The 72,089-nt window shown below is 45.9% G+C and overlaps 2 protein-coding genes across 2 annotated transcripts in view; one reads left to right on the plus strand and one right to left on the minus strand.

The window, feature by feature from the left end:
- Positions 1–33,768: 33,768 nt before the first annotated feature.
- Positions 33,769–54,791, plus strand: rgs20 (regulator of G protein signaling 20; the record flags this gene model as incomplete). The annotated part of the gene is made up of 6 exons (XM_084139866.1): positions 33,769–33,831; positions 47,686–47,814; positions 47,899–47,951; positions 52,916–52,993; positions 54,027–54,261; positions 54,603–54,791. The coding sequence occupies 6 exons, from the start codon at positions 33,769–33,771 to the stop codon at positions 54,789–54,791; spliced, it is 747 nt and encodes a 248-aa protein (XP_083995992.1).
- Positions 54,792–64,716: 9,925 nt separating this feature from the next.
- Positions 64,717–72,089, minus strand: part of LOC311098818 (transcription elongation factor A protein 1-like) — a gene marked incomplete at both ends in the record, with an annotated part of 125,368 nt that continues 117,995 nt past the window's right edge. Inside the window, one exon of the mRNA XM_084139388.1 lies at positions 64,717–64,731. Within this exon, the coding sequence (XP_083995514.1) occupies positions 64,717–64,731 (15 nt within the window). The remainder of the gene's footprint in view (positions 64,732–72,089) is intronic.

Here is a 72,089-nt window from a genome sequence, read left to right on the forward strand (position 1 = left end):
ATTAGAAAATGGAAGAAGTTCAAGATGACGGTCAATCACCCTCGGTCTGGGGCTCCATGCAAGATCTCACCTCGTGGGGCATCAATGATCATGAGGAAGGTGAGGGATCAGCCCAGAACTACACGGCAGGACCTGGTCAATGACCTGAAGAGAGCTGGGACCACAGTCTCAAAGAAAACCATTAGTAACATACTACGCCGTCATGGATTAAAATCCTGCAGCGCACGCAAGTTCCCCCTGCTCAAGCCAGCGCATGTCCAGGCCCGTCCGAAGTTTGCCAATGACCATCTGGATGATCCAGAGGAAGAATGGGAGAAGGTCATGTGGTCTGATGAGACAAAAATAGAGCTTTATGGTCTAAACTACACTCGCCGTGTTTGGAGGAAGAAGAAGGATGAGTACAACCCCAAGAACACCATCCCAACGTGAAGCATGGAGGTGGAAACATAATTCTTTGGGGATGCTTTTCTGCAAAGGGGACAGGATGACTGCACCGTATTGAGGGGAGGATGGATGGGGCCATGTATCGCGAGATCTTGGCCAACAACCTCCTTCCCTCAGTAAGAGCATTGAAGATGGGTCGTGGCTGAGTCTTCCAGCATGACAACGACCCGAAACACACAGCCAGGTCAACTAAGGAGTGGCTCCGTAAGAAGCATCTCAAGGTCCTGGAGTGGCCTAGCCAGTCTCCAGACCTGAACCCAATAGAAAATCTTTGGAGGGAGCTGAAAGTCCGTATTGCCCAGCGACAGCCCCGAAACCTGAAGGATCTGGAGAAGGTCTGTATGGAGGAGTGGGCCAAAATCCCTGCTGCAGTGTGTGCAAACCTGGTCAAGACCTACAGGAAACGTATGATCTCTGTAATTGCAAACAAAGGTTTCTGTACCAAATATTAAGTTCTGCTTTTCTGATGTATCAAATACTTATGTCATGCAATAAAATGCTAATTAATTACTTAAAAATCATACAATGTGATTTTCTGGATTTTTGTTATAGATTCCGTCTCTCACAGTTGAAGTGTACCTATGATACAAATTACAGACCTCTACATGCTTTGTAAGTAGGAAAACCTGCAAAATCGGCAGTGTATCAAATACTTGTTCTCCCCACTGTATGTATGTATGTATGTATATATATATATATGTATATATATATACACACACAGCTCTGGAAGAAATTAAGAGACCACTGCAAATTTTTCTTAAAAATTTAAAAAGTGTGCATCTCTACATGTATGACAGCCATTCCATTCCGGTGTGCATCTCTACATGTATGACAGCCATTCTATTCCAGTGTCTGTTGAATTCCAACACAGGCACACCTCATTCTACTGAATTAGGTACTGATTAGGTGATCACCTGAACCAAATCTTATTTAACGAGGAAAAGTATAAAAACCACTGCTGTGGTCATCACTATCCTCTTGCAATAGGACCAGCTGGATGGCAAAAACAGTGCTAATAGTACCTCAAAAGTAATATTAATCCAAAAATAACTATTGACCATGCCAAAAGAGTTGAAAAGGAACGTTTTGAGTGAGGAAAAGAAGGGTTCAATCCTGGCTTTACTGGCAGAGGGATACAGTGAGCGTCAGGTTGCTTCCGTCCTTAAAATTTCAAAGACGGCGGTTCATAAGAACAATGTCAAGCAGAAGACATTGGGGACAACAAAGCTACAGACCGGCAGAGGGCAAAAACAACTCTCTACTGACCGGGATGACCCCCAACTAATTCGAATGTCACTCAACAACCGTAGGATGACATCAAGTGACCTACAAAAAGAATGGCAAACGGTAGCTGGGGTGAAGTGCACAGCCAGGACGGTTCGAAACAGGCTCCTAGGGGCAGGGCTGAAGTCTTGCAAAGCTAGAAAAAAGCCCTTCATCAATGAGAAGCAAAGAAGAGCCAGGCTGAGGTTTGCAAAAGACCATAAGGATTGGACGGTAGAGGACTGGAGTAAGGTCATTTTCTCTGAGCCCAATTTTTAGCTTTGCCCAACACCTGGACGTCTAATGGTTAGACGGAGACCTGGAGAGGCCTACAAGCCACAGTGTCTCGCACCCACTGTGAAATATGGTGGAGGATCAGTGATGATCTGGGGGTGCTTCAGCAAGGCTGGAATCGGGCAGATTTGTCTTTGTGAAGGACGCATGAATCAAGCCACTTACAAGGTTGTCCTGGAAGAAAACATGCTTCCTTTTGCTCTTACATTGTTCCCCAACTCTGAGGATTGGTTTTTCCAGCAGGACAATGCGCCATGCCACACAGCCAGGTCAATCAAGGTGTGGATGGAGGACCACCAGATCAAGACCCTGTCATGGCCAGCCCAATCCCTAGACCTGAACCTCATTGAAAACTTCTGGAATGTGATCAAGAGGAAGATGGATGGTCACAAGCCATCAAACAAAGCCGAGCTGCTTGAATTTTTGCGCCAGGAGTGGCATAAAGTCACCCAACATCAATGTGAAAGACTGGTGGAGAGCATGCCAAGACGCATGAAAGCTGTGATTGAAAATCAGGGTTATTCCACCAAATATTGATTTCTGAACTCTTCCTATGTTAAAACATTAGTATTGTGTTGTTTTAAATGAACATGAACTTATTTTCTTTGCATTATTCGAGGTCTGACAACACTGGATTTCTTTTGTTATTTTGACCAGTTGTCATTTTTTGCAAATAAATGCTCTAAATGACAATATTGTTATTTGGAATTTGGGATAAATGTTGTCGGTAGTTTATAGAATTAAAAAAAAAAAGTTAATTTTACCCAAACACATACCTATAAATAGTAAAACCAGAGAAACTGATAATTTTGCAGTGGTATCTTAATTTTTTCGAGAGCTATATATATATATATAGTCAGTGTAGCTGCCCTTTTATCCCATAATAAAAAGGATAATGACCATTCTAGTGTTCTAATTCCATGCCAGCTACAATGTAGCGTTCTATCACATGCAAGTAAATCAACGATTTTAATTGGATGATGAGCATTTTGCGACGGAGAAACTGTTTACATTTAAACTGATTCTAATGTTCGCAAGTATTGCAAGTTCCGAGTTGTCTTGAACGCGGCATGAGCTAACGTTTGCCAGTCCCTAGCTAGCCAACTCAGGTCATAACTAACGTTAGCTAACTTACTTAGCCAATGCAATATGACTCATGTTGGTGCAGTCACGTTGACTAGCCGACTAAACTCAATCGTGGAGTTGAGTTTAGTCGGCTAGTCATTGACAAAACATAAGCATTATCTTTGGCTAAATCGACAGCAATTGTCAACAAATCCCGAAATAAGTACAGTAAGCGTTGTTACTAAATTGGTTTGAGTTGTTTCTCGACAGCTAAGCTAACTGGCTAATGTCAATACTATGGTGCAAGCAAGAGCCATATATACAGTAAGTTATAGCTATAGGATTCTGGAGCTGGCTAGCTTAGTTTAGTCATCAACGTAAAGATAATGTAACGATATAACACACAATATAGAATCTAGAATCTCAAAATAACATTACAATACAGTCTTCCCACCATTGACACAACCAACATTCAGCATTAACTTCTTCTGTCGTTTAAAAGCAAAAGACCGTTAATATCACCTACCTCTCAGCTGACAAACTACAACATGACGACGTCGTCACGAGCCGCCTATCATGTGACGGTGTGTCGTCACGAGCCGCCTATCATGTGACGGTGTCATGCATGTCACGAGCCGCCTATCATGTGACGTGTCATGCATGTCACGAGCCCCCTATCATGTGACGGTGTCATGCATGTCACGAGCCTCCTATCATGTGCCGGTGTCATGCATGTCACGAGCCCCCTATCATGTGCCGGTGTCATGCATGTCATGAGCCCCCTATCATGTGACGTGTCATGCATGTCACGAGCCCCCTATCATGTGACGTGTCATTCATATCACGAGCCGCCTATCATGTGACGTGTCATGCATGTCACGAGCCCCCTATCATGTGACGGTGTCATGCATTTCACCAGCCCCCTATCATGTGAGGGTGTCATGCATGTCACGAGCCCCCTATCATGTGCCGGTGTCATGCATGTCACGAGCCCCCTATCATGTGACGTGTCATGCATGTCACGAGCCCCCTATCATGTGCCGGTGTCATGCATGTCATGAGCCCCCTATCATGTGACGTGTCATGCATGTCACGAGCCCCCTATCATGTGCCGGTGTCATGCATGTCATGAGCCCCCTATCATGTGACGTGTCATGCATGTCACGAGCCCCCTATCATGTGACGTGTCATTCATGTCACGAGCCGCCTATCATGTGACGTGTCATGCATGTCACGAGCCCCCTATCATGTGACGGTGTCATGCATTTCACCAGCCCCCTATCATGTGAGGGTGTCATGCATGTCACGAGCCCCCTATCATGTGCCGGTGTCATGCATGTCATGAGCCCCCTATCATGTGACGGTGTCATGCATTTCACCAGCCCCCTATCATGTGACGGTGTCATGCATGTCACGAGCCCCCTATCATGTGACGGTGTCATGCATGTCACGAGCCTCCTATCATGTGCCGGTGTCATGCATGTCACGAGCCCCCTATCATGTGACGGTGTCATGCATGTCACGAGCCTCCTATCATGTGCCGGTGTCATGCATGTCATGAGCCCCCTATCATGTGACGGTGTCATGCATTTCACCAGACCCCTATCATGTGACGGTGTCATGCATGTCATGAGCCCCCTATCATGTGACGGTGTCATGCATTTCACCAGCCCCCTATCATGTGACGGTGTCATGCATGTCACGAGCCGCCTATCATGTGACGGTGTCATGCATGTCACGAGCCGCCTATCATGTGACGTATCATGCATGTCACGAGCCCCCTATCATGTGACGGTGTCATGCATTTCACCAGCCCCCTATCATGTGACGGTGTCATGCATGTCACGAGCCCCCTATCATGTGACGGTGTCATGCATGTCACGAGCCTCCTATCATGTGCCGGTGTCATGCATGTCACGAGCCCCCTATCATGTGCCGGTGTCATGCATGTCATGAGCCCCCTATCATGTGACGTGTCATGCATGTCACGAGCCCCCTATCATGTGACGTGTCATGCATGTCACGAGCCCCCTATCATGTGCCGGTGTCATGCATGTCATGAGCCCCCTATCATGTGACGTGTCATGCATGTCACGAGCCCCCTATCATGTGCCGGTGTCATGCATGTCATGAGCCCCCTATCATGTGACGTGTCATGCATGTCACGAGCCCCCTATCATGTGACGTGTCATTCATGTCACGAGCCGCCTATCATGTGACGTGTCATGCATGTCACGAGCCCCCTATCATGTGACGGTGTCATGCATTTCACCAGCCCCCTATCATGTGAGGGTGTCATGCATGTCACGAGCCCCCTATCATGTGCCGGTGTCATGCATGTCATGAGCCCCCTATCATGTGACGGTGTCATGCATTTCACCAGCCCCCTATCATGTGACGGTGTCATGCATGTCACGAGCCCCCTATCATGTGACGGTGTCATGCATGTCACGAGCCTCCTATCATGTGCCGGTGTCATGCATGTCACGAGCCCCCTATCATGTGACGGTGTCATGCATGTCACGAGCCTCCTATCATGTGCCGGTGTCATGCATGTCATGAGCCCCCTATCATGTGACGGTGTCATGCATTTCACCAGACCCCTATCATGTGACGGTGTCATGCATGTCATGAGCCCCCTATCATGTGACGGTGTCATGCATTTCACCAGCCCCCTATCATGTGACGGTGTCATGCATGTCACGAGCCGCCTATCATGTGACGGTGTCATGCATGTCACGAGCCGCCTATCATGTGACGTATCATGCATGTCACGAGCCCCCTATCATGTGACGGTGTCATGCATTTCACCAGCCCCCTATCATGTGACGGTGTCATGCATGTCACGAGCCCCCTATCATGTGACGGTGTCATGCATGTCACGAGCCTCCTATCATGTGCCGGTGTCATGCATGTCACGAGCCCCCTATCATGTGCCGGTGTCATGCATGTCATGAGCCCCCTATCATGTGACGTGTCATGCATGTCACGAGCCCCCTATCATGTGACGTGTCATTCATGTCACGAGCCGCCTATCATGTGACGTGTCATGCATGTCACGAGCCCCCTATCATGTGACGGTGTCATGCATTTCACCAGCCCCCTATCATGTGAGGGTGTCATGCATGTCACGAGCCCCCTATCATGTGAGGGTGTCATGCATGTCACGAGCCAGTCCGAATTAGCTCTTCAGTTCAAAGGGCTTTATTGGCATGGGAAACATATGTTTACATTGCCAAAGCAAGGGAAATTAATAAACCAAAGTGAAATAAAAAATGTACAGTAAATATTACACTCACAAGTCTTCTCCTTCATCTGTGGAGTTTAACGGCGGTTGGCATCCGATACGTTGCATTACCGCCCCCAACTGAACTATAGTATAAATTCATTACACTTTGTGATACAAAATTGGAAAAGGGAAAACGGGATCTTCTGCTTCTGCATCTTCTTCGTTGGGGTTTTCGGGCGGACTACATCCAACTATATAGAGCTTACCAGTTTGGGATCCTAAAAAACGGAAATGAGTTACCTCTGGTTCGTTCAGCCATTCCTAAAGGCGAAATTAATGGGGAAAGAATGGGGTTTTGGGGAAAGAATGGGGTTTTGGGGAAAGAATGGGGTTTTGGGGAAAGAATGGAGTTTTGGGGAAGAATGGGGTTTTGGGGAAAGAATGGGGTTTTGGGGAAAGAATGGGGTTTTGGGGAAAGAATGGGGTTTTGGCATAAACACTGAAAATAAGGTCTGAGGTTAACACAGGCTCAGGAGATCTGATACGTTTTGGTTCTATGAGATAATATCAGTCAGTTAACATGACCTTTTTGAATTATGAAGCATTTATGTGCTCTATGTGCTTGTTTTGATTGCATAAATGCTTCAAATTTCACAAAAAGTTAAGTTAGCAGATGAAGATGATCTCTAAGAACAAAACGTATAAGATCTCCTAAACCTGTGTCTACCAGTTACCACAAACCTTATTTTTGGCATTTATCCAAAAACCTCATTCATTTCTTCATAGGCTTTGACCACAGAGTTTCTAAACCCAGAGGTGCAACGTTGCAAGACTTCCAGGAACGCCAAACCAGACCAAACAGACCAATCAGACCAATCAGACCAAACCGACCAACCAGACCAAACAGACCAAACAGACCAATCAGACCAATCAGACCAATCAGACCAATCAGACCAATCAGACCAATCAGACCAATCAGACCAAACCGACCAACCAGACCAAACAGACCAAACAGACCAATCAGACCAATCAGACCAAACCGACCAACCAGACCAATCAGACCAATCAGACCAATCAGACCAATCAGACCAAACAGACCAGGCCGGGGTTTGGGGTTTGAGAAGTCATTGAGAGAAGTGAAAAATTCTCCTAAATTGTTAATTTTCTCAAAATCTATAGGTTACAGTTCATTTGAGGAAATCAGTCAATTGAAATAAATTCATTAGGCCCCTAATCAATGGCTTTCACATGACTGAGAATACAGATATGTATCTGTTGGTCACAGATACAGTACCAAAAAAAATGGGCCTCAGGATCTCTTCACGGTATTTTTGTGCATTCAAATTGCCATCAATAAAATGCAATTTTGCTCATTGTCCGTAGCTTATGTCTGCCCATACCATAACCCCACCATGGGGCGCTCTGTTCACAACGTCGACATCAGCAAACACCTCGCCCACATGACGCCATACACATGGTCTGCGGTTGTGAGGTCGGTTGGGCACACTGCCAAATTCTCTAAAACGACGTTGGAGGCGGCTTATGGTAGAAAAATTAACATGAAGTTCTCCGGCAACAGCTCTGGTGGACATTCCTGTAGTCAGCATGCCAATTGCACGCTCCCTCAAAACTTGAGACATCTGTAGCATTGCGTTGTGTGACAAAACTGCACATTTTAGAGTGGCCTTTTACTGTCCCCAGCACAAGGTGCACCTGTGTAATGATCATGCTTTTTAATAAAATTATTGATATGCGACACTGTCAGATGGATGGATTATCTTCGCAAAGGAGAAATGCTCACTAACAGCGATGTAAACAAATTTGTGCACAAAATTTGAGAGAAATAAGCTTTTTGTGAGATCTTTTATTTCAGCTCATGAAACATGGGACCAACACTTTACATGTTGCATTTATATTTTTGTTCAGTGTAGTTGAACATATTGTTACTCCAACCTCGTGAAAGTGACAAACTAACATGTTTTCATTTTTGTCAAAAACAACTTTACAGTGCCTTCAGAAAGTATTCAAACCCCTTGACTTTTTCCACATTTTGTTGTGTTACAGCCTGAATTTAAAATGGAGTTTTTTTGGCCTACATGCAATACCCCATCATGTCAAAGTGGAATTATGTTTTTCGAATGTTTACAAACGAATTAAAAATGAAAACCTGAAATGTCTTGAGTCAATAAGTATTCAACCCCATTGTCATGGCAATCCTAAATAAGTTCAGGATAATACATATTTAAGACTTTTGTAGGATGGCCTGGTGTGAAGAGGAAGCCACTTCTCTCCAGGAAAAACATCACTGACAGACTGATATTCTGCAAAAGGTACAGGGATTGGACTGCTGAGGACTGGGGTAAAGTCATTTTCTCTGATGAATCCCCTTTCCGATTGTTTGGGGAATCCGGAAAAAAGCTTGTCCAGAGAAGACAAGGTGAGCGCTACCATTAGTCCTGTGTCATGCCAACAGTAAAGCATCCTGAGACCATTCATGTGTGGGGTTGCTTCTCAGCCAAGGGAGTGGGCTCACTCACAATTTTGCCTAAGAACACAGCCCTGAATAAAGAATGGTACCAACACATCCTCCGAGAGCAACTTCTCCCAACCATCCAATAACAGTTTGGTGACGAACAATGCCTTTTCCAGCATGATGGAGCACCTTGCCATAAGGCAAAAGTGATAACTAAGTGGCTCGGGGAACAAAACATCACAATTTTGGGTCCATGGCCAGGAAACTCCCCAGACCTTAATCCCATTGAGAACTTGTGGTCAATCATCAAGAGGCGGGTGGACAAACAAAAACCCACAAATTCTGACAAACTCCAAGCATTGATTATGCAAGAATGGGCTGCCATCAGTCAGGATGTGGCCCAGAAGTTAATTGACAGCATGCCAGGGCAGATTGCAGAGGTCTTGAAAAAGAAGGGTCAGCACTGCAAATATTGACTCTTTGCATAAACTTAATGTAATTGTCAATAAAAGCTTTTGACACGTATGGAATGCTTGTAATTATACTTCAGTATACCATAGTAACATCTGACAAAAATATCTAAAAACACTGAAGCAGCAAACTTTGTGTAGACCAATACTTGTGTCATTCTCAAAACGTTTGACCACGACTGTACTAAATATATATTCACATGTCACCAAATAATTGATTAAAACACACTGTTTTGCAATGAAGGTCTACAGTAGCCTCAACAGCACTCTGTAGGGTAGCACCATGGTGTAGCCGGAGGACAGCTAGTTTCCATCCTCCTTTGGGTACATTGACTTCAATACAAAACCTTGGATGCTCATGGTTCTCACCCCCTTCCATAGACTTAATAATAATTATATCATAATTATGACAACTTCTGGAGGACGTCCTCCAACCTATCAGAGCTCTTGCAGCATGAACTGACATGTTGTCCACCCAATCAAAGGAGCAGAGAATGAATCTAGTACTGAAAGCATAAGCTACAGCTAGCTAGCACTGCAGTGCATAAAATGTGGTGAGTAGTCGACTCAAAGAGAGAGAAAGACAATAGTTGAACAGTTTTGAACAAATTAATTTCTTTAAAAATTAAGGAGAAGTAAGAGAGAGAGAGCTAGCTATATTTTGTTGTCGTTTTTTCACTTTCACTTACTTAGCTAGCGAATGCAGCTAGCTAGTTTAGCCTACTCAAACACCCTGCTCAAACAGAGAGGGATGCTATGTTAGCCAGCTGGCTATGGCTATCCAGCACAAATCAAGGTAAGCCTTTGGTTTTATTAATTTATTAATACAACTGCTAATGATTACACCCTAGATCAGCTAGATGCAGTCAAGCGTGTGCAAGGTGGTATTGAATGAGTGTTACTGTCTGTCACATTGATTACTAAGCATTTTCTCTTGACTTGTTCACCTATGTTTTAAACTTCCATTCGTAGGCTAGGTTGTGGCTAGGTTGTGGCTAGGTTGTAGCTATCTCTATTCATCAAATTCGAGTATCATGTAGTAGCCTAAACCTATCGCTGTTACATTGAGCTGGGTGAATGGAATCCAATATGCTGTAATAGAAATAAGGCCATGCTTATAGAAAAAAAAATATATATATCCTCCTTCATCTTAAACGGCACTAACCGCCACTGTGTTATGGGTATGTATGTAATCGTTAACCCATAAGAGTCTAAGCCCTGTCTAAACTGGGGGAGGTTCTACTAAGCTAAATGGAATTGTTTTAAGAAGGTCATACCAAGGATCATTTTGCTATTTTATTTAGAATGTTATATATATATATATATACACTGTATATTTGATTAACATTTTTTGGGGGCCTTACTGCTATTAGCCCATACAAACACATTGAATAACAGATTCACTACATGGAACAACAGATAGTCCTTACTGCTATTAGCCCATACAAACACATTGAATAACAGATTCACTACATGGAACAACAGATAGTCCTTACTGCTATTAGCCCATACAAACACATTGAACAACAGATTCACTACATGGAACCACAGATAGTCCTTACTGCTATTAGCCCATACAAACACATTGAATAACAGATTCACTACATGGAACAACAGATAGTCCTTACTGCTATTAGCCCATACAAACACATTGAATAACAGATTCACTACATGGAACAACAGATAGTCCTTACTGCTATTAGCCCATACAAACACATTGAATAACAGATTCACTACATGGAACAACAGATAGTCCTTACTGCTATTAGCCCATACAAACACATTGAATAACAGATTCACTACATGGAACAACAGATAGTCCTTACTGCTATTAGCCCATACAAACACATTGAATAACAGATTCACTACATGGAACAACAGATAGTCCTTACTGCTATTAGCCCATACAAACACATTGAATAACAGATTCACTACATGGAACAACAGATAGTCCTTACTGCTATTAGCCCATACAAACGCATTGAATAACAGATTCACTACATGGAACAACAGATAGTCCTTACTGCTATTAGCCCATACAAACACATTGAATAACAGATTCACTACATGGAACAACAGATAGTCCCAAAAAAGATGAAAAGGAAGTTTGTTCTTTAGTGTCAGTCCTATATCTGAGAGATTTTTCTTTTACATTTATTTAACTCTTTATTTTTGTCACTAAACAGTCTCCATAAATACTTCCATGATTTTTTTCGACTGGTACCTTTCGGATGCTACAGACGATTTTGTGAGAAGACCGATTTCCGGGTGGATTGAGATGCGTCCAATGCAAAAGAAAACAGATATCTCTAGCTTAAACTGACAGATTTCTATGGGGATGGTTTTCTTTTTCTTTTACCCCTTGGGGCATTTAAGGACTGGGGAGTTTTGAGGATAAAAAATAAACGGAATGGAGCTAAGCACAGGCAGAATCCCAGAGGAAAACCTGGTTCAGTCTGCTTTCTACCAAACACTGGGAGATTAATTAACCTTTCAGCAGGACAATAACCTAAAACACAAGGTCAAATCTACATTTGAGTTGCTTACCAAGAAGACAGTGAATGTTCCTGAGTGGACTTGAAAGTGGTTGTCTATCAATGGTCAACAACCAATGGGGATTTTCAGTATCTTTCCCCCAAGGGTTTTAATGGCATTTCCATTGTTTTGGTGGAGTTCCATGAACCTCTTTACCACATCTATTATCTTATTTTATGGTATAAACATATGTCACATGCCTCCAGAGATCCCAGAACAATCACATCTAACTGTAACACTCATGTCTCCTTTATAATTTTTTTATTTGTAATTTTAAAAAAAATTATTTCACCTTTATTTAACCAGGTAAGCCAGTTGAGAACAGGTTCTCATTTACAACTGCGACCTGGCCAAGATAAAGCAAAGCAGTGCAATAAAAACAACACAGAGTTATATATGGGGTAAAAAAACATAAAGTCAAAAATACAACAGAAAATATATATACAGTGTGTGCAAATGTAGCAAGTTATGGAGGTAAGGCAATACATAGGCTATAGTGCAAAATAATTACAATAGCATTAACACTGGAATGCTAGATGTGCAAGAGATTATGTGCAAATAGAGATACTGGGGTGCAAAAGAGCAAAATAAATAACAATATAGGGATGAGGTAGTTGGGTGGGCTAATTTCAGATGGGCTGTGTACAGGTGCAGTGATCGGTAAGGTGCTCTGACAACTGATGCTTAAAGTTAGTGAGGGAGATAAGAGTCTCCAGGTTCAGAGATTTTTGCAATTCGTTCCAGTCATTGGCAGCAGAGAACTGGAAGGAATGGCGGCCAAAGGAGGTGTTGGCTTTGGGAATGACCAGTGAGATATACCTGCTGGAGCGCAGACTACGGGTGGGTGTTGCTATGGTGACCAATGAGCTAAGATAAGGCGGGGATTTGCCTAGCAGTGATTTATAGATGGCCTGGAGCCAGTGGGTTTGACGACGAACATGTAGTGAGGACCAGCCAACAAGAGGTCCTCTGTAGCTCAGCTGGTAGAGCACGGCGCTTGTAACGCCAAGGTAGTGGGTTCGATCCCCGGGACCACCCATACACAAAAATGTATGCACGCATGACTGTAAGTCGCTTTGGATAAAAGCGTCTGCTAAATGGCATATTATTATTATATTATAAGAGCGTACAGGTCACAGTGGTGGGTAGTGTATGGGGCTTTGGAGACAAAACGGATGGCACTGTGATAGACTATATCCAATTTGCTGAGTAGAGTGTTGGAGGCTATTTTGTAAATGACATCGCCGAAGTCAAGGATCGGTAGGATAGTCAGTTTTACGAGGGCATGTTTGGCAGCATGAGTGAAGGAGGCTTTGTTGCGAAATAGGAAGCCGATTCTAGATTTTACTTTGGATTGGAGATTCTTAATGTGAGTCTGGAAGGAGAGTTTACAGTCTAACCAGACACTTAGGTATTTGTAGTTGTCCACATACTCTAGGTCAGACCCGTCGAGAGTGGTGATTCTAGTCGGGTGGGCGGGTGCCAGCCATTATAATGGCAGTACATTATAATGGCAGTGGCAGTGTAGAAAACAATTACACAATGTGTTGAACTAGTCCAGTGTGTTAGAGTAATGGGTTTAAGGATTCAACTAACAGTGGAGACACAATCACATCATCACACAATCAGGCAGACATCATTACAGCACTGCCCATCATCACACAATCAGGCAGACATCATTACAGCACTGCCCATCATCACACAATCAGGCAGACATCATTACAGCACTGCCCATCATCACACAATCAGGCAGACATCATTACAGCACTGCCCATCATCACACAATCAGGCAGACATCATTACAGCACTGCCCATCATCACACAATCAGGCAGACATCATTACAGCACTGCCCATCATCACACAATCAGGCAGACATCATTACAGCAATGCCCATCATCACAGAATCAGGGAGACATCATTACAGCACTGCCCATCATCACACAATCAGGCAGACATCATTACAGCACTGCCCATCATCACACAATCAGGCAGACATCATTACAGCACTGCCCATCATCACACAATCAGGCAGACATCATTACAGCACTGCCCATCATCACACAATCAGGCAGACATCATTACAGCACTGCCCATCATCACACAATCAGGCAGACATCATTACAGCACTGCCATACACACTAAGACTATGTCTGTTTTAATCTGCCCTAAGCCTGTGGGAGGTACTAAACCACATCAGTCCTGTGGAATCAGGATAACATCCAGTGGGTTGGAACACACAGGGTCATAATCCCCTCCTGTCCTGTCTTCTCACCAGGCTCACTGTCAACACAAAGCTGATACTTGGGGTCAGAGACACTACGATAGGCTAGATAGTTAGCTCTTCTCTGGTCAGAAACACTATGCTACAATAGGCTAGGTAGTTAGCCCTTCTCTGGTCAGAGACACTACGATAGGCTAGATAGTTAGCTCTTCTCTGGTCAGAAACACTTTGCTACGATAGGCTAGGTAGTTATCTCTTCTCTGGTCAGAGACACTATGCTACAATAGGCTAGGTAGTTAGCCCTTCTCTGGTCAGAGACACTACGATAGGCTAGATAGTTAGCTCTTCTCTGGTCTTAAACACTATGCTACGATAGGCTAGGTAGTTAGCCCTTCTCTGGTCAGAAACACTATGCTACAATAGGCTAGATAGTTAGCTCTTCTCTGGTCAGAAACACTATGCTACGATAGGCTAGGTAGTTAGCCCCTCTCTGGTAGGGAGTCTGACAGAGATGGTGGAAACGGTAGAGAAGTAGGGAGACAGAGGTAGAGAGACAGAGAGAGGTAGAGGTAGAGAGTAGAGGTAGAGAGTGACAGATAAATAGTGGTAGAGGTAGGTAGAGAGACAGAGAGAGGTAGAGGTAGAGAGTAGAGGTAGAGAGTGACAGAAAAATAGTGGTAGAGGTAGGTAGAGAGACAGAGAGAGGTAGAGGTAGAGAGTAGAGGTAGAGAGTGACAGAAAAATAGTGGTAGAGGTAGGTAGAGAGAGATACAGGGAGTTTGAGAGACATCCCATGTGTTCAGGATGCCCTGGAGGCTCCACTGAGGTGGTGGGACTCTGATGACCACCCCTGATGACCACCCCTGATGACCACCCCTGATGACCACCCCTGATGACCACCCCTGATGACCACCCCTGACACACGCTAGCTGCTGGGGTGTGGATGGTGGGAGGCCTGTGTGTTCGGGGGATAGGCCACTCTCGGGCCCTGATGTGGCACCACATCCTGGGGCTGCTGAGGGTCTGTCGTCAGGGCGAGGGATACCTAGCCCCAGGGACAGAGGATGGAGACCATGACAACAGAGACCATGACAACAGAGACAATGACGATGGGGGTCATGGTGATGGGGACCAGGATGCAGTGTTCTCCCAGGTAAGGCCTCATGATGAGACACAGCTATGCTAGTGCTGTAGCCTGCCTGACAGAACTGGAACTAGTCAAATTGGTGATATCTGATTTAGTTCACTTTGTAATGATCTATAAATTATAGAAATATGATCAATTAGAATGATATCCCCATTCCCAACCAAGCCAATGGTAGAAGTTTAGGTGTCTGTTGAAGTTCAAATACTGAGAGACAAACCAAGAGAGAAGTAGTGAAACTCTGTGCTGTTGGTTATAGTACTGTTGTTATGGAAGGACTTGGACAGATGTACATCTATACGTGATTGCAGTGGAGGGACCTGGCTGTACAATATCTATAAGTATATGTAGTGGAGGGTACTGGCTGTTCTATATCTATAAGTATCTGTAGTGGAGGGACCTGGCTGTACTATCTGTAGTGGAGGGACCTGGCTGTACAATATCTATAAGTATCTGCAGTGGAGGGACCTGGCTGTACTATATCTATACGTATCTGTAGTGGAGGGACCTGGCTGTACTATATCTATAAGTATCTGCAGTGGAGGGACCTGGCTGTACTATATCTATAAGTATCTGTAGTGGAGGGACCTGGCTGTACTATATCTATAAGTATCTGTAGTGGAGGGACCTGGCTGTACTTTATCTATAAGTATCTGTAGTGGAGGGACCTGGCTGTACTATATCTATAAGTATCTGTAGTGGAGGGACCTGGCTGTACTATATCTATAAGTATCTGAAGTGGAGGGACCTGGCTGTACTATATCTATAAGTATCTGCAGTGGAGGGACCTGGCTGTACTATATCTATAAGTATCTGTAGTGGAGGGACCTGGCTGTACTATATCTATAAGTATCTGTAGTGGAGGGACCTGGCTGTACTATATCTATAAGTATCTGTAGTGGAGGGACCTGGCTGTACTATCTGTAGTGGAGGGTCCTGGCTGTACTATATCTATAAGTATCTGTAGTGGAGGGACCTGGCTGTACTATATCTATAAGTATATGTAGTGGAGGGAACTGGCTGTACTATATCTATAAGTATCTGTAGTGGAGGGACCTGGCTGTACTATATCTATAAGTATCTGTAGTGGAGGGTCCTGGCTGTACTATCTGTAGTGGAGGGACCTGGCTGTACTATATCTATAAGTATCTGTAGTGGAGGGACCTGGCTGTACTATATCTATAAGTATCTGTAGTGGAGGGACCTGGCTGTACTATATCTATAAGTATCTGTAGTGGAGGGTCCTGGCTGTACTATCTGTAGTGGAGGGTCCTGGCTGTACAATATCTATAAGTATCTGTAGTGGAGGGACCTGGCTGTACTATATCTATAAGTATATGTAGTGGAGGGAACTGGCTGTACTATATCTATAAGTATCTGTAGTGGAGGGACCTGGCTGTACTATATCTATAAGTATCTGTAGTGGAGGGTCCTGGCTGTACAATATCTATAAGTATCTGTAGTGGAGGGACCTGGCTGTACTATATCTATAAGTATCTGTAGTGGAGGGTACTGGCTGTACTATATCTATAAGTATCTGTAGTGGAGGGTCCTGGCTGTACTATCTGTAGTGGAGGGACCTGGCTGTACTATATCTATAAGTATCTGTAGTGGAGGGTCCTGGCTGTACTATATCTATAAGTATCTGTAGTGGAGGGACCTGGCTGTACTATATCTATAAGTATCTGTAGTGGAGGGTCCTGGCTGTACAATATCTATAAGTATCTGTAGTGGAGGGACCTGGCTGTACTATATCTATAAGTATCTGTAGTGGAGGGACCTGGCTGTACTATCTGTAGTGGAGGGACCTGGCTGTACTATCTGTAGTGGAGGGTCCTGGCTGTACTATATCTATAAGTATCTGCAGTGGAGGGACCTGGCTGTACTATATCTATAAGTATCTGTAGTGGAGGGACCTGGCTGTACTATCTGTGGAGGGACCTGGCTGTACAATATCTATAAGTATCTGTAGTGGAGGGACCTGGCTGTACTATCTGTGGAGGGACCTGGCTGTACTATATCTATAAGTATCTGTAGTGGAGGGACCTGGCTGTACTATATCTATAAGTATCTGTAGTGGAGGGACCTGGCTGTACTATATCTATAAGTATCTGTAGTGGAGGGTCCTGGCTGTACTATCTGTAGTGGAGGGACCTGGCTGTACTATATCTATAAGTATCTGTAGTGGAGGGTCCTGGCTGTACTATATCTATAAGTATCTGTAGTGGAGGGACCTGGCTGTACTATATCTATAAGTATCTGTAGTGGAGGGACCTGGCTGTACTATATCTATAAGTATCTGTAGTGGAGGGTCCTGGCTGTACTATATCTATAAGTATCTGTAGTGGAGGGACCTGGCTGTACTATATCTATAAGTATCTGTAGTGGAGGGACCTGGCTGTACTATATCTATAAGTATCTGTAGTGGAGGGACCTGGCTGTACTATATCTATAAGTATCTGTAGTGGAGGGACCTGGCTGTACTATATCTATAAGTATCTGTAGTGGAGGGACCTGGCTGTACTATCTGTAGTGGAGGGACCTGGCTGTACTATCTGTGGAGGGACCTGGCTGTACTATATCTATAAGTATCTGTAGTGGAGGGACCTGGCTGTACTATCTGTGGAGGGACCTGGCTGTACTATATCTATAAGTATCTGTAGTGGAGGGACCTGGCTGTACTATATCAATTAGTATATATAGAGGAGGGTCCTGGCTGTACAGTACGTATATTAGTGTGTGTGTTAGCAACCATTCATCTGTTTCCTGAAAGCCTACAGTCTATTTCTGTCCCAGCGTTTCCTGTCTAAGAAGATTAGAACTGTTGTCTTGGAATGTTGAGGCCATAATTAGCTGATACCTTCCACTACATGTTGGCGCAGACGAATATGGAGGCCTCGAGACTAGCTCTTAGGAAACTTTGCGGTATTTTGTTTTTTTTATGTTGGATATCAGAGCGGCGGTAACTCACCAGAACTACCAGCATTACGACCAGGAATATTACTTTCCCGAAGCAGATCCTTTGTTTGCTCTCTCCAGGGCAACTGAACTGATTCCAGCGGCCGACCCAAAACATCGCCGGCGGAGGAGAGGCACTCGGAGCGGCCTGCTGGTTCGACTTAGGAGACGCGCTGTCACGATCGTCGGGAACAGAGGACCAAGGCGCAGCGTTGAAGGCGAACATACTCTTTTATTAGTGATTACAAGAACAAAACAACAAACGATAACGTGACGTCCACGGTCTAACACAAACCACACTGGAACAAGATCCAACAACCACTGTGGGAAAACAGCCTGTCTAAATATGGTTCCCAATCAGAGACAACCAGCAACAGCTGACACTCGTTGCCTCTGATTGGGAACCACTCTGGCCAACATAGAAATACAACTACTAGAAAAACAAATGGAAACTCACACCCTGGCTCAACATACAAGTGTCCCCAGAGCCAGGGCGTGACAGTAACCCCCCTAAAGGCGCGGACTCCGACCGCGCCAACCAAATACCACAGGGGAGGGACCGGGTGGGCACTCCGCCTTGGCGGCGGATCCGGCTCCGGGCATGATCCCCACTCCCTCTCTAACCCCCCAAAGTACCCCTGGTCCGGTCTGGCCCTGCTGACCGGAGCTGAACTGAACACTGGTGGAGCGGATTGCTCTAGCTCCGGCGTGGAGCAGCTGACCGGTGCCGTACCAGGCACCGGTGGAACAGGCACGGGCCGTGGCGGACTGACGACGCACACCACTGGCTTGGTGTGGGGAGCAGGAACGGACCGAGCCGGGCTGACGAAGCGCACCACTGACTTGGTGCGGGGAGCAGGAACGGGCCGGACCGGGCTGGCGACGCGCACCATTGGCTTGGTGCGGGGAGCTGGAACAGGCCGGGCCGGGCTGGCGACGCGCACCATTGGCTTGGTGCGGGGAGCAAGAACAGGCCGGGCCGGGCTGGCGACGCGCACCATTGGCTTGGTGCGGGGAGCAGGAACGAGCCGGACCGGGCTGGCGACATGCACCATTGGCTTGGTGCGGGGAGCAAGAACAGGCCGGGCCGGGCTGGCGACGCGCACCATTGGCTTGGTGCGGGGAGCAGGAACGAGCCGGACCGGGCTGGCGACGCGCACCATTGGCTTGGTGCGGGGAGCAGGAACAGGCCGGGACCGGGCTGGCGACATGCACCATTGGCTTGGTGCGGGGAGCAGGATCAGGCCGGGCCGGGCTGGCGACGCGCAGAATATGGCTTGGTGCAAGGGACAGGAACAGACCGGACCGTACTGGGGACACACACCACTGTCCCTACGCAGGGATCAGGAACGGGCCGGACCGGACTGGTAACACACCCCAGTACCTCTCGCCGTGCCTCTACACCTTCCTTCCCCTTTTTGACTAGTGGCCCCCGTAAACTGGCGGCCTCCTCTGCCAACCCGCTGGACCGCTCTATCGCGGTCTCCTGCTGCCCCGTCGTCCACAGCGTGAGCCCCCCCCTAAAATATTTCTGGGTGTCTCTCCTCCCCGTGGACCAGGCCTCCCTATCTCTCGCCAGACTCTCACCCCACTGCTCCAAAGTCCAACCTCTCTGCTCTTCACTTGGCTTGGCCCAGTCGAGACTCTTCCTCCACTGCTCCCAAGTCCACCCTCTCTGCTCTTCACTTGGCTTGACCCAGTCGAGGTTGCAACGGAGATCCGCTAGAGATTCCCCTGGCGATGGCTCCTGGACACGCTGCTTGGTCCAGTTTTGGTGGGATCTTCTGTCACGATCGTCGGGAACAGAGGACCAAGGCGCAGCGTTGAAGGCGAACATACTCTTTTATTAGTGATTACAAGAACAAAAAAACTAACGATAACGTGACGTCCACGGTCTAACACAAACCACACTGGAACAAGATCCCACAACCACTGTAGGAAAACAGCCTGTATAAATATGGTTCCCAATCAGAGACAACCAGCAACAGCTGACACTCGTTGCCTCTGATTGGGAACCACTCTGGCCAACATAGAAATACAACTACTAGAAAAACAAATGGAAACTCACACCCTGGCTCAACATACAAGTGTCCACAGAGCCAGGGCGTGACACGCGCACACCAACCACCGCTTCCAAGTATATTACTCGCTAATGTTTAGTCTTTGGATAACAAAGTTGATGAACTACGGGCAAGGATTTATTTCCAGAGAGACTTCAAGGACTGTAACATACTCTGTTTCATGGAAACATGGCTCTCTCTGGATATTCTGTCGGAATCGGTCCAGCCAGATGGGTTCTCAGTTCATCGCACAGACAAGAATAAATATCTCTCCTGGAAGCAGAAGGCGGAGGTGTGTGTTTCATGATTAACGACTCACGGTGTAATTGTAGTATCATACAGGAACTCGAGTCCTTCTGTTCACCCGACCTAGAATACCTCACAATCAAATGCCGACCGTATTATCTCCAAAGAGAATTCTCTTCGGTTATAGTCACGGCCGTGTATATCCCCCCTCAAGCCGATACCACGACGGCCCTCAAAGAACTTCACTGGACCTTATGCAAACTGGAAACCACATATCCTGAGGCTGCATTTATTGTAGCCGGGGATTTTAACAAAGCAAATTTGAGGACTATGCTGCCGAAGTTCTATCAACATATCGACTGTTGTACTCGCGCAGCTAAAATCCTCTACCATTGCTATTCAAACTTCCGGGATGCTTACAAGGCCCTCCCCCGCCCTGACCATAACTCTATTTGCTCCTCCCTTCCTATAGGCAGAAACTCAAACAGGAAGTACCCGTGCTAAGGACTATTCAACGCTGGTCTGACCAATCGGAATCCATGCTTCAAGATTGTTTTGATCATCCGGACTGGGATATGTTCCGGATAGCTTGCGAAAATAATTTAGACGAATATACTGAAATGGTGACTGAGTTTATCAGGAAGTGTACAGGAGATGTTGTACCCACTGTGACTATTAAAACCTACCCTAACCAGAAACCGTGGATAGATGGCAGCATTCGCGCAAATCTGAAAGTGCGAACCACCGCATTTAACCATGGCAAGGTGACTGGGAATATGGCAGAATACAAACAGTGTAGCTACTCACTCCGTAAGGCAATCAAACAGGCAAAACGCCAGTATAGAGACAAAGTGGAGACGTATGTGGCAGGGTCTACAGACAATCACAGACTACAAAAGGAAAACCAGCCACATCGCTGACACCGACGTCTTGCTTCCGGACAAGCTAAACACATTCTTTGCCCGCTTTGAGGATAACACAGTGCCACCGACGCGGCCCACTACCAAGGACTGTGGGCTCTCCTTCTTCGTGGCCGACGTGAGTAAGACATTTAAGCATGTTAACCCTCGCAAGGCTGCCGGCCCAGACGGCATCCCTAGCCGCGTCCTCAGAGCATGCGCAGACCAGCTGGCTGGAGTGTTTACGGACATATTAATTATCTCCCTATCCCAATCTGCTGTCCCCGCATGCTTCAAGATGGCCACCACTGTTCCTGTACCCAAGAAAGCAAAGGTAACTGAACTAAATGACTCTTGCCCCGTAGCATTCACCTTTGTCATCATGAAGTGCTTTGAGAGACTAGTCAAGGATCATATCACCTCTACCTTACCTGTCACCCTAGACCTACTTCAATTTGCTTACCGCCCCAATAGATCCACAGAAGATACAATCGCCATCACACTGCACACTGCCCTATCCCATCTGGACAAGAGGAATATTTATGTAAGAATGCTGTTCATTGACTATAGCTCAGCATTCAACACCATAGTACCCTCCAAGCTCATCATTAAGCTTGAGGCCCTGGGTCTGAACCCCGCCCTGTGCAACTGGGTCCTGGACTTCCTGACGGGCCGGCCCCAGGTGGTGAAGGTAGGAAACAACACCTCCACTTCGCTGATCCTCAACACTGGGGCCCCACAAGGGTGCGTGCTCAGCCCCCTCCTGTACTCCCTGTTCACCCATGACTGCGTGGCCAAGCACGCCTCTAACTCATCAAGTTTGCAGACGACACAACAGTAGTAGGCCTGATTACCAACAATGACGTGACAGCCTACAGGGAGGAGGTGAGGGCTCTGGGAGTGTGGTGCCAGGAAAATAACCTATAACTCAACGTCAACAAAACAAAGGAGATGATCGTGGACTTCAGGAAACAGCAGAGGGAGCACCCCCCTATCCACATCAACGGGACCACAGTGGAGAAGGTGGAAAGCTTAAGCAGAGACAGTGTGTTGAAGAAGGCGCAACAGAGCCTCTTCAACCGCAGGAGGCTGAAGAAATTTGGCTTGGCACCTAAAACCCTCACAAACCTTTACAGATGCACAATTGAGAGCAACCTGTCGGGCTGTATCACCGCCTTGTACGGCAACTGCACCATCCGGAACCGCAGGGCTCTCCAGAGGGTGGTGAGGTCTGCCCAACGCATTACCGGGGGCAAACTACCCGCCCTCCAGGACACCTACATCACCCGATGTCACAGGAAGGCCAAAAAGATCATCAAAGACATCAACCACCCGAGCCACTGCCTGTTCACCCCGTTATCATCCAGAACGCGAGGTCGGTACAGGTGCATCAAAGCTGGGACCGAGAGACTGAAAAACAGCTTCTATCTCAAGGCCATCAGACTGTTGAATAACCATCACTAGCACATTAGAGGCTGCTGCCTGTAGACATAGACTAGAAATCACTGGCGACTTTAAGAAATGGAACACTAGTCACTTTAATAATGTTTACATATCTTGCATTACTCATCTCATAAGTACAGTGGGGAGAACAAGTATTTGATACACTGCCGATTTTGCAGGTTTTCCTACTTACAAAGCATGTAGAGGTCTGTAATTTTTATCATAGGTACACTTCCACTGTGAGAGACGGAATCTAAAACAAAAACCCAGAAAATCACATTGTATGATTTTTAAGTAATTAATTTGCATTTTATTGCATGACATAAGTACTTGATCACCTACCAACCAGGAAGAATTCCGGCTCTCTTTTTCTTTAAGAAGCCCTCCTGTTCTCCACTCATTACCTGTATTAACTGCACCTGTTTGAACTTGTTACCTGTATAAAAGACACCTGTCCACACACTCAATCAGACAGACTCCAACCTCTCCACAATGGCCAAGACCAGAGAGCTGTGTAAGGACATCAGGAATAAAATTGTAGACATGCACAAGGCTGGGATGGGCTACAGGACAATAGGCAAGCAGCTTGGTGAAAAGGCAACAACTGTTGGCGCAATTATTAGAAAATGGAAGAAGTTCAAGATGACGGTCAATCACCCTCGGTCTGGGGCTTCATGCAAGATCACACCTCGTGGGGCATCAATGATCATGAGGAAGGTGAGGGATCATCCCAGAACTACACGGCAGGACCCGGTCAATGACCTGAAGAGAGCTGGGACCACAGTCTCAAAGAAAACCATTAGTAACACACTACGCCGTCATGGATTAAAATCCTGCAGCGCACACAAGGTCCCCCTGCTCAAGCCAGCGCATGTCCAGGCCCGTCTGAAGTTTGCCAATGACCATCTGGATGATCCAGAGGAGGAATGGGAGAAGGTCATGTGGTCTGATGAGACAAAAATAGAGCTTTTTGGTCTAAACTCCACTCGCTGTGTTTGGAGGAAGAAGAAAGATGAGTACAACCCCAAGAACACCATCCCACCGTATTGAGGGGAGGATGGATGGGGCTATGTATCGCGAGATCTTGGCCAACAACCTCCTTCCCTCAGTAAGAGCATTGAAGATGGGTCATGGCTGGGTCTTCCAGCATGACAACGACCCGAAACACACAGCCAGGGCAACTAATGAGTGGCTCCGTAAGAAGCATCTCAAGGTCCTGGAGTGGCCTAGCCAGTCTCCAGACCTGAACCCAATAGAAAATCTTTGGAGGGAGCTGAAAGTCCGTATTGCCCAGCGACAGCCCCGAAACCTGAAGGATCTGGAGAAGGTCTGTATGGAGGAGTGGGCCAAAATCCCTGCTGCAGTGTGTGCAAACCTGGTCAAGACCTACAGGAAACGTACGATCTCTGTAATTGCAAACAAAGGTTTCTGTACCAAATATTAAGTTCTGCTTTTCTGATATATCAAATACTTATGTCATGCAATAAAATGCAAATTAATTACTTAAAAATCATACAATGTGATTTTCTGGATTTTTGTTTTAGATTCTGTCTCTCACAGTTGAAGTGTACCTATGATAAAAATTACAGACCTCTACATGCTTTGTAAGTAGGAAAACCTGAAAAATCAGCAGTGTATCAAATACTTGTTCTCCCCACTGTATATACTGTATTCTATACTATTCTACTGTATCTTAGTCCATGCCGCTCTGTCATTGCTCGTCCAAATCTGTCATTGCTTGTCCATATATGTATATATTCTTAATTCCATTCCTTACTTAGATTTTTGTGTATATTACTTGTTAGATATTACTGCACTGTCGGAGCTAGAAGCACAAGCATTTCGCTACACCTGCAATAACATCTGCTAAACATGTGGATGTGACAAATACAATATGATTTGATTTATACACGTTAGCTGTTCCATTCAGCTATTCCATTCATACATAAGTAGCCAATCAGAGCAACACAATACATAATCCCATTACAGAGATCCTCCTGTACAGTATGTGGTATGAGCCCAGCTACAGCGTAACCTGTTAATAGGCATTCTATAATTAGACGGGCAGCTTCTGAGAACGTGATCGGCTTGTTTAGATGGACAGATGCCAGATTAATTCCAGGTAAATGGATAAATGAAGATTTCCGGTAAACACCAGGCCATCATGGACATGGATAAAGGGTACTGTTCAGGATATTTTAGTGCAGTGAGTGAGAGGGAGGAGAAGAAAGGAGAGGGAGGAGAAGAAAGGAGAGGGAGGTGAAAAAGAGGGAGGCAGGTGAGGCCAGAGAGTTGTTGTGAAGTAAACACCCATGTGGGGGTGTCCATGACTGATCTTGTTTGAACCATTAAGAAATTATTATACAAAACGGTGACATCAAGAATATCGTAGCCCCGTGTAGCTCAGTTGGTAGAGCATGGCGCTAGCAACGCCAGGGTTGTGGGTTCGTTTTCCAACGGGGGGCCAGTATGAAAAAAAAAAAAAAGACTCCCCAAAAAAATGTAGGCACTCATGATATGATGTTTTCTATAGTGTAATGATGTCATGTCATAGTATGGTGAATGTCAAGAGTTAGTAGAAAATGGGTTTGGTGACAGGAAGTCTACATTCCATTATGACAAAGGAGATTACTGATGTTTAGGATAGTACGAGGGATGGTGTACTGGCTTGGGTCAAAGGGTAATAGCAACAGAGAAAGGGATATGATGATAATCAGATGTTGGGGGAACGTTGTAACAGTGTGTGTATATAAGAGAGACTGAATCTTTGTTCTGGATAGAGAGCTAGAGGAGAGAGGCTGGGCTATGTCCCAGTGTTCTGGATAGAGAGGTAGAGGAGAGAGGCTGGGCTATGTCCCAGTGTTCTGGATAGAGAGGTAGAGGAGAGAGGCTGGGCTATGTCCCAGTGTTCTGGATAGAGAGCTAGAGGAGAGAGGCTGGGCTATGTCCCAGTGTTCTGGATAGAGAGCTAGAGGAGAGAGGCTGGGCTATGTCCCAGTGTTCTGGATAGAGCTAGAGGAGAGAGGCTGGGCTATGTCCCAGTGTTCTGGATAGAGAGGTAGAGGAGAGAGGCTGGGCTATGTCCCAGTGTTCTGGATAGAGAGGTAGAGGAGAGAGGCTGGGCTATGTCCCAGTGTTCTGGATAGAGAGCTAGAGGAGAGAGGCTGGGCTATGTCCCAGTGTTCTGGATAGAGAGGTAGAGGAGAGAGGCTGGGCTATGTCCCAGTGTTCTGGATAGACAGCTAGAGGAGAGAGGCTGGGCTATGTCCCAGTGTTCTGGATAGAGAGGTAGAGGAGAGAGGCTGGGCTATGTCCCAGTGTTCTGGATAGAGAGGTAGAGGAGAGAGGCTGGGCTATGTCCCAGTGTTCTGGATAGAGAGCTAGAGGAGAGAGGCTGGGCTATGTCCCAGTGTTCTGGATAGAGAGCTAGAGGAGAGAGGCTGGGCTATGTCCCAGTGTTCTGGATAGAGATCTAGAGGAGAGAGGCTGGGCTATGTCCCAGTGTTCTGGATAGAGAGCTAGAGGAGAGAGGCTGGGCTATGTCCCAGTGTTCTGGATAGAGAGCTAGAGGAGAGAGGCTGGGCTATGTCCCAGTGTTCTGGATAGAGAGCTAGAGGAGAGAGGCTGGGCTATGTCCCAGTGTCTGTTAGAAACTAACATGTACATATTAAATATCTTACATGAACTCCTCATCTAAGTATCTAAGTACCTCCTTACATTCGTAATTACTTGATACCCTAGAAACTCATCATAACACTCACTAACTGTAAGTCGCTCTGGATAAGAGCGTCTGCTAAATGACTAAAATGTAAAAAATGTAAATGTATTGGACATGATACATCAAGAACACTGTTGTCAGTTATATTCAAATCAAATCAAATCAAATTGTATTTGTCACATACACATGTTTAGAAGATGTTATAGCGAGTGTAGCGAAATGCTTGTTCTTCTAGCTCCGACAGTGCAGTAATATCTAACAAGTAATATCTAACAATTACATAACATATACCCAATACACACAAACAAGTAAGGAATGGGATTTAAGAATATATGGACAAGCAATGACAGAGCGGCATGGACTAAGATACAGTAGAATATTATAGAATAGAATACAGTATATACATATGAGATGAGTAGTGCAAGATATGGAAACATTATTAAAGTGACTAATGTTCCATTTCTTAAAGTGGCCAGTGATTTCAATAGGCAGCAGCAGCCTCTAATGTGCTAGTGATGGCTATTTAACAGTCTGATGGCCTTGAGATAGAAGCTGTTTTTCATTCTCTCGGTCCCAGCTTTGATGCACCTGTACTGACCTCGCCTTCTGGATGATAGCGGGGTGAACAGGCAGTGGCTCGGGTGGTTGATGTCCTTGATGATCTTTTTGGCCTTCCTGTGACATCGGGTGCTGTAGGTGTCTTGGAGGGCTGGTAGTTTGCCCCCGGTAATGCGTTGGGCAGACCTCACCACCCTCTGGAGAGCCCTGCGGTTGTGGGCGGTGCATTTGCCGTCCCAGTCGGTGATACAGCCGACAGGATGCTCTCAATTGTGCATCTGTAAAAGTTTGTGAGGGTTTTAGGTGCCAAGCCAAATTTCTTCAGCCTCCTGCGGTTGAAGAGGGTCTGTTGCGCCTTCTTCAACACACTGTCTGTGCTTAAGCTTTCCACCTTCTCCACTGTGGTCCCGTTGGTGTGGATAGGGGGTGCACCCTCTGCTGTTTCCTGAAGTCCACGATCATCTTCTTTGTTTTGTTGACGTTGAGTGAGAGGTTATTTTCCTGGCACCACACTCCCAGAGCCCTCACTTCCTCCCTGTAGGCGGTCTCGTCATTGTTGGTAATCAGGCCTACTACTGTTGTGTCGTCTGCAAACTTGATGAGTTAGAGGCGTGCTTGGCCACGCAGTCATGGGTGAACAGGGAGTACAGGAGGGGGCTGAGCACGCACCCTTGTGGGGCCCCAGTGTTGAGGATCAGCGAAGTGGAGGTGTTGTTTCCTACCTTCACCACCTGGGGCCGGCCCGTCAGGAAGTCCAGGACCCAGTTGCACAGGGCGGGTTCAGACCCAGGTCCTCGAGCTTAATGATGAGCTTGGAGGGTACTATAGTGTTGAATGCTGAGCTATAGTCAATGAAAAGCATTCTTACATAGATATTCCCTTAAAACAAGTCAAAATGAGGCTCAGTAGTGTGTGTGGCCTCCACGTGCCTGTATGACCTCCCTACAACGCCTGGGCATGCTCCTGATGAGGTGGCGGATGGTCTCCTGAGGGATCTCCTCCCAGACCTGGACTAAAGCATCCGCCAACTCCTGGACAGTCTGTGGTGCAACGTGGCGTTGGTGGATGGAGCGAGACATGATGTCCCAGATGTGCTCAATTGGATTCAGGTCTGGGGAACGGGCGAGCCAGTCCATAGCATCAATGCCTTCCTCTTGCAGGAACTGCTGACACACTCCAGCCACATGAGGTCTAGCATTTTCTTGCATTAGGAGGATCCCAGGGCCAGCATATGGTCTCACAAGGGGTCTGAGGATCTCATCTCGGTACCTAATGGCAGTCAGGCTACCTCTGGCGAGCACATGGAGGGCTGTGCGGCCCCCCAAAGAAATGCCACCCCACACCATGACTGACCCACCGCCAAACCGGTCATGCTGGAGGATGTTGCAGGCAGCAGAACATTCTCCACGGCGTCTCCAGACTCTGTCACATCTGTCACGTGCTCAGTGTGAACCTGCTTTCATCTGTGAAGAGCACAGGGCGCCAGTGGCGAATTTGCCAATCTTGGTGTTCTCTGGCAAATGCCATACGTCCTGCACAGTGTTGGGCTGTAAGCACAACCCCCACCTGTGGACGTCGGCCCCTCATACCACCCTCATGGAGTCTGTTTCTGACCGTTTGAGCAGACACATGCACATTTGTGGCCTGCTGGAGGTCATTTGCAGGGCTCTGGCAGTGCTCCTCCTGCTCCTCCTTGCACAAAGGTGGAGGTAGCAGTCCTGCTGCTGGGTTGTTGCCCTCCTACGGCCTCCTCCACGTCTCCTGATGTACTGGCCTGTCTCCTGGTAGCGCCTCCATGCTCTGGACACTACGCTGACAGACACAGCAAACCTTCTTGCCACAGCTCGCATTGATGTGCCATCCTGGATGAGCTGCACTACCTGAGCCACTTGGGTGGGTTGTAGACTCCGTCTCATGCTACCACTAGAGTGAAAGCACCGCCAGCATTCAAAAGTGACCAAAACATCAGCCAGGAAGCATAGGAACTGAGAAGTGGTCTGTAGTCACCACCTGCAAAACCAGTCCTTTATTAGGGGGTGTCTTGCTAATTGCCTATAATTTCCACCTGTTGTCTATTCCATTTGCACAACAGCATGTGAAATGTATTGTCAATCAGTGTTGCTTCCTAAGTGGACAGTTTGATTTCACAGAAGTGTGATTGACTTGGAGTTACATTGTGTTGTTTAAGTGTTCCCTTTATTTTTTTGAGCAGTGTATATTCCCCTTTATTACTTTCCAACCCTGCCACCCTTTCCCCACTTGGAGTAAACTAGTGAACAACAACGCCTATGCCTCTACTTCCAGCCCATACCCACTATCTACATTTTATGGACACAGTCAATTTTACAGTAATTTCATTCCGGGACTCTAACCCGGACGCTCATAAGAAATCAAGCTATGCCCTCCGACGAACCATCAAACAGGCAAAGAGTCAATACAGGACTAAGATTGAATCGTACTACACCGGCTCTGACGCTCGTCGGATGTGGCAGGGCTTGAAAACTATTACAGACTCCAAAGGGAAGCACAGCCGCGAGCTGCCCAGTGACACAAGCCTACCAGATGAGCTAAACCACTTCTATGCTCGCTTCGAGGCAAGCAACACTGAACCATGCAAGAGAGCATCAGCTGTTCCAGATGACTGTGTGATCATGCTCTCCGTAGCCGATGTGGGCAAGACCTTTAAACAGGTCAACATTCACAAGGCCGCAGGGCCAGATGGATTACCAGAACATGTACTCAGAGCATGCGCTGACAAACAGGAAAGTGTCTTCACTGACATTTTTCAACCTCTCCCTGACCCAGTCTGTGATACCCACATGTTTCAAGCAGACCACCATAGTCCTCGTGCCTAGGAAAGTGAAGGTAACCTGCCTAAATTACTACCGACCCGTAGCACTCACATCTGTAGCCATGAAATGCTTTGACAGGCTGGTCATGGCTCACATCAACACCATCATCCCAGAAACCTTAGACGCAGTCCAATTCGCATAACGCCCCAACAGGTCCACAGATGACGCAATCTCTATGGCACTCCACACTGCCCTTACCCACCTGGACAAAAGGAACACCTATGTGAGAATGCTGTTCATTGACTACAGCTCAGCGTTCAACACCAGTGCCCTCCAAGCTCCTCACTAAGCTAAGGACCCTGGGATTAAACACCTCCCTCTGCAATTGGATACAGGACTTTCTGACGGGCCGCCCCCAGGTGGTGAGGGTTGGCAACAACACCTCCGCCACGCTGACCCTCAACACGGGGCCCCCACAGGGGTAAGTGCTTAGTCCCCTCCTGTACTCCCTGTTCACCCACGACTGTGTGGCCGCACACGACTCCAACACCATCATTAAGTTTGCTGACGACACGACAGTGGTAAGCCTGATCACCGACGACGATGAGACAGCCTATAGGGAGGAGGTCAGAGACCTGGCAGTGTGGTTCCAGGACAACAACCTCTCCCTCAATGTCAGCAAGACAAAGGAGCTGATCGTGGACTGCAGGAAACGGAGGGCCGCCATTCACATCACCGGGGGCTGTAGTGGAGACGGTCGAGATCTTCAAGTTCTTTGGTGTCCACATCACTAAGGATCTATCATGGTCCAAACACACCAACACGGTCATGAAGAGTGCATGACAACGCCTCTTCCCCCTCAGGATGCTGAAAATATTTGGCATGGGCCCTCAGATCCTCAAAAGGATATACAGCTGCACCATTGAGAGTGTTGACTGGCTGCATCACCGCTTGGTATGGTAACTGCTCGGCATCCGACCGCAAGGCGCTACAGAGGATAATGTGTATGGCCCAGTACATCACTGGGGCCGAGCTCCTTGCCAAACCAGGACCTCTATACCAGGCGGTGTCAGAGGAAGGCCCTAAAAATGTTGAAAGACTCCAGCCACCAAGTCACATTCTGTTCTCTCTCCTACCGCATGGCAAGCAGTACTGGAGCGCCAAGTCTGGAACCAAAAGGCTCCTGAACAACTTCAACCCCAAAGCCATAAGACTGCTGAACAGTTAATTAAATGGATACCCGGACTTTCTGCTTTCACCCCCTACCTACATTTACATGTACTTCAATCAATCACCTCAACTACCTACATGTACAGTTGAAGTGGGAAGTTTCCATACACCTTAGCCAAATACATTTAAACTCAGTTTCTCACAATTCCTGACGTTCATCCTTGTAGAAATTCCCTGTCTTAAGTCAGTCAGGATCACCACTTTATTTTAAGAATGTGAAATGTCAGAATAATAGTAGAGAGAATTATTTATTTCAGCTTTGATTTATTTCATCACATTCCCAGTGGGTCAGAAGTTTACATACACTCAATTAGTATTTGGTAGAATTGCCTTTAAATTGTTTAACTTAGGTCAAACGTTTCGGGTAGCCTTCCACAAGCTTCCCACAATAAGTTGGGTGAATTTTGGCCCATTCCTCCTGACAGAGCTGGTGTAACTGAGTCAGGTTTGTAGGCTTTTTCAGTTCTGCCCACACATTTTCTATAGGATTGAGGTCAGGGCTTTGTGATGACCTCTCCAATACCTTGACTTTGTTGTCCTTAAGCCATTTTGCCACAACTTTGGAAGTATGCTTGGGGTCATTGTCCATTTGGAAGACCCATTTGCGACCAAGCTTTTTTTTATTTTTTTTGTCATTTAGCAGACGCTCTTATCCAGAGCGACTTACAGTTAGTGAGTGCATACATTTTCATACCCCCGTGGGAAAAGAACCCACAACCCTGGCGTTGCAAGCGCCATGCTCTACCAACTGAGCTACAGCTTTAACTTCCTGACTGATGTCTTGAGACATTGCTTCAATATATCCACATAATTTTCCTTCCTCATGATGCCATCTATTTTGTGAAGTGCACCAGTCCCTCCTGCAGCAAAGCACCCCCACAGCATGATGCTGCCACACCTGTGCTTCACGGTTGGGATGGTGTTCTTCGGCTTGCAAGCGTCCCCCTTTTTCCTCCAAACATAATGATGGTCATTATGGCCAAATATTTCTATTTTTGTTTCATCAGACCAGAGGACATTTCTCCAAAAAGTATGATCTTTGTCCCCATGTGCAGTTGCAAACTGTAGTCTGGTTCTTTTATGGTGGTTTTGGAGCAGTGGCTTCTTCCTTGCTGAGCGGCCTTTCAGGTTATGTCGATATAGGACTTGTTTTACTGTGGATATAGATACTTTTGTACCTGTTTCCTCCAGCATCTTCACAGACAGAACGCGTCTCCTTCCTGAGCGGTATGACGGCTGCATGGTCCCATGGTGTTTATACTTGCTTACTATTGTTTGTACAGAAGAACGTGGTACCTTCAGGCGTTTGGAAATTGCTCCCAAGGATGAACCAGAATTGTGAAGGTCTACAATTTTTTTCTGAGGTCTTGGCTGATTTATTTTCATTTCCCCATGATGTCAAGCAAAGAGGCACTGCGTTTGAATGTAGGACTTGAAATACATCCACAGGTACACCTACAATTGACTCAAATGATGTCAATTAGCCTATCAGAAGCTTCTAAAGCCATGACATCATTTTATGGAATTTTCCAAGCTGTTTAAAGGCACAGTCAACTTAGTGTATGCAAACTTCTGACCCACTAGAATTGTGATACAGTGAATTATAAGTGAAATAATCTGTCTGTAAACAATTGTTGGAAAAATTACTTGTCATGCACAAAGTAGATGTCCTAACCAACTTGCCAAACCTATAGTTTGTTAACAAGAAATTTGTGGAGTGGTTGAAAAACGAGTTTTAATGACTCCAACCTAAGTGTATGTAAACTTCCGACTTCAACTGTGCATATTACCTAAATCAATCACCCCAACTACCTCATACCCCAGTACACTGACTCGGTACCAGTACTCCCTGTATATAACTACCTCATACCCCAGTACACTGACTCGGTACCAATACTCCTTGTATATAGCCTGTATATAGCCTCGTTATCTTTATTTTATTGTGTTCATTTTCATACTTTTTAACTGCATTGTTGGGAAAGGGCTCATAAGTAAGCGTTTCACGGTAAAGTCTAAACTTGTATTCAGCGCGTGACAAATACAATTTGATTAGAGAACATCCTCAGGACTGTGATTTAAAAATAGTTTTTACTCTTATTCAAATAAATGAAGCATCCCAGCAGGCTACCTGTTTCACACAACTCTACAGAAACATCTGGAAAACACGAAGACACAAACATGTTTCAAACATTATTCCAGCAAATATAAGCGAGGTTTGAGTTTGCTGCAGTATGCCAGTTATCCTGTAGAGTTCACTGTTGTCTTTCGCCTCAGTGACAGCATGTAGGCCTCTGAGGACAGCAGCTGTCACTGAGGCAGAGTGATCAGCTCATTCCAGAGGTCACAGTCTGATTTAGACAACTAAAGTTAGTAACTATAGTAACCCTTCTAACCAATCTGACTGCTGCTGTGAACCTGTCACCTGTAACAGATAGACTACTCCCGGCGAGTCTGTTCAAGCGGTGCTGTTTCAGCACCATGGACAGCGGCATGCTTTAAATCATGTCTCTTCTCATTGGAACCCATGTAATCTACTGAGAACACTGCGGTTTCCAGGCCTCACCGCCTCGGTATCTAACATACTGCACAGCAGCAGCCTCCATCTGTAGAGCTGTGAGATCAATCTGTGACATCCACCGTCCGAGCTACGCTCCCACTATTACTACTACTACAGCATGCGCATGCGCACTGACAGCACCCAGCCGGGTCCGGAGGAAGAAGCCATATGCCGACGGATGTAATCTTGGCAGAGAATTCCCTCTTCACCCTGGGCATACATGGTGAAACTGTGAGTATTTGGTTTCCCGATGGGTCCTGGTCTGGTCTGGTCGGGAGAAGAGCGGGCTAGGCGGGTTAAAACGGTCCGTCACGGTGGTTGTACAGAGTGGCTTGTGACTGATGTGTGTTGTCGGAGGTGGTAGAGGGCGGTGGATGGATGGAGCTGTGAGCTCCATAGCGGCTGCGGCTTTTTCTGCTCGCTCTTCATCATGGTACTTTCTATTGATGTGAGCTGGGCTAATGATAATCCAACGGCTTCTCTGTGTTCGTCTCGCACAACAGCCTATGCCTTGTAGATATCTATTGGTTTTATTCTGTAATACGAGTTGTGATTGAGTGACATCAGGATTTTTTGTCTGTACGGAATCCCCCCATCCTCTTCCTCCTCCTCTTCCTCCTCCTCCACCCCCATCCAGCTGGTGATGGTGAAGTCAGCCTACCGTTATTCCTCCTATGTCAGTTCTGAATGAACCAACACACCAGTCTTAAAGAGGCTGTTTGATAATGTTACAAATATCCTCCCCCCATCTCCCCTGGTATGGGTCCATTTTATTAGCGGTCATGCAGACACCGCCCACTGGACACATACTGGTTGAATCAACGTTGTTTCAATGTACTTTGTCAACGTATTGTGACGTGGAATCAATGTCAAAAATACATTGGATTTAAAAAGTTATCAACCAGTAGTGTTTTCACCTCATTTCAACCAGCGATGTAAACATTGAAATTAGGGTAAAACTTCAATTTAAATACATTGATGTAACAACTAGATTAAGTCAATCTAATTTCAACATAATCATCAGAACTATGTATAAATTGAAATTGCATTGACATTTTCACATAGAAATGTAAAAAATATTGTTTGAATCAAGGTCATTATTTCAATGTAATGCCATCAACCTAAATAAAGAGGTATTTTGAAATATGCAGTGAGGGAAAAAAGTATTTGATCCCCTGCTGATTTTGTACGTTTACCCACTGACAAAGACATGATCAGTCTATAATTTTAATGGTAGGTTTATTTGAACAGTGAGAGACAGAATAACAACAAAAAAATCCAGAAAAACGCATGTCAAAAATGTTATAAATTGATTTGCATTTTAATGAGGGAAATAAGTATTTGACCCCTCTGCAAAACATGACTTAGTACTTGGTGGCAAAACCCTTGTTGGCAATCACAGAGGTCAGACGTTTCTTGTAGTTGGCCACCAGGTTTGCACACATCTCAGGAGGGATTTTGTTCCACTCCTCTTTGCAGGTCTTCTCCAAGTCATTAAGGTTTCGAGGCTGCCTTTTGGCAACTCGAACCTTCAGCCCCCTCCACAGATCTTCTATGGGATTAAGGTCTGGAGACTGGCTAGGCCACTCCAGGACCTTAATGTGCTTCTTCTTGAGCCACTCCTTTGTTGCCTTGGCCGTGTGTTTTGGGTCATTGTCATGCTGGAATACCCATGCACGACGCATTTTCAATGCCCTGGCTGAGGGAAGGAGGTTCTCACCCAAGATTTGATGGTACATGGCCCCGTCCATCGTCCCTTTGATGCGGTGAAGTTGTCCTGTCCCCTTAGCAGAAAAACACCCCCAAAGCATAATTTTCCACCTCCATGTTTGACGGTGGGGATGGTGTTCTTGGGGCCATAGGCAGCTTTCCTCCTCCTCCAAACACAGCGAGTTGAGTTGACGCCAAAGAGCTCGATTTTGGTCTCATCTGACCACAACACTTTCACCCAGTTCTCCTCTGAATCATTCAGATGTTCATTGGCAACCTTCAGACGGCCCTGTATATGTGCTTTCTTGAGCAGGGGGACCTTGCGGGCGCTGCATGATTTCAGTCCTTCACGGCGTAGTGTGTTACCAATTGTTTTCTTCGTGACTATGGTCCCAGCTGCCTTGAGATCATTGACAAGATCCTCCCGTGTAGTTCTGGGCTGATTCCTCACCGTTCTCATGATCATTGCAACTCCACGAGGTGAGATCTTGCATGTAGCCCCAGGCCGAGGGAGATTGACAGTTATTTTGTGTTTCTTCCATTTGCGAATAATCGCACCAACTGTTGTCACCTTCTCACCAAGCTGCTTGGTGATGGTCTTGTAGCCCATTCCAGCCTTGTGTAGGTCTACAATCTTGTCCCTGACATCCTTGGAGATCTCTTTTGTCTTGGCCATGGTGGAGAGTTTGGAATCTGATTGATTGATTGCTTCTGTGGACAGGTGTCTTTTATACAGGTAACAAGCTGTGATTAGGAGCACTACCTTTAAGAGTGTGCTCCTAATCTCAGCTCGTTACCTGTATAAAAGACACCTGGGAGCCAGAAATCTTTCTGATTGAGAGGGGGTCAAATACTTATTTCCCTCATTAAAATGCAAATCAATTTATAACATTTTTGACATGCGTTTTTCTGGATTTTTTTGTTGTTATTCTGTCTCTCACTGTTCAAATAAACCTACCATTAAAATTATAGACTGATCATTTCTTTGTCAGTTGACAAACGTACAAAATCAGCAGGGGATCAAATACTTTTTTCCCTCACTGTAATGTGAAGCCACAGTCCTACAATTTCTGTCTGAACAGTGACTCCTACTGGTAGATGAGGGGTAATGCACTTCAGTGAGAACACGTCTACCATTCAGATTAGAGCTGGGATGATAAACAAAAACATTTCTACACCGACCACTTATCACAAACATTTTGCTGATATTGTTCATTACAATAAGTAGCCTATACTAGAGAAATATGAAGTTTGAAATGAAATACGGTTTTTAATATGGGTGATTGTTTATGGGACAATAGATGGCTACAACCTTCAAACTAGTAGTAGTTTAAAGGGACACGCTGTGGTGCAGATGGTTTAAAGGGGAAAGCTGTGGTGCAGATTGTTTAAAGGGGAACGCTGTGGTGCAGATTGTTTAAAGGGAAAAGCTGTGGTGCAGATTGTTTAAAGGGGAACGCTGTGGTGCAGATTGTTTAAAGGGACAAGCTGTGGTGCAGATGGTTTAAAGGGGAAAGCTGTGGTGCAGATTGTTTAAAGGGAAAAGCTGTGGTGCAGATTGTTTAAAGGGGAACGCTGTGGTGCAGATTGTTTAAAGGGGAAAGCTGTGGTGCAGATTGTTTAAAGGGAAAAGCTGTGGTACAGATTGTTTAAAGGGGAAAGCTGTGGTGCAGATTGTTTAAAGGGGAACGCTGTGGTGCAGATTGTTTAAAGGGAAAAGCTGTGGTGCAGATTGTTTAAAGGGGAAAGCTGTGGTGCAGATTGTTTAAAGGGGAACGCTGTGGTGCAGATTGTTTAAAGGGGAACGCTGTGGTGCAGATTGTTTAAAGGGAAAAGCTGTGGTGCAGATTGTTTAAAGGGGAACGCTGTTGTGCAGATTGTTTAAAGGGACAAGTTGTGGTGCAGATTGTTTAAAGGGACAAGCTGTGGTGCAGATTGTTTAAAGGGGAAAGCTGTGGTGCAGATTGTTTAAAGGGACAAGCTGTGGTGCAGATTGTTTAAAGGGGAAAGCTGTGGTGCAGATGGTTTAAAGGGGAAAGCTGTGATGCAGATTGTTTAAAGGGACAAGCTGTGGTGCAGATTGTTTAAAGGGGAACGCTGTGGTGCAGATGGTTTAAAGGGGAAAGCTGTGGTGCAGATTGTTTAAAGGGGAACGCTGTGGTGCAGATTGTTTAAAGGGGAAAGCTGTGGTGCAGATGGTTTAAAGGGGAAAGCTGTGGTGCAGATTTTTTAAATGGGAAAGCTGTGGTGCAGATGGTTTAAAGGGGAAAGCTGTGGTGCAGATTGTTTAAAGGGGAAAGCTGTGGTGCAGATTGTTTAAAGGGGAAAGCTGTGGTGCAGATTGTTTAAAGGGGAAAGCTGTTGTGCAGATTGTTTAAAGGGGAAAGCTGTTGTGCAGATTGTTTAAAGGGGAAAGCTGTGGTGCAGATTGTTCTAAATCATTCTATTTATCGTTATCGTTATCGTTCAGGCAATTTATCGCAATATGGATTTTTGTCCACATCACCCAGCTCCAACCCACATCACCCAGCTCCAACCCACATCACCCAGCTCCAACCCACATCACCCAGCTCCAACCCACATCACCCAGCTCCAACCCACATCACCCAGCTCCAACCCACATCACCCAGGTCCAACCCACATCACCCAGCTCCAACCCACATCACCCAGCTCCAACCCACATCACCCAGGTCAAACCCACATCACCCAGCTCCAACCCACATCACCCAGCTCCAACCCACATCACCCAGGTCCAACCCACATCACCCAGGTCCAACCCACATCACCCAGCTCCAACCCACATCACCCAGCTCCAACCCACATCACCCAGCTCCAACCCACATCACCCAGCTCCAACCCACATCACCCAGCTCCAACCCACATCACCCAGCTCCAACCCACATCACCCAGGTCAAACCCACATCACCCAGCTCCAACCCACATCACCCAGCTCCAACCCACATCACCCAGCTCCAACCCACATCACCCAGCTCCAACCCACATCACCCAGCTCCAACCCACATCACCCAGCTCCAACCCACATCACCCAGCTCCAACCCACATCACCCAGCTCCAACCCACATCACCCAGCTCCAACCCACATCACCCAGCTCCAACCCACATCACCCAGGTCCAACCCACATCACCCAGCTCCAACCCACATCACCCAGCTCCAACCCACATCACCCAGGTCAAACCCACATCACCCAGCTCCAACCCACATCACCCAGCTCCAACCCACATCACCCAGGTCCAACCCACATCACCCAGGTCCAACCCACATCACCCAGCTCCAACCCACATCACCCAGCTCCAACCCACATCACCCAGGTCCAACCCACATCACCCAGCTCCAACCCACATCACCCAGCTCCAACCCACATCAACCCAGGTCCAACCCACATCACCCAGCTCCAACCCACATCACCCAGCTCCAACCCACATCACCCAGCTCCAACCCACATCACCCAGCTCCAACCCACATCACCCAGGTCCAACGCACATCACCCAGCTCCAACCCAGATGCCTACCTCTATGTACCTTGCTTAGCTTTGGAAGCAATCTGTGTTCGAGTCAGCTGAGCTATCATGTCAACTAATTTAGACATGGATTGTCTGTTGGCTAGGGATACTCCCACACAGTGCTTTTAACAAAGTGTTTTCAACTTCCAAATTTGACATACTTGATTACATTGTGGATGTTCATTTATACAGTAATTATTATTCAACATGTCGTCACCTGGGATTGGAACTGAAAACAACCTCTTGGTTCACAGCATTCAGATGTTCCTGCTACACCACCATGTCTGTCAGACTATACTCTCATCATTGATTTGATCAACTTATTTCAACAATTGAAGGGCTTTCTGTATAGCTGTCTAATGTTGGTGGGGCATGTTAACCTGTTTTAATGATCAATAAAATATTTTCTTGAGTGTACTTTTAACAGAGCTGAGACTGACTTCAAAGTGCATTCATCCTATTGCTTACACCTATCAAGTTGTTTCAGATCTTAGGGAGGAGGGGTTAGGGTTTCTTCTGGACAGGGTTCTAAGCACATGTCCTAGAGATATCCTTTATTGGGACAGTGGTTAGAGTGTTTGTTGTTGGGGTTGGTGGCCCGGGTTAAAGACCTGCTAGAGAATCAGCCTACTCTCACATTCTTAGCAATATATCTGATCTAATTCAAATATGTTTATCATTGAAAGATGGGAATCGGTAGAATTCTAGATATCTGAGTATCTCCAAGATAACTGTTGTCTTCTTGTTATCCATATGTAGAACAAACATTCAGTGCCTTCGGAAAGTATTCAGACCCTTTTACTTTTTCCACATTTTGTTACGTTACAGCCTTATTCTAAAATGGATTAAATCGTTTTTTACCCTCATCAATCTACACACAATACCCCATAATGACCCAATACCCCATAATGACCCAATACCCCATAATGACCCAATACCCCATAATGACCCAATACCCCATAATGACCCAACACCCCATAATGACCCAATACCCCATAATGACCCAATACCCCATAATGACCCAATACCCCATAATGACCCAATACCCCATAATGACCCAATACCCCATAATGACCCAACACCCCATAATGACCCAATACCCCATAATGACCCAATACCCCATAATGACCCAATACCCCATAATGACCCAATACCCCATAATGACCCAATACCCCATAATGACCCAATACCCCATAATGACCCAAACCCCATAATGACCCAATACCCCATAATGACCCAATGCCCCATATTGACCCAATACCCCATAATGACCCAATGCCCCATAATGACCCAATGCCCCATATTGACCCAATACCCCATAATGACCCAATACCCCATAATGACCCAATACCCCATAATGACCCAATACCCCATAATGACCCAATACCCCATAATGACCCAATACCCCATAATGACCCAATACCCCATAATGACCCAATACCCCATAATGACCCAATACCCCATAATGACCCAATACCCCATAATGACACAATACCCCATAATGACCCAATACCCCATAATGACCCAATACCCCATAATGACCCAATACCCCATATTGACCCAATACCCCATAATGACCCAATACCCCATAATGACACAATACCCCATAATGACCCAATACCCCATAATGACCCAATACCCCATAATGACCCAATACCCCATAATGACCCAATACCCCATAATGACCCAATACCCCATAATGACACAATACCCCATATTGACCCAATACCCCATAATGACCCAATACCCCATAATGACAAAGCAAAAACTGGTTTTTAGAAATTTTAGCAAATGCATTAGAAACAAAGAACGGAAGTATTCAGACCCTTTACTCAGTACTTTGTTGAAGCACCTTTGGCAGCGTTTACAGCCTCGAGTCTTCTTGGGTATGACGCTACAAGCTTGGCACACCTCTATTTGGGGAGTTTCTCCCATTTTTCTCTGCAGATCCTCTCAAACTCTGTCAGGTTGGATGGGGAGCGTCGCTGCACAGCTATTTTCAGGTCTCTCCAGAGATGTTAGATCGGGTTCAAGTCCAGCCTCTGGCTGGGCCACTCAAGGACATTCAGAGACTTGATACGAAGCCAACCCTGCGTTGTCTTGGCTGTGTGCTTAGGGTCGTTGTCCTGTTGGAAGGTGAACCTTCGCCCCAGTCTGAGGTCCTGAGCGCTCTGGAGCAGGTTTTCATAAAGGATCTCTCTGTACTTTGCGCCGTTCATCTTTGCCTTGATCCTGACTAGTCTCCCAGTCCCTGACGCTGCAAAAAACATCTCCACAGCATGATGCTGCCACCACCATGCTTCACCGTAGGGATGGTGCCAGGTTTCCTCCAGACGTAACGCTTGGCATTCTGGCCAAAGAGTACAATCTTGGTTTCATCAGACCAGAGAATCTTGTTTCTCATGGTCTGAGAGTCTTTAGCAAGCTCCAAGCCTTTTACTGAGGAGTGGCTTCCGTCTGGCTACTCTACCATAAAGGCCTGATTGGAGGAGTGCTGCAGAGATGGTTGTCCTTCTTGAAGTTTCTTCCATCTCCACAGAGAAACTCTAGAGCTCTGTCAGAGTGACCATCGGGTTCTTGGTCACCTCCCTGACCAAGGCCCTTCTCCCCCGATTGCTCAGTTTGGCCGGGCGGCCAGCTCTTCTTCCATTTAAGAATGATGGAGGCCACTGTGTTCTTGGGGACCTTCAATGCGGCAGACATTTTTTGGTACCCTTCCCCAGATCTGTGCCTCGACACAATCCTGTCTCGGAGCTCTACGGACAATTCCTTCGACCTCGTGGCTTGGTTTTTGCTCTGACATGCACTGTCAACTGTGGGACCTTATATAGACAGGTGTGTGCCTTGCCAAATCTTGAATTTCCCACAGGTGGACTCCAATCAAGTTGTAGCAACATCTCAAGGATGATCAATGGAAAAAGGATGCACCTAAGCTAAATTTCGAGTCTCATAGCAAAGGGTCTGAATACATATGTAAATAATGTATCTGTTTTTAATTTTTAATACATTTGCAAAAATAAAAAAATGTTTTCACTTTGTCATTATGGGGTATTGTGTGTAGATTGATGAGGATTTGTATTTATTTAATCCATTTTAGAATAAGGCTGTAACGTAACAAAATGTGGAAAAAGTGAAGGGGTCTGAATACTTTCTGAAGGTGGTGGTGGTGCTTCTGATAGAAACATACTCAGATCATGGTGGCCATTTTCTCAGAGATTTAAAGTAACATGTCTGTATTTTCTCACGTGTCATTTAAGCAATGATGATGCCAGTTATACCAAATCAATACACAACACAGAGTCTCCAAGTTGTAATGTGGAAAAACAGACACAGCAACAGAACCAGTTGGGACCAGTGTTTGGGGTAATAATTACTTACAGTAATAGATTACCTTTATGAGGAACGGAGTAATATAATGAGTTACTGTCTTCAAATATTGTAATATTACAGTTACTTGTTCAACTAACCTGTATATTACTTTCAGAAGCACATCTCTTCCAGCGTGTTATATTCAGCGCCTTCAGAAAGGATTCACACCCCTTGACTTTTTCCTCATTCTATTGCGTTAAAGCCTGAATTTAAAATGAGTGAAATTGAGATTTTGTGTCACTGTTCTACACACAATACCCCATAATGTCAAAGTGGAATTATGTTTTTCTAAATGTTTACAAATTAATACAAAATGAAAAGCTGAAATGTCTTGAGTCAACACTGCAAAAAATGTGGCACAGCAATATGTAATGTTTGGGGCAAATCCAATACAACAGCACGTCACTGAGTACCACTCTCCATATTTTCAAGCATGGTAGTGGCTGCATCGTGTTATGGGTATGCTTGATAAGGACAGGAGTTTTTCAGGATAAAAAAGAAACAATGGAGCTAAGCACAGATTCCCAGAGGAAATCCTGGTTCAGTCTGCTTTCCACCAGACACTGGAAGATGAGTTCACATTTCAGCAGGACATTAACCTAAAACACAAGGCTTACCAAGAAGACAGTGAATGTTCCTGAGTGGCCGAGTTACAGTTTTGACTTAAATCTACGGCAAGACCTGAAAATGGTTGTCTAGCAATGATCAACAACCAATTTGACAGAGCTTGAAGAATTTTGAAAAGAATAATGGGCAAATGTTTCACAATCCAGGTGGGGAAACCTCTTAAAGACTCACAGCTGTAATCGCTGCCAAAGGTGCTTCTACAAAGTATTGACTTAGGGGTATGAATACTTATGTAAATGAGATATTTCTGTATTTTATTTTCAATACATTTGCTAACATTTCTAAAAACATGTTTTCACTTTGTCATTATGGGGTATTGTGTGTAGATGGGTAAAAATAATCTATTTAATCCATTTTTAATTCAGGCTGGAACAAAATGTGGAATAATTCAAGCGGTATGAATACTTTCTGAAGGCACTGTATATTTTTTACAGTCTTATGCTAACGGAATTCATGCTGTAGGCTAACTCGTTTCCAATAGGCTATCGTAAAGCCTAAAATCAAAGAAAGATGGCAGCTGTCTTACCCTGCTTAACCTTTTCTTTGTGGAAATGCTCCCATTGTTTTGAGTTAATTGAGGAGAAAGAGAACAACATTTTAGTCAAATGCAAACTCTGCAGCATTGATCTCTTGGTCTAGAAATACCACATCAAACCGGAAGAAGCATCTGGAGGTCATGCACAAAGGCAGCATTGCTCTATTGGTCCAGAAACACCACATCAAACCTGAAAAAACATCTGGAGGTCAAAGACACAAAGCACTCTAGCAGGTCTTTAACCCGGCGAGTAGGCTGATTCTCTAGCAGGTCTTTAACCCGGGCCACCAACCCCAACAACAAACACTCTAACCACTGTCCCAATAAAGGATATCTCTAGGACATGTGCTTAGAACCCTGTCCAGAAGAAACCCTAACCCCTCCTCCCTAAGATCTGAAACGACTTGATAGGTGTAAGCAATAGGATGAATGCACTTTGAAGTCAGTCTCAGCTCTGTTAAAAGTACACTCAAGAAAATATTTTATTGATCATTAAAACAGGTTAACATGCCCCACCAACATTAGACATCTATACAGAAAGCCCTTCAATTGTTGAAATAAGTTGATCAAATCAATGATGAGAATAGTTTGATACCTGAAATGGACATCGGAGTACCGTGAACCAAGAGGTTGGGAGTTCAAATCCCAGGTGAGGACATGTTGAATAATAATGAATGTATAAATGAACATTCATAATGTAAATACACTATGTTAAAAGCACTGTGTGTGAGTATCCCTAACCTTGCCAACAGACAAAGAGCTATGAATGAATCAGTGGTTCCCCAATAAGGGCCTTGATTGGCTCGGTAATGTGATGTGTAATGATTTTTTCTTTGGACACAAATGTTCTTGCAACATTCTCATGAAACATGTCTAGAAAATTAATATATTAGGTTCTGAGAACATTCTAACTACGTTCTGGATAAGTTCTACTTGATATTAAGGAAATGGTCTCTTGAAAACATCACGTGAACATTCATCTGAAAACTTTAGTTAATGAGACTCTTAAGGGAAAGTTCTCTAAAGTTGTGGGAATGTTTGTTGTTAGCTGGGGTTGGGTTTATGTAGGCTACATTGACATCTGATTTTGCCAAAGGACAACGCAATTTCAACGTGAAGCTAGGTATACTATCATTCATCCATGGTTGATTGGATCTTTGGAAGGTTATAAGTAGCCCTATAAATAGAACGCCAAAGTCATGATATTAATAACACACTTTTACCTTTGGATATTGTCTTTTATATATGTTATTAATAATACATACACACATACATACAGTGGGGAGAACAAGTATTTGATACACTGCTGATTTTGCAGGTTTTCCTATTACAAAGCATGTAGAGGTCTGTAATTTTTATCATAGGTACACTTCCACTGTGAGAGACGGAATCTAAAACAAAAATCCAGAAAATCACATTGTATGATTTTTAAGTTATTAATTTGCATTTTATTGCATGACATAAGTATTTGAATCATTCAAATGTTCATTGGCAAACGTCAGACGGGCCTGTATATGTGCTTTCTTGAGCAGGGGGACCTTGCGGGCGCTGCAGGATTTCAGTCCTTCACGGCGTAGTGTGTTACCAATTGTTTTCTTGGTGACTGAGCCAATCAGTTGTGTTGTGACAAGGTAGGGGGGGTATACAGAAGATAGCCCTATTTGGTAAAAGACCAAGTCCATATTATGGCAAGAACAGCTCAAATAAGCAAAGAGAAACGACAGTCCGTCATTACTTTAAGACATGGTCAGTCAATACGGAACATTTAAAGAACTTTGAAAGTTTCTTTAAGTGCAGTCGCAAAAACCATCAAGCGCTATGATGAAACTGGCTCTCATGAGGACCGCCACAGGAATGGAAGACCCAGAGTTACCTCTGCTGCAGAGGATAAGTTCATTAGACTTACCAGCCTCAGAAATTGCAGCCCAAATAAATGCTTCAGAGTTCAAGTAACAGACACATCTCAACATCAACTGTTCAGAGGAGACTGTGTGAATCAGGCCTTCATGGTCGAATTGCTGCAAAGAAACCACTACTAAAGGACACCAATAAGAAGAAGACACCTGCTTGGGCCAAGAAACACGACCAATGGACATTAGACCGGTGGAAATGTGTACTTTGGTCTGGAGTCCAAATTGGAGATTTTTGGTTCCACCCACAGTGTCTTTGTGAGACATGGTGTGGGTGAACGGATGATCTCCTATTGTGTAGTTCCCACCGTAAAGCATGGAGGAGGAGGTGTTATGGTGTGGGGGTGCTTTGCTGGTGACACTGTCTATTATTTATTTAGAATTCAAGGTACACTTAACCAGCATGGCTACCACAGCATTCTGCAGCGATACACCATCCCATCTGGTTTGGGCTTAGTGGGACTATCATTTGTTTTTCAACAGGACAATGACCCAACACACCTCCAGGCTGTGTAAGGGCTATTTTACCAAGAAGGAGAGTGATGGAGTGCTGCATCAGATGACCTGGCCTCCACAATCCCCCGACCTCAACCAAATTGAGATGTTTTGGGATAAGTCGGACGGCAAAGTGAAGGAAAAGCAGCCAACAAGTGCTCAGCATATGTGGGAACTTCTTCAAGACTGTTGGAAAAGCATTCCAGGTGAAGCTGGTTGAGGGAATGCCAAGAGTGTGCAAAACTGTCATCAAGGCAAAGGGTGGCTACTTTGAAGAATCTCAAATATATAATATATTTTGATTTGTTTTAACAATTTTTTGGTTACTACATGATTACATATGTGTTATTTCATAGTTTTGATGTCTTCAGTATTATTCTACAATATAGAAAATAGTAAAAAATTAAGAAAAACCCTTGAATGAGTAGGTGTGTCCAAACTTTTGACTGGTACTGTATCTGAGGAAGGGTATAAAACCATTTCTAAAGTGTTGAAAGTTTCCAAGAGCCCAGTGGTCTTCATCATTGGGAAATAATATGGAACTACCCAGACTCTGCCTAGAGCTGGCCGTCCGACCAAACTGATCAACCGGGCAAGAAGGACCTTGGTCAGGGAGGTGACCAAGAACCCAATGACCAATGACCACTCTGACAGAGCTACAGCGCTACACCAATCTGGGCTTCATGGGAGAGAGGCCAGACGGAAGCCACTCGTGAGAAAAAGGCACATGACAGCACGCCTGGAGTTTGCAAAAAGGCATATGAAAGACTCAAAATATGGTGTTTTGATGAGACAAAAATGTAACTCTTTGGCCTGAATGTAAAGCGCTATGTCTGGAGAAAACCAGGCACAGCTCATCACCCGTCTAACACCATCCCTACTGTGAAGCATGGTGGTGGCAGCATCATGCTATGGGGATGCTTTCAGCAGCAGGGACTGGCAGACTGGTAAGGGGATGCTTTCAGCAGCAGGGACTGGTAGACTGGTAAGGGGATGCTTTCAGCAGCAGGGACTGGGAGACTGGTAAGGATAGAGGGAACAATGAATGGAGACAAATACAGACAAATCCTTGATGAGAACCTGCTTCAGAGTGCAAACGAACTTAGACTGGGGTGAAGATTTACGTTTCAACAGGACAATGACCCCAAGCATACAGCCAAAGCAATGCTGGAATGGCTTCAGAACAAGAATGTAAAAGTCCTTGAGTGACACAGCCAAAGCCCTGGCTTGAATCCCATTGAAAATATGTGGAAAGACTTGAAGATTGCTGTTCACTGCCGCTTCCCATCTAACTTAACAGAGGTTGAGAAAACCTACAAGGGAGAATGGGAAAAAATCCCCAAATCCAGATGTGCAAAGCTGATACAGACATACCCAAGACTACTCAAATCTGTAATCGCTGCCAAAGGTATTGACTCAGGGGTGTGGATACTTATGTAAATCAAATATTTCTTTATTTCCTTTTCAGTAAATTTGCCAACATTTCTGAAAACATTTTTTCACTTTGTCATAATGAGGTATTGTGTGTAGATGGGTGGTATTTGGTATATTTGGTATGTCCGGTACCATTTGTTTCAGCAGCTGTGTTGACTAGTGTCACAGTACCGTTCTTCAGAGCAAAACAGAGATGATATGTTACTACGACTAGGCTGTCATACTGCTGTAGCCTGTAGGCATACTGTTACAGTCTAAAGACAATGGGATCTAATCCTCTCTGTATCTCTGTCCCTCCAACCAATGGGATCTAATCCTCTCTGTCTCTTTGTCCCTCCAACCAATGGGATCTAACCCTGTGTCTCTGTCCCTCCAACCAATGGGATCTAACCCTGTGTCTCTGTCTCTCCAACCAATTTGATCTAACCCTGTGTGTCCCTCCAGCCAATGGGATCTAACCCTCTTTGTCTCTTTGTCCGTCCAGCCCATGGGATCAGAGCATATGGAGATGCGAAAGCGGCAGATGTCGGTGCAGCAGGAGTCGATGGCGGGAGGCACGGCACTGACCCAGCAGGACCCTAACCAGAGCCAGAACCAGGGGAACCAGAGCCAGGTGAACCAGAGCCAGGTGAACCAGAACCAGGTGAACCAGAGCCAGGTGAACCAGAACCAGGGGAACCAGAGCCAGGTGAACCAGAGAGGGAACAACGCCTGTTGCTTCTGCTGGTGCTGCTGCTGCAGCTGTTCCTGGTACGAACAGTATGGATTCATCCCAAATGGCATCCTATTCCCTATATAGTGCACTACTTTTGATCAAAACCCTATGGGAAATAGGGTGCCATTTGGGAAGCACACTCTGTCATGCACTTCTAGTAGTGTATCACACACCCAGCATGGCTCCACACTGCACCCTTCATCTACACAGCACCCTACATCTACACAGAACATCACCCATTCTACACAGCACCCTACAGTACATCACCCTTCATCTACACAGCACCCTACAGTACATCACCCTACATCTACACAGCACCCTACAGTACATCACCCTTCATCTACACAGCACCCTACAGTACATCACCCTACATCTACACAGCACCCTACAATACATCACCCTTCATCTACACAGCACCCAACAGTACATCACCCTACATCTACACAGCACCCTACAGTACATCACCCTACATCTACACAGCACCCAACAGTACATCACCCTACATCTACACAGCACCCCATATCTACACAGCACCCTACAGTACATCACCCTTCATCTACACAGCACCCAACAGTACATCACCCTACATCTACACAGCAACCTACATCTACACAGCACCCTATATATATACAGCACCCTACAGTACATCACCCTACATCTACACAGCACCCTAAATCTACACAGCACCCTACAGTACATCACCCTACATCTACACAGCACCCTATATATATACAGCACCCTACAATACATCACCCTTCATCTACACATCATCCTATAGTACATCAACCTTCATCTACACAGAACCTTACAGTACATAACCCTACATCTACACAGAACCTTACAGTACATCACCCTACATCTACACAGCACCCTTCATCTACACAGCACCCTACATCTACACAGCACCCTACAATACATCACCCTTCATCTACACAGTACCACACATCTACAAAGCACCCTTATTTTACACAGCACCCTACAGTACATCACCCTACATCTACACAGCACCCTACATCTACACAGAACATCACCATTCTACACAGCACCCTACAGTACATCACCCTTCATCTACACAGCACCCTACAGTACATCACCCTACATCTACACAGCACCCTACATCTACACAGCACCCTACAGTACATCACCATTCATCTACACAGCACCCTACATCTACACAGCACCCTACAGTACATCACCCTTCATCTACACAGCACCCTACATCAACACAGCACCCTACAGTACATCACCCTTCATCTACACAGCAACCTACAGTACATCACCCTTCATCTACACAGCACCCTACATCTATACAGCACCCTACAGTACATCACCCTACATCTACACAGCACCCTACATCTACACAGCACCCTACAGTATATCACCCTACATCTACACAGCACCCTATATATATACAGCACCCTACAATACATCACCCTTCATCTACACATCATCCTATAGTACATCAACCTTCATCTACACAGAACCTTACAGTACATCACCCTACATCTACACAGAACCTTACAGTACATCACCCTTCATCTACACAGCACCCTACATCTACACAGCACCCTACAATACATCACCCTTCATCTACACAGTACCACACATCTACACAGCACCCTTATTTTACACAGCACCCTACAGTACATCACCCTACATCTACACAGCACCCAACATCTACACAGAACATCACCATTCTACACAGCACCCTACAGTACATCACCCTTCATCTACACAGCACCCTACAGTACATCACCCTACATCTACACAGCACCCTACATCTACACAGCACCCTACAGTACATCACCATTCATCTACACAGCACCCTACATCTACACAGCACCCTACAATACATCACCCTTCATCTACACAGCACCCTACATCTACACAGCACCCTACAGTACATCACCCTTCATCTACACAGCACCCTACAGTACATAATAATAAATAATAATAATATGCCATTTAGCAGACGCTTTTATCCAAAGCGACTTACAGTCATGCGTGCATACATTTTTGTGTATGGGTGGTCCCGGGGATCGAACCCACTACCTTGGCGTTACAAGCGCCGTGCTCTACCAACTGAGCTACAGAGGACCACAACTGAGCTACATCACCCTTCATCTACACAGCACCCTACATATACACAGCACCCTACATCTACACAGCACCCTACATCTACACAGAACATCACCATTCTACACAGCACCCTACAGTACATCACCCATCGTCTACACAGCACCCTACAGTACATCACCCATCATCTACACAGCACCCAACAGCACCCAACAGTACATTACCCTACATCTACACAGCAACCTACATCTACACAGCACCCCACATCTATACAGCACCCTACAGTAAATCACCTTTCATCGAAACAGCACCCTACAGTACATCACCCTACATCTACACAGCACCCTACATCTACACAGCACCCTACAGTAAATCACCTTTCATCGAAACAGTACCCTACAGTACATCACAATACATATACACAGCACCCTACATCTACACAGCACCCTACAGTAAATCACCTTTCATCGAAACAGCACCATACAGTACATCACCCTTCATCTACACAGCACCCTACAGTACATCACCCTTCATCTACACAGCACCCTACATCTACACAGCACCCTACAGTACATCACCCTTCATCTACACAGCACCCTACATCTACACAGCACCCTACAGTACATCACCCTTCATCTACACAGCACCCTACATCTACACAGCACCCTACAGTACATCACCCTTCATCTACCCAGCACCCTTCATCTACACAGCACCCTACATTACATCACACTTCATCTACACAGCACCCTACAGTACATCACCCTTTATCTACAAAGCACCCTAGAGTAAATCATCCTTCATCCACACAGCACCCTACATCTACAGAGCACCCTACATCTACACAGCAGCCTTCATCCACACAGCACCCTACATCTACACAGCAGCGTTCATCTACACAGCACCCTAAATCTACACAGCACCCTACATCTACACAGCAGCCTTCATCCACACAGCACCCTACATCTACACAGCAGCGTTCATCTACACAGCACCCTACATCTACACAGCACCCTACATCTACACAGCAGCCTTCATTCACACAGCACCCTACATCTACACAGCAGCCTTCATCCACACAGCACCCTACATCTACACAGCAGCGTTCATCTACACAGCACCCTTCATCTACACAGCAGCCTTCATCCACACAGCAACCTACAGTACATCACCTTTCATCTACACAGCACCCTACAGTAAATCATCCTTCATATACACAGCACCCTACAGTACATCACCCTTCATCTACACAGCACCCTTCATCTACACAGCACCCTACATTACATCACCCTTCATCTACACAGCACCCTACATGACATCACCCTTCATCTACACAGCACCCTTCATCTACACAGCACCCTACAGTAAATCATCCTTCATTTACACAGCACCCTTCATCTACACAGCACTCTACATCTACACAGCAGCCTTCATCCACACAGCACCCTACATCTACACAGCACCCTACATCTACACAGCAGCCTTCATCCACACAGCACCCTACATCTACACAGCACCCTACATCTACACAGCAGCTTTCATCTACACAGCACCCTACATCTAGACAGCAGCCTTCATCCACACAGCACCCTACATCTACACAGCAGCGTTCATCTACACAGCAGCCTTCATCCACATAGCACCCTACATCTACACAGCACCCTACATCTACACAGCAGCCTTCATCTACACAGCACCCTACAGTAAATCATCCTTCATTTACACAGCACCCTTCATCTACACAGCAGCCTTCATCCACACAGCACCCTACATCTACACAGCACCCTACATCTACACAGCAGCCTTCATTCACACAGCACCCTACAGTAAATCATCCTTCATCCACACAGCACCCTACATCTACACATCACCCTTCATCTACACAGCAACCTACAGTACATCACCCTTCATCTACACAGCACCCTACAGTAAATCATCCTTAATTTACACAGCACCCTTCATCTACACAGCACTCTACATCTACACAGCAGCCTTCATCCACACAGCACCCTACATCTACACAGCACCCTACATCTACACAGCAGCCTTCATCCACACAGCACCCTACATCTACACAGCACCCTACATCTACACAGCAGCTTTCATCTACACAGCACCCTACATCTAGACAGCAGCCTTCATCCACACAGCACCCTACATCTACACAGCAGCGTTCATCTACACAGCAGCCTTCATCCACACAGCACCCTACATCTACACAGCAGCGTTCATCCACACAGCACCCTTCATCTACACAGCAGCCTTCATCCACACAGCACCCTTCATCTACACAGCACCCTACATCTACACAGCAGCCTTCATCTACACAGCACCCTACAGTAAATCATCCTTCATCCACACAGCACCCTACATCTACACAGCACCCTACATCTACACAGCAGCCTTCAACCACACAGCACCCTACATCTACACAGCAGCCTTCATCTACACAGCACCCTACAGTAAACCATCTTTCATTTACACAGCACCCTACATCTACACAGCACCCTACATCTACACAGCAGCCTTAATCCACACAGCACCCTACATCTACACAGCACCCTACAGTACATCACCCTTCATCTACACAGCACCCTACAGTAAATAATCCTTCATTTACACAGCACCCTTCATCTACACAGCACCCTACATCTACACAGCACCCTACATTACATCACCCTTCATTTACACAGCACCCTACATCTACACAGCAGCGTTCATCTACACAGCAGCCTTCATCCACACAGCAGCCTTCATCCACACAGCACCCTACATCTACACAGTTGACTTGATGTGCTGATTATAGAGGTTGACAGGGCCAGTGAAGAGATCTGTAACCTCCTGACTGGTGCACCATTATATCTTCACTGCTAGATCTAGATCTGGTCTGATCTCTGTCCTGTTGCTCGCCTGTCTCCTGTAGGAACGAGGAGCGTGAGGAGAGGAACCGGCGGGCGTCCTACGACCTCAAGGCTGAGGGAACGGCCGACTGCGAGGACAGGTTAGCCACTGCAGCATCCCTGTGTAGCCCAGCACATTGGATAACTGATCAAGGGCTTAATGGTTAGCTGCATTAGCACATTGGATAACTGATCAAGGGCTTAATGGTTAGCTGCATTAGCACATTGGATAACTGATCAAGGGCTTAATGGTTAGCTGCATTAGCACATTGGATAACTGATCAAGGGCTTAATGGTTAGCTGCATTAGCACATTGGATAATTGATCAAGGGCTAAATGGTTAGCTGCATTAGCACATTGGATAACTGATCAAGGGCTTAATGGTTAGCTGCATTAGCACATTGGATAACTGATCAAGGGCTTAATGGTTAGCTGCATTAGCACATTGGATAACTGATCAAGGGCTTAATGGTTAGCTGCATTAGCACATTGGATAACTGATCAAGGGCTTAATGGTTAGCTGCATTAGCACATTGGATAACTGATCAAGGGCTTAATGGTTAGCTGCATTAGCACATTGGATAACTGATCAAGGGCTTAATGGTTAGCTGCATTAGCACATTGGATAACTGATCAAGGGCTTAATGGTTAGCTGCATTAGCACATTGGATAACTGATCAAGGGCTTAATGGTTAGCTGCATTAGCACATTGGATAACTAATCAAGGGCTTAATGGTTAGCTGCATTAGCACATTGGATAACTGATCAAGGGCTTAATGGTTAAAATCATTAGCACATTGGATAACTGATCAAGGGCTTAATGGTTAGCTGCATTAGCACATTGGATAACTGATCAAGGGCTTAATGGTTAGCTGCATTAGCACATTGGATAACTGATCAAGGGCTTAATGGTTAGCTGCATTAGCACATTGGATAACTGATCAAGGGCTTAATGGTTAGCTGCATTAGCACATTGGATAACTGATCAAGGGCTTAATGGTTAGCTCTGTGTTAGTGTCATAGCTGGCGTTGGTGAAACAGTGTCAGCCCCTGGACGTCCAGTGTGTTAGTGTCATAGCTGTCAGCCCCTGTCTTGTGCCTGCTGTTGTTCTCTGATTGGTGTGTTCTCTGCAGGCCCCCGCCCACTCTGGAGGAGGTCCGTTCCTGGGCCCAGTCGTTTGACCGGCTGATGTCGTGCGCTGCGGGCCGAGTGGCGTTTAGGCTGTTCCTGTGTACGGAGTTTAGTGAGGAGAACATGTTGTTCTGGCTAGCTTGTGAGGAGTTCACCAAGGAAACCAACAAGACCTCCATTGAGGAGAAGGCACGGGTCATCTACGAGGATTACATCTCCATCCTCTCACCCAAAGAGGTGAGTAAGACTTCTCCTCCTCCTTCTTCATGTGTTATTATATGTATCTACCTCAACTAGCCGGTGCCCCCGCACATTGACTCTGCAACGGTACCCCCCTGTATATATAGCCTCCCTACTGTTATTTTATTTTACTTCTGCTCTTTTTTTTCTCAACACTTTTTTTGTTGTTGTTTTATTTTTACTTTTTTTGTTAAAAATAAATGCACTGTTGGTTAAGGGCTGTAAGTAAGCATTTCACTGTGATGTCTGCACCTGTTGTATTCGGCGCATGTGACCAATAAAATTTGATTTGATTTGATGTATCTAGTCTTAACTCTCCTTGCTGTGTTTCCCCCCAGGTGAGCCTGGACTCACGTGTTCGGGAGGTGATCAATAAGAATATGTTGGAGCCGTCGTCCCAGACCTTCGTTGATGCTCAGGTGCAGATCTACACGCTGATGCAAAGAGACTCCTACCCCCGATACATGAACTCCCCTGCCTACATGAACTTGCTCAACTCCCTCTCAGAGCAGGCCCCCGAGTCCTAACTCAGCACTCTCAGAGCAGGCCCCCCCGAGTCCTAACTCAGCACTCTCAGAGCAGCCCCCCCCCCCCCCCCCCAAGTCCTAACTCAGCACTCTCAGAGCAGGCCCCCCCGAGTCCTAACTCAACACTCTCAGAGCAGCCCCCCCCACCCCCCCCCCCGAGTCCTAACTCAACACTCTCAGAGTAGGTCTCAGAGTCCTAACTCAACACTGTGTACTAGAGTCAAAGGTCACAACAAACCTGGGATCGTCTCTCTTTTCCTATTTTCAGTGTATAGAAGGGGTGGCCAACCTTCCTTCTGGAGCGCTATTAGGTGTGCAGGCTTTTTCTCCAGCCCTACTCTAACACAGCCTGCACACCCAGTAGCTCTCCAGGAGTGTAGAGGATATGAAGCGGGCCTCTGACCTGACCTAGCCCTGCCCCCAGGACCTGGCTCCGCCCCTCAGAGACCTCAGCGCTACAGAGATGTCACCTGACTAAAGACACTCAGGGTTCTACTCCACCTAGGGCTCTACTCCACCTAGGGCTCTACTCCACCTAGGGCTCTACTCCACCTAGGGCTCTACTCCACCTAGGGTTCTACTCCACCTAGGGTTCTACTCCACCTAGGGTTCTACTCCACCTAGGGCTCTACTCCACCTAGGGCTCTACTCCACCTAGGGCTCTACTCCACCTAGGGCTCTACTCCACCTAGGGATCTACTGTCCTAGGACTCTACTCCACCTAGGGCTCTACTCCACCTAGGGCTCTACTCCACCTAGGGCTCTACTCCACCTAGGGCTCTACTCCACCTAGGGCTCTACTGTCCTGAGGGCTCTACTCCACCTAGGGCTCTACTCCACCTAGGGCTCTACTGTCCTGAGGGCTCTACTGTCCTGAGGGCTCTACTCCACCTAGGGCTCTACTGTCCTGAGGGCTCTACTCCACCTAGGGCTCTACTGTCCTAGGGCTCTACTCCACCTAGGGCTCTACTGTCCTGAGGGCTCTACTGTCCTGAGGGCTCTACTCCACCTAGGGCTCTACTGTCCTAGGGCTCTACTCCACCTAGGGCTCTACTGTCCTAGGGCTCTACTCCACCTAGGGCTCTACTGTCCTAGGGCTCTACTGTCCTGAGGGCTCTACTGTCCTGAGGGCTCTACTCCACCTAGGTCTCTACTCCACCTAGGGCTCTACTGTCCTGAGGGCTCTACTCCACCTAGGGCTCTAGTGTCCTGAGGGTTCTACTCTTCTGAAGGCTGTACTCCCATGACGGTGAGGGTTCTATTCCCCCAGGGCTCTACTTCTTTAAGGCTCCATTCCCCCAGGGCTCTACTCGTTTAAGGCTCCATTCCCCCAGGGCTCTACTCCTTTAAGGCTCCATTCCCCCAGGGCTCTACTCCTTTAAGGCTCCATTCCCCCAGGGCTCTCCTCGTTTAAGGCTCCATTCCCCCAGGGCTCTACTCGTTTAAGGCTCCATTCCCCCAGGGCTCTACTCCTTTAAGGCTCCATTCCCCCAGGGCTCTACTCCTTTAAGGCTCCATTCCCCCAGGGCTCTACTCCACACCACCATTACTGCTCCAGATCAACATACCAACACACTCCAAAGGAATATTAATATAAGGTTTGTTTTTGGAGAAAGAAAAAATATATTTGATTTGTGTTCAAGTTATTTTATTGTGTTATGATTATGTTTATTTTTAGTATAATTGTTTGGACGGACAAATGACGCCTACTTGTGGGCAATATTATATATATTTATGCGTTCGTAAATAGACAAAAGGGAATTGTGGGTAAACTGTGTCTGAGAATCAAGTGTGTGTCCCAAATGGCACCCTATTCCCTATATAGTGCACTACTTTAGACCAGAGAATGGCACCCTATTCCCTATATAGTGCACTACTTTAGACCAGAGAATGGCACCCTATTCCCTATATAGTGCACTACTTTAGACCAGAGAATGGCACCCTATTCCCTATATAGTGCACTACTTTAGACCAGGACCCTATTCCCTATATAGTGCACTACTTTAGACCAGAGAATGGCACCCTATTCCCTATATAGTGCACTACTTTAGACCAGAGAATGGCACCCTATTCCCTATATAGTGCACTACTTTAGACCAGAGAATGGCACCCTATTCCCTATATAGTGCACTACTTTAGACCAGAGAATGGCACCCTATTCCCTATATAGTGCACTACTTTAGACCAGAGAATGGCACCCTATTCCCTATATAGTGCACTACTTTAGACCAGAGAATGGCACCCTATTCCCTATATAGTGCACTACTTTAGACCAGAGAATGGCACCCTATTCCCTATATAGTGCACTACTTTAGACCAGAGAATGGCACCCTATTCCCTATATAGTGCACTACTTTAGACCAGAGAATGGCACCCTATTCCCTATATAGTGCACTACTTTAGACCAGAGAATGGCACCCTATTCCCTATATAGTGCACTACTTTAGACCAGGACCCTATTCCCTATATAGTGCACTACTTTAGACCAGGACCCTATTCCCTATATAGTGCACTACTTTAGACCAGGACCCTATTCCCTATATAGTGCACTACTTTAGACCAGAGAATGGCACCCTATTCCCTATATAGTGCACTACTTTAGACCAGGACCCTATTCCCTATATAGTGCACTACTTTAGACCAGGACCCTATTCCCTATATAGTGCACTACTTTAGACCAGGACCCTATTCCCTATATAGTGCACTACTTTAGACCAGGACCCTATTCCCTATATAGTGCACTACCTAAAGGGCCTCTCACTCAACGTCAACAAAACAAAGGAGATGATCGTGGACTTCAGAAAACAGCAGAGGGTGCACCCCCCTATCCATCGACGGGACCACAGTGGAGAAGGTGGAAAGCTTGAAGTTCCTCGGCGTACACATCACTGACGATCTGAAATGGTCCACCCACGCAGACAGTGTGGTGAAGAAGGTGCAACAGCGCCTCTTCAACCTCAGGAGGCTGAAGACATTAGTCTTGACACCTAAAACCCTCACATACTTTTATAGATGCACAATTGAGAGCATCCTGTCGGGCTGTATCACCGCCTGGTACGGCAATTGCACCGCCCACAACCGCAGGGCTCTCCAGAGGGTGGTGCGGTCTGCCGAACGCATTACCGGGGGCAAACTATCCGCCCTCCAAGACACATACAGCACCCGATGTCACAAGAAGGCCAAAAAGATCAGCAAGGACATCAACCACCCGAGCCACTGCCTGTTCACCCCGCTATCATCCAGAAGGCGAGGTCAGTACAGGTGCATCAATGCTGGGACCGAGAGAATGAAAAACAGCTTCTATCTCAAGGCCATCAGACTGTTAAATAGCCATCACTAGCACATTATAGGCTGCTGCTGCCTATTGAAATCACTGGCCACTTTAAGAAATGGAACACTAGTCACTTTAATAATGTTTACATATCTTGCACTACTCATCTCATATGTATATACTGCATTCTATTCTATAATATTCTACTGTATCTTAGTCCATGCCGCTCTGTCATTGCTTGTCCATATATTTATTTATATATTCTTAAATCCCATTCCTCACTAGATTTGTGTGTATTGGGTATATGTTGTGAAATGGTTAGATATTACTGCACTGTCGGAGCTAGAAGCACAAGCATTTTGCTACACCCACTATAACATCTGCTAAACACGTGTATGTGACAAATAAAATTTGATTTGATTTGATATAGACTACATTCCAAAATGGCTCTCTGCCACCTACATAACATCTCATGATGTATTCATCACATGCCGGTAAACAGGTGTAGACTAACAGTCAAATGCAGAGAGAAAGAAAATAGAGAAACAATAGAAAAGTAATAATAAATACACAACGATAACTTGGCGAAACGGAGTACCAGTACCGAGTCAGAGGGGAACCAGTACCGAGACAGAGGGGAACCAGTACCGAGACAGAGGGGAACCAGTACCGAGACAGAGGGGAACCAGTACCGAGTCAGAGGGGAACCAGTACAGAGACAGAGGGGAACCAGTACCGAGACAGAGGGGAACCAGTACCGAGTCAGAGGGGAACCAGTACCGAGACAGAGGGGAACCAGTACCGAGTCAGAGGGGAACCAGTACCGAGACAGAGGGGAACCAGTACCGAGACAGAGGGGAACCAGTACCGAGACAGAGGGGAACCAGTACCGAGACAGAGGGGAACCAGTACCGAGAGGGCAGGGGTACGAGGTAGTCGAGTTAGATATGTACATATACAGTGCATTCGGAAAGTATTCAGACCCCTTGACTTTTTCCACATTCTGTTACGCTACAGCCTTATTCTAAAATTGATTAAATAGTTTTATTCCCTCATCAATGTACACAATACCCCATAATGTCAAAGCAAAAACATTTGCTGATTTATAAAAAATACAAAACTGAAAAATTACATTTGCATAAGTATTCAGACCCTTTACTCAGTACTTTGTTGAAGCACCTTTGGCAGTGATTACAGCCTCAGGTCTTCTTGGGTATGACGCTACAAGCTTGGCACACCTGTATTTGGGGAGTTTCTCCAATTATTCTCTGCAGATCCTCTCAAGCTCTGTCAGGTTGGATGGGGAGTGTCACTGCACAGCTATTTTCAGGTCTCTCCAGAGATGTTAGATCGGGTTCAAGGACATTCAGAAACTTGTCCCGAAGCCACTTCTGCATTGTCTTGGCTGTGTGCTTAGGGTCGTTGTCCTGTTGGAAGGTGAACCTTCGCCCCCAGTCTGAGGTCCTGAGCGCTCTGGAGCAGGTTTTCATCAAGGATCTCTCTGTACTTTGTTCCGTTCATCGTTGCTCCGTTCATCGATGTTGAAAAACATCCCCACAGCATGATGCTGCCACCCCCATGCTTCACCGTAGGGATGGTTCCAGGTTTCCTCCAGACATAACACTTGGCATTCAGGCCAAAGAGTTCAATCTTGGTTTCATCAGACCAGAGAATCTTGTTTCTCATGGTCTGAGAGTCTTTAGATGCCTTTTGGCAAACTCCAAGCGGGCTGTCATGTGCCTTTTACTGAGGAGTGGCTTCTGTCTGGCCACTGTACCATAAAGGGTTGATTGGTGGAGTGCTGCAGAGATGGTTGTCCTTCTGGAAGGTTCTCCCATCTCCACAGAGGAACTCTGGAGCTCTGTCAGAGTGACCATCAGGTTCTTGGTCACCTCCCTGACCAAAGCTTTTTTCCCATGATTGCTCAGTTTGGCTGGGCGGCCAGCTCTAGGAAGAGTCTTAGTGGTTCCAAACTTCTTCAATTTAAGAATGATGGAGGCCACTGTGTTCTTGGGGACCTTCAATGCTGCAGAAATGTTTTGGTACCCTTCCCCAGATCTGTGCCTCGACCCAATCCTGTCTCAGAGCACTACGGACAGTTCCTTTGTCCTCATGGCTTGGTTTTTGCTCTGACATGCACTATCAACTGTGGGATCTTATATAGACAGGTGTGTGCAATTCCCAATCATGTCCAATCAATTGAATTTACCACAGGTGGCCTCCAATCAAGCTGTAGAAACATCTCAAGGATGATCAATGGAAACAGGATGCACCTGAGCTCAATTTCAAGGATTCTCAAGGATGATCAATTTCGAGTCTCATGGCAAAGGGCCTGAATACTGAATAAGGGCCTGAATACTGAATAAGGGCCTGAATACTGAATAAGGGCCTGAATACTGAATAAGGCATTTCAGTTTTTCATTATGGGGTATTGGGTCATTATGGGCTATTGTGTCATTATGGGGTATTGGGTCATTATGGGATATTGTGTCATTATGGGGTATTGGGTCATTATGGGGTATTGGGTCATTATGGGGTATTGGGTCATTATGGGGTATTGGGTCATTATGGGGTATTGGGTCATTATGGAGTATTGGGTGTAGATTGCAGATGTTTTTCTTTTTTTAATCCATTTTAGAATAAGGCTGTAACGTTACAAAATGTGGAAAAAGTCAAGGGGTCTGAATATTTTCCGAAGGCACTGTAGTTAGGGGTAAAATGACTAGGCAACAGGATAGATAATAGACAGTAGCAGCAGTATACTGTAGGTAGGGGTAAAATGACTAGGCAACAGGATAGATAATAGACAGTAGCAGCAGTATACTGTAGGTAGGGGTAAAGTGACTAGGCAACAGGATAGATAATAGACAGTAGCAGCAGTATACTGTAGGTAGGGGTAAAATGACTAGGCAACAGGATAGATAATAGACAGTAGCAGCAGTATACTGTAGGTAGGGGTAAAGTGACTAGACAACAGGATAGATAATAGACAGTAGCAGCAGTATACTGTAGGTAGGGGTAAAGTGACTAGACAACAGGATAGATAATAGACAGTAGCAGCAGTATACTGTAGGTAGGGGTAAAGTGACTAGGCAACAGGATAGATAATAGACAGTAGCAGCAGTATACTGTAGGTAGGGGTAAAGTGACTAGACAACAGGATAGATAATAGACAGTAGCAGCAGTATACTGTAGGTAGGGGTAAAGTGACTAGACAACAGGATAGATAATAGACAGTAGCAGCAACATATGTGATGAGTAAAAAAAATTAAAGAAAGTTTGTGCAAAAAGGGTCAATGCAGATAGTTAAATAGTTAACCAATAGCTACCTGGACTAACTATTTAGCAGTCTTATGGCTTGGGGGTAGAAGCTGTTCCGGGTCCTGTTGGTTCCAGACTTGGCGCTCCCGTGCGGTAGCAGAGAGAACAGTCTATGACTTGGGTGGAGTGTTTGACAATTTTTAGGGCCTTCCTCAGACACCACCTGGTATAGAGGTCCTGGATGGCATGGAGCTCGGCCCCAGTGATGTACTGGGCCGTACACACTACCCTCTGTAGCACCTTGCGGTCGGATACCAAGCAGTTGCCATACCAGGCGGTGATACAGCCAGTCAAGATGCTCTCAATGGTGCAGCTGTATAACCTTTTGAGAATCTGAAGGCCCATGCCAAATATTTTCAGCCTCCTGAGGGGGAAAAGGCATTGTCGTGCCCTCTTCACGACTGTGTTGGTGTGTGTGGACCAGGAAAGATCTTTAGTGATGTGGACACCGAGCAACTTGAAGCTCTCGACCCGCTCCACCACAGCCCTGTTGATGTGAATGGGGGCGTGCTCAGCCCTCCTTTTCCTGTAGTCCATGATCATCTCCTTTGTCTTGATCACGTTGAGGCAGAGGTTGTTATCCTGGCACCACATTGCCAGGTCTTTGGCCTCCTCCCTATAGGCGGTCTCATCGTTGTGTCGTCGGCAAACGTAAGTCGCTTTGGATAAAAGCGTCTGCTAAATGGCATATTATTATTATTATTATAATGATGGTGTTGGAGACATACTTGGCTACGCAGTCGTAGGTGAACAGGGAGTACAGGAGGGGACTGAGCACGCACCCCTGAGGGGCCCCCGTGTTGAGGATCAGCGTGGCAGATGTGTTGATGCCAACCCTCACCACCTGGGGGCGGCCCGTCAGGAAGTCCAGGATCCAGTTGCAGAGGGAGGTGTTTAGTCCCAGGATCCTTAGTTTAGTGATGAGCTTTGAGGGCACTATGGTGTTGATCGCTGAGCTGTAGTCAATGAATAGCATTATCACATAGGTGTTCCTTTTGTCCAGGTGGGAAAGGGCAGTGTGGAGTGCAATAGAGATTGCATCATCTGTGGATCTGTTGGGGCGGTATGCAAATTGGAGTGGGTCTAGGGTTTCTGGTATGATGGTGATGATGTGAGCCATGACCAGCCTTTCAAAGCACTTCATGGCTACAGACGTCAGTGTTACGGGTCGGTGTTACGGGTCTGTGGTCATTTAGGCAGGTTACGTTGGCGGTATTACAGACAGACAGGGAGAGGTTGAACATGTCAGTGAAGACACTTGCCAGTTGGTCAGCGCATGCTCTGAGTACACGGCCTTGGACTTCGGCTACGGAGAGCGTGTTCACACAGCCGGTGCTCGCTTCAGTGTTGCTTGCCTCGAAACGCGCATAGAAGTCATTTAGCTCGTCTGGTAGGCTTGTGTCACTGGGCAGCTCGCGGCTGGGCTTCCCTTTGTAATCCGTAATAGTTTGCAAGCCCTGCCACATCCGAAGAGCAACAGAGCCGGTGTAGTTGTCCAGTTAGGGTTAGATAATGATCTCTGTTAACAGTAGTCCAGTTAGGGCTAGATAATGATCTCTGTTAACAGTAGTCCAGTTAGGGCTAGATAATGATCTCTGTTAAAAGTAGTCCAGTTAGGGTTAGGGCTAGATAATGATCTCTGTTAACAGTAGTCCAGTTAGGGCTAGATAATGATCTCTGTTAACAGTAGTCCAGTTAGGGCTAGATAATGATCTCTGTTAACAGTAGTCCAGTTAGGGTTAGGGCTAGATAATGATCTCTGTTAAAAGTAGTCCAGTTAGGGCTAGATAATGATCTCTGTTAAAAGTAGTCCAGTTAGGGTTAGGGCTAGATAATGATCTCTGTTAACAGTAGTCCAGTTAGGGCTAGATAATGATCTCTGTTAAAAGTAGTCCAGTTAGGGCTAGATAATGATCTCTGTTAAAAGTAGTCCAGTTAGGGCTAGATAATGATCTCTGTTAACAGTAGTCCAGTTAGGGTTAGATAATGATCTCTGTTAACAGTAGTCCAGTTAGGGTTAGATAATGATCTCTGTTAACAGTAGTCCAGTTAGGGTTAGGGTTAGATAATGATCTCTGTTAACAGTAGTCCAGTTAGGGTTAGGGCTAGATAATGATCTCTGTTAACAGTAGTCCAGTTAGGGTTAGGGCTAGATAATGATCTCTGTTAACAGTAGTCCAGTTAGGGTTAGGGCTAGATAATGATCTCTGTTTCTCCTGATGGCCAGTAGAACAGCAGGGTGACACTGCAACGGCTCCACAGTTGGGGCCAGTTTCCCGGACACAGATTAAGCCTAATCCTGGGCTAAAACACACTTTCAATGGAGATTCTCAATGGAGATTGATTAAACTAATTGATTGGTGTTTGATACAGGGCTAGGCTTAATCTGTGTCCGGGAAACCGTCCCTTACAGTATATCTCACACTTAGTGCTGCGTCTCAAAAGCCAGATGAGTTTCTAATCAAAAGAGACTGACAGACGCAGACAGCCCAGCAAGGGATCAGGCTAGCCAGCTTAAAAGTGACACCAAAGCTACCAAATAAACAGTGTTATTATTACCATTTAAAAATCTAGTTCTGTAACTGAAATTGGACAAGCCAAGTGTTTAATAATGACATTATTCTGTTTTATTATCTAGTTTAATATGTTGGTGTCTCACAGACGTCATCCTCTCTCTGGGGAAGTGCCTTGACATCAGACCTTGTTTTGAAGTCATCTCTCTACCAGGTGTCTGGAATGGCACCCTGGTCCAAAGTAGTGCACTATATAGGGAATAGGGTGCTGGGGAGACCTGTCCTTCTGATTGGCTGGCTGAAGGACTGCATGTGGTTGGTGTTTATTCATTCTAGACGTGACCAATCAAACCAGAGTCATTTGAGTGCCTCAAGACCACATTAGCCCACAGAGCTAAAGGCTTGATAGGCACTGGCTGTTAGATCTTACACTAGTCCTCAGGTTAGGTTAGGTTCATCTATCATGGAGGGGAAGGAATCACACTAGTCCTCAGGTTAGGTTAGGTTAGGTTCATCTATCATGGAGGGGAAGGAATCACACTAGTCCTCAGGTTAGGTTAGGTTCATCTATCATGGAGGGGAAGGAATCACACTAGTCCTCAGGTTAGGTTAGGTTCATCTATCATGGAGGGGAAGGAATCACACTAGTCCTCAGGTTAGGTTAGGTTCATCTATCATGGAGGGGAAGGAATCACACTAGTCCTCAGGTTAGGTTAGGTTCATCTATCATCATGGAGGGGAAGGAATCACACTAGTCCTCAGGTTAGGTTAGGTTCATCTATCATGGAGGGGAAGGAATCACACTAGTCCTCAGGTTAGGTTAGGTTAGGTTCATCTATCATGGAGGGAGAAGGAATCACATGACTTAATGAGTCAGAGAAGGACAGGTTGACTCTCCCTTTGATGAGTTGGGCTTTTATGAGACAGTGAGGGACAGTGATGGAAAGTGATGGACAGTGAGGGACAGTGAGGGACAGTGAGGGACAGTGAGGGACAGTGATGGACAGTGAGGGACAGTGAGGGACAGTGAGGGACAGTGATGGACAGTGAGGGACAGTGAGGGACAGTGAGGGACAGTGATGGACAGTGAGGGACAGTGAGGGACAGTGAGGGACAGTGAGGGACAGTGATGGACAGTGAGGGACAGTGAGGGACAGTGAGGGACAGTGAGGGACAGTGATGGATAGTGATGGATAGTGAGGGACAGTGATGGACAGTGAGGGACAGTGAGGGACAGTGAGGGACAGTGAGGGACAGTGAGGGACAGTGATGGACAGTGAGGGACAGTGAGGGACAGTGAGGGACAGTGATGGATAGTGATGGATAGTGAGGGACAGTGAGGGACAGTGAGGGACAGTGATGGATAGTGATGGATAGTGATGGACAGTGAGGGACAGTGAGGGACAGTGATGGATAGTGAGGGACAGTGAGGGACAGTGAGGGACAGTGAGGGACAGTGATGGATAGTGATGGACAGTGAGGGACAGTGAGGGACAGTGATGGACAGTGATGGACAGTGAGGGACAGTGAGGGACAGTGATGGACAGTGAGGGACAGTGAGGGACAGTGAGGGACAGTGAGGGACAGTGATGGATAGTGATGGACAGTGAGGGACAGTGAGGGACAGTGATGGACAGTGAGGGACAGTGAGGGACAGTGATGGACAGTGATGGACAGTGAGGGACAGTGAGGGACAGTGATGGACAGTGAGGGACAGTGAGGGACAGTGAGGGACAGTGAGGGACAGTGATGGATAGTGATGGACAGTGAGGGACAGTGAGGGACAGTGATGGACAGTGAGGGATAGTGATGGATAGTGAGGGACAGGTTGACTGTATCCCGATTCTCTACTCTTCTTCTGAAGTTGCAATCGGTCATGGATTTCACAATGGTGGAAACTCCCTCCAGCCAAGTGCAGAATGAGGATAGTCCTCTCAGTCTGCCAACATAACATGCTTCATTCTAAATGTCCTAGAACAGCGTCTCAACCTCCTTCTTGGGAGACCAGACAGTCCACATATTTGTTCCAGCCCTAACCTAACACACCTGATTACCTCACCATCAAGCCCTTGGTTAGCTGACCTAGGTGTCAGATAGTACAGGGCTAGAACTAATAGGTGTTGCCTGGTGTTTCCCCAGGAGGGTTGGGATACGTGTTGCCTGGTGTTTCCCCAGGAGGGTTGGGATACGTGTTGCCTGGTGTTTCCCCAGGAGGGTTGGGAATATCTTGTGTCCGAATGGCACCCTAACCCCTATATAGTGCACTACTTTTGAGCCGAGCCCTTTAGGCCCTGGTCTAAAGTAGTGCACTATATTGGGAATAGGGTGCCTTTTGGGACGTGCCGATGGATTGAACATTGATCAACCTCAAAACACAATCTAAGGGTTAGGGTTTGGAGAGCCACTGCTTCTACAGGTTGATTGTTTCTGTTAATATATCAACTGTACTCTTTTGCAGTAAGTTTACTAAACTAAGGGATACCTTTTTAATCAAATAATATGTGAATGTTTACAGTATATATGGCTTAGTTTTTTCTGTTTTATTCCAAGAAAATTATGTGGGCATTTAAAGTCTTTAAGATAAAATAAAGCACAATCATTGTACTGGTTGGTATTGTATTGTTTTAAACAGGCTGGAGCAGGGTGACTGTTTGTTCTTCTGTGGGTGATCCGGTGTGTTTGTTGCAGTGTGTAGAAGAGGACAGAGCACCCAGCCCCCACCTCTCTTCATGCCTTGAAGTGTCTGCACCTGGACACCACAAAGGAAGAGGCTCTATTGTGTCCTGCTGGCTCAACCAATCACAGCCCTCCACTCAGTCATCTGACCTCATCCATATGCACACAGGGACATTCATATTCATCAGACCAGACTCAATGACCCAATATCAACGGACAGGAACATAGACTATATTTTACAGTGTCAATGGAGAGGAACAGAAATTATAAACACTGAACAAAAATATAAAACGCAACATGTAAAGTGTTGGTCCCATGTTTCATGAGCTGAAATAAAAGGTCCCAGAAATGTTCCATATGCACAAAAAGCTTATTTCTCTCAAATTGTGTGCACAAATTGTTTACATCCCTGTTAGTGAGCATTTCCTCCTTTGCCAAGATAATCCATCCACCTGACAGGTGTGGCATATCAAGAAGCTGATTAAACAGCATGATCATTACACAGGTGCACCTTGTGCTGGGGACAATAAAAGGCCACTTTAAAATGTGAAGTTGTCACAACACAATATTACAGAAGTCTCAAATTAAGGGAGCGTGCAATTGGCATGCTGACTGCAGGAATGTCCAATAGAGGTGTTGCCAGATAATTTAATATTAATTTCTCTACCATAAACCGCCTCTCCAACGTCATTTTAGAGAATTTGGCAGTACGTCCAACAGGCCTCACAACCGCAGAACACGCCAGCCCAGGACCTCCCCAGACCACGTGTAACCACGCCAGCCCAGGACCTCCCCAGACCACGTGTAACCACGCCAGCCCAGGACCTCCCCAGACCACGTGTAACCACGCCAGCCCAGGACCTCCCCAGACCACGTGTAACCACGCCAGCCCAGGACCTCCCCAGACCACGTGTAACCACGCCAACCCAAGACCTCCACATCCGGCTTCTTCACCTGCGGGATCGTCTGAGACCAGCCATCCGGACAGCTGATGAAACTGTGGGTTTGCACAACCAAACAATTTCTGCACAAACTGTCAGAAACCGTCTCAGGGAAGCTCATCTGGGTGCTCGTCATCCTCACCAGGGCCTTGACCTGACTGCAGTTCGGCGTCGTAACCAACTTCAGTGGGCAAATGTTCACCTTCGATGGCCACTGGCACGCTGGAGAAGTGTGCTCTTCACAGATGAAACCCTGTTTCAACTGTAGCGGTCAGATGGCAGACAGCGTGTATGAAGCTGAAAATGTCCCTGTTCTTCCATGACCTGCATACTCAGACATGTCACCCACTGAGCATGTTTGGGATGCTCTGGATCGACGTGTAAAACAGCATGTTCAAGTTCCCGCCAATATCGCACAACCATTGAAGAAGAGTGGAACAACATTCCACAGGCCACAATCAACAGCCTGATCAACTCTAGGCGAAGGAGATGTTGCGGTGCATGAGGCAATTGGAACAGAGATTATATAGAAGAGTATCACTGGAGGGGAACAGATTATATAGAACAGAGTATCACTGGAGGGGAAGAGATTATATAGAACAGAGTATCACTGGAGGGGAACAGATTATATAAAACAGAGTATCACTGGAGGGGCACAGATTATATAGAACAGAGTATCACTGGAGGGGAACAGATTATATAAAACAGAGTATCACTGGAGGGGAACATATTATATAGAACAGAGTATCACTGGAGGGGCACAGATTATATAAAACAGAGTATCACTGGAGGGGAACAGATTATATAGAACAGAGTATCACTGGAGGGGAAACAGATTATATAGAACAGAGTATCACTGGAGGGTAAGAGATTATATAGAACAGAGTATCACTGGAGGGGAAGAGATTATATAAAACAGAGTATCACTGGAGGGGCACAGATTATATAAAACAGAGTATCACTGGAGGGGAACAGATTATATAGAACAGAGTATCACTGGAGGGCAACAGATTATATAGAACAGAGTATCACTGGAGGGGAAACAGATTATATAGAACAGAGTATCACTGGAGGGGAACAGATTATATAGAACAGAGTATCACTGGAGGGGAACATATTATATAGAACAGAGTATCACTGGAGGGGAACATATTATATAGAACAGAGTATCACTGGAGGGGAACAGATTATATAGAACAGAGTATCACTGGAGGGGCACAGATTATATAGAACAGAGTATCACTGGAGGGGCACAGATTATATAGAACAGAGTATCACTGGAGGGGCACAGATTATATAAAACAGAGTATCACTGGAGGGGAACAGATTATATAGAACAGAGTATCACTGGAGGGTAAGAGATTATATAGAACAGAGTATCACTGGAGGGGAACAGATTATATAGAACAGAGTATCACTGGAGGGAAACAGATTATATAGAACAGAGTATCACTGGAGGGTAAGAGATTATATAGAACAGAGTATCACTGGAGGGGCACAGATTATATAGAACAGAGTATCACTGGAGGGGCACAGATTATATAAAACAGAGTATCACTGGAGGGGAACAGATTATATAGAACAGAGTATCACTGGAGGGGAACAGATTATATAGAACAGAGTATCACTGGAGGGGCACAGATTATATAAAACAGAGTATCACTGGAGGGGAACAGATTATATAGAACAGAGTATCACTGGAGGGGAACAGATTATATAAAACAGAGTATCACTGGAGGGGAACAGATTATATAGAACAGAGTATCACTGGAGGGGAACAGATTATATAAAACAGAGTATCACTGGAGGGGAACAGATTATATAGAACAGAGTATCACTGGAGGGGAACAGATTATATAGAACAGAGTATCACTGGAGGGGAACAGGCTTAATCTGCGACTCCGTGACGTTGCCCCAAGCAGCAGGATGAACCCGCAGATGAGTAGGAAGCAAGACGTTGCACTCACAAAGTACATCTGTATGTGCACGGGTACCCTTTACTCTGCTTCAATGAGATAGCTATTAGCTGCAGAGAAGTCCAGCCTTGCGCTTTACGTTGTTAGTTGTTGTGAAAGTATTGATGTTTACTTTGTACATCGCTGACTCTGGTCTGGGGAACCTTCTAGGATGTTTGTACCACAGCTTGTTGAAGACGTAAACAAAACCAGAGGGATTGATCTTTTTAATTTAAAATGTCATTTAATCAAACATCATATTACTGGGAATTAAACATTTTCATGAGAGTTGAAGAAAAACTCAATAGAAAATTGTAGATCTAAATTTGTCAAAATTGTTTAAACTACATACACTACCCTGTAGCTAGCTGTGAGGTCAGATCCTGTCCTGTAGCTAGCTGTGAGGTCAGATCCTGTCCTGTAGCTAGCTGTGAGGTCAGATCCTGTCATGTAGCTAGCTGTGAGGTCAGATCCTGTCCTGTAGCTAGCTGTGAGGTCAGATCCTGTCCTGTAGCTAGCTGTGAGGTCAGATCCTGTCCTGTAGCTAGCTGTGAGGTCAGATCCTGTCATGTAGCTAGCTGTGAGGTCAGATCCTGTCCTGTAGCTAGCTGTGAGGTCAGATCCTGTCCTGTAGCTAGCTGTGAGGTCAGATCCTGTCCTGTAGCTAGCTGTAAGGTCAGATCCTGTCCTGTAGCTAGCTGTGAGGTCAGATCCTGTCCTGTAGCTAGCTGTGAGGTCAGATCCTGTCCTGTAGCTAGCTGTGAGGTCAGATCCTGTCCTGTAGTTAGCTGTGAGGTCAGATCCTGTCCTGTAGCTAGCTGTGAGGTCAGATCCTGTCCTGTAGCTAGCTGTGAGGTCAGATCCTGTCCTGTAGCTAGCTGTAAGGTCAGATCCTGTCCTGTAGCTAGCTGTGAGGTCAGATCCTGTCCTGTAGCTAGCTGTGAGGTCAGATCCTGTCCTGTAGCTAGCTGTTAGGTCAGATCCTGTCCTGTAGCTAGCTGTGAGGTCAGATCCTGTCCTGTAGCTAGCTGTGAGGTCAGATCCTGTCCTGTAGCTAGCTGTGAGGTCAGATCCTGTCCTGTAGCTAGCTGTGAGGTCAGATCCTATCCTGTAGCTAGCTGTGAGGTCAGATCCTGTCCTGTAGCTAGCTGTGAGGTCAGATCCTGTCCTGTAGCTAGCTGTGAGGTCAGATCCTGTCCTATAGCTAGCTGTAAGGTCAGATCCTGTCCTGTAGCTAGCTGTGAGGTCAGATCCTGTCCTGTAGCTAGCTGTGAGGTCAGATCCTGTCCTGTAGCTAGCTGTGAGGTCAGATCCTGTCCTGTAGCTAGCTGTGAGGTCAGATCCTGTCCTGTAGCTAGCTGTAAGGTCAGATCCTGTCCTCTAGCTAGCTGTAAGGTCAGATCCTGTCCTGTAGCTAGCTGTGAGGTCAGATCCTGTCCTGTAGCTAGCTGTGAGGTCAGATCCTGTCCTGTAGCTAGCTGTGAGGTCAGATCCTGTCCTGTAGCTAGCTGTGAGGTCAGATCCTGTCCTGTAGCTAGCTGTGAGGTCAGATCCTGTCCTGTAGCTAGCTGTGAGGTCAGATCCTGTCCTGTAGCTAGCTGTAAGGTCAGATCCTGTCCTGTAGCTAGCTGTGAGGTCAGATCCTGTCCTGTAGCTAGCTGTGAGGTCAGATCCTGTCCTGTAGCTAGCTGTAAGTGTAGCCACCTGATACTGACTTTAACCCTGGTCTTGAAGTCAGGTGGTCTGGGAAGTCCACTAGTATGTCTCTCAATCCTCTTCATGCTCATGTTGTCAACAGAACTAGAAAGCAAGCAGGCAAGAAGAACAAGGTTCAGTTGGAACAGAAGATTACATTGAGACACTGAACACTGGGTTATAGTGGAAACAGAACAACATTACATTGAGACACTGAACAGTGGGAACAACATTACATTGAGACACTGAACAACATTACATTGAGACACTGAACAGTGGGAACAACATTACATTGAGACACTGAACAACATTACATTGAGACACTGAACAGTGGGTTAAAGCTTTTACACTGCTGCTACTCACTGTTTATTAAACATGCAGAGTCAATTTACCTCTACCTACATGTACAAATTACGTCGACTAACCTGTACCCCCGCACATTGAATCGATACCGGTAGCCCCTGTATATAGCCTCATTATTGCTATTTTATAGTGTTACTTTTTACATTAGTTTATTTAGTAAATATTTTCTTAACTCTATTTTCTTAAAACTGCATTGTTGGTTAAGGGCTTGTAAGGAAGCATTTCACGGTAAGGTCTACAGTTTTTGTATTCGGCGCATGTGACAAATAAAATTTGATTTGATTGATTTGATCATTACATTGAGACACTGAACAGTGGGTTACCGTGGGAACAACATTACATTGAGACACTGAACAGTGGGTTACCGTGGGAACAACATTACATTGAGACACTGAACAGTGGGTTACCGTGGGAACAACATTACATTAGACACTGAGCAGTGGGTTACCGTGGGAACAACATTACATTGAGACACTGAACAGTGGGTTACACTGGGAACAACATTACATTGAGACACTGAACAGTGGGTTACACTGGGAACATTACATTGAGACACTGAACAG

This window comes from Coregonus lavaretus (genome assembly GCF_964263955.1).
Source record: "Coregonus lavaretus genome assembly, chromosome: 23".
NCBI lineage: Eukaryota > Metazoa > Chordata > Actinopteri > Salmoniformes > Salmonidae > Coregonus > Coregonus lavaretus.